This window comes from Xenopus tropicalis, chromosome 3 (assembly GCF_000004195.4).
Source record: "Xenopus tropicalis strain Nigerian chromosome 3, UCB_Xtro_10.0, whole genome shotgun sequence".
Taxonomy (NCBI): Eukaryota; Metazoa; Chordata; class Amphibia; order Anura; family Pipidae; genus Xenopus; species Xenopus tropicalis.
In genome coordinates, this window is record NC_030679.2 from 16,112,937 (window position 1) to 16,185,025 (window position 72,089).

Sequence of the window (72,089 nt, forward strand, 5' to 3'; positions counted from 1 at the left end):
GTGACCGCTTGGTGCCCCCCCCCGTCTCTTGTGTGGTCACCCCTGGTTCTTGACCTGGTGGTGGAGCCTAAAAAAAGGGAGCCTGGAGTGGAGGAGGCAGAGTTATTACCTTCACTAGAAGTCAAGGTAGATCTACCCCTAGAGTCAGAAGGTGAAGACATGTAGGGGGAGGAATCATTGGTACTAGTCTTGAGGTGTTGTCTGTTCTGTCTGTAAGTAGGTTGTTCACCACCAGTAAGCCACCTATACACACATCTGTTCTGATAGTCGGAAGTGACAATCTGGACTTTGTTTCTTTTAAACTTGTGTAGTTCAGCTGTATAATGGATCAATTGTTGTTCCAATTTGTCCAGCCACTTAGTCTCCTTATCAGAACGATATCTATATATATCAGGAAAAGACATTCCGCACAGGTCTTATGAAACACAAAAATATTTATTTACAAAAATATTTATCAGCGCTCTTTTTCATATTCTTTCTGTCATTTCACCTTCACATTATTTTGGGTAGTTTGTCTTTTACTTACCTTCACCTTTATTAATTCCTTTTATGATTTTACTTTATTTTCTTACTATTTGTTGTTTTGTTTATCCTATTACACTCCCACTGTATGACTAAAGGTGGCCATACACGGGCCGACTATAGCTGCCGATATCAGTCCCTTGGACCGATTCGGCAGCTAATCGGCCCGTGTATGGGGAGAGCAGAGCAGCCTGGCCGACCGAGATCTGGCCTGAAATTGGCCAGATCTCGATCGGCCAGGTTAGAAAATCTGGTCGGATCGGGGACCGCATCGGCTCGTTGATGCGGTCCCCGATCCGACTGCCCCATTGCCGCCCACATAATCTGATCGTTTGGCCCCAGGGCCAAACGATCGGATTATTTTTTTTTTAACCTAAATGCTCCCCGATATCGCCCACCCGTAGGTGGGGATATCGGGGGAAGATCCGCTCGCTTGGCGACATCGCCAAGCGAGCGGATCTGCTCGTGTATGGCCACCTTTAGTTCTGATTTTGGCGCCACTGTTGGGTTCTTTAGGGGGGGTTGTTTGTCGTGTTTTCACTTTGAAAAAGGCTGCATTGGCAGCCGAAACGTTAGTTCTTTGTAAATAAATATTTTTGTGTTTCATAAGACCTGTGAGTGCGGAATGTGTTTTCCTGATATGTATGTTTGTATGTATGTATATATATATATATAAAGAAAAAAATGGATGCCGCACTCACAGGTCTTAATGAAAAATAAAGAAAATTTAAGTGCCATTAGTGAGTCTTAATCATGATCTCCATAAAGTTTTGTTAGCTAAACGCCACTGGGGCCAGATTAGCGTTTAGCTAACAAAACTTTATGGAGATCATGATTAAGACTCACTAATGGCACTTACAGGAATCACTATGAGCTCCTATATGACGTGTGAGTGGGAGTTGCAGTTCAACCATGACAGGTGGTTTTCTCTTTTCTTTCTATTCTTGGCTTTTATTTCTATTTTTATATTTTATGTTCTATCTGCTTGTCTTTATCTGTTGTGTTGTAAATATGAGCACTAAATCAGAAGTTTATTTAAGCTAGTTTTGCACTTAGTGGGTGGGGAATCACTAATTACACTGCACATGACGTCATTAACAGAATTTTGGCGCCATTTTGGGTTTATTAGTAGGTTGCTGTAATGTTTTATTCACTTTGAGAAAGGCTGTGGACACAGCCGAAACGTTAGTCTGACACAATAAATTTTCTTTATTTTTCATTAAGACCTGTGAGTGCGGCATCCATTTTTTTCTTTGATCTTATGATTTTGTATACTGCACGCAGGCACCTTTGTCCCTGTGAAAACGTGAGTGCCTGCTTCTCCTCCTTTTGATTTATATATATATATATATATATAAAAACAATCCAACATGTGGTGGCACACAGTCCATGCAGAAAAATATGGGTGTGTAATAAACTCAATTTACAGAGAGTCCATCCGTGTTATAATATATCTTCCAACTGAGTCGCACTCCGTTTGTATAAAAAATACCTTTTATTAAGAGTCACTTAAAAAGATCCATATGAGATCAATCAATAACAAGATAAATGTGAGTACTTATCCAGCATGCCACATTGGCGCAACGTTTTGGGAAACTTGTACCCCCTTTCTCAAGCGCGTTGTCGTGGCTGTCTCACATATTATAAAGCACATTTGTCCCTCCATACATAAGAAGATGGAAGTGACGTAACGGGTCACCATGGAGATGGAACACACAAGGTGTCCCGTGTACATGGAAGCCGATACACCATCTATGTCAGTATTTCTCAAAATTTGTATTAACCCAAAGGCTACAGTGGCACCACCACGTAAATGAGGCAGACTTGGTAAACGTGATATAGCATAAACGAAGATATTCATGCAGGTTATTATACATAAAAGAAAAGGCACTATATACAAATATACATTATAGAAACAGGTATAAATCAAAATCCCTATTTAGTCCCTTAGGGGCCAATGTATCTAACCGATGTATCCATTCAACCTCAGTTTTTTTTCAAAATTGAGATACGATCACAACCCCACTTAAGGGGGGTGTAAAACCCGATGGCTCCAGTCCTTAAGAAGGATATTAATGAGCTGGAGAGAGTGCAGAGACGTGCAACTAAACTGGTAAAGGGGATGGAAGATTTAAGCTATGAGGTTAGACTGTCGAGGTTGGGGTTGTTTTCTCTGGAAAAGAGGCGCTTGCGAGGGGACATGATTACTCTGTACAAGTACATTAGAGGGGATTATAGGCAGTTGGGGGATGTTCTTTTTTCCCATAAAAACAATCAGCGCACCAGAGGTCACCCCTATAGATTAGAGGAACAGAGCTTCCATTTGAAGCAGCGTAGGTGGTTTTTCACGGTGAGGGCAGTGAGGCTGTGGAATGCCCTTCCTAGTGATGTGGTAATGGCAGACTCTGTTAATGCCTTTAAGAGGGGCCTGGATGAGTTTTTGAACAAGCAGAATATCCAAGGCTATTGTGATACTAATATCTACAGTTACTGGTTGTATATATATAGTTTATGTATGTGAGTGTATAGATTGGTTAGTATAGGTTGTGTGCTGGGTTTACTCGGATGGGTTGAACTTGATGGACAATGGTCTTTTTTCAACCCTACGTAACTATGTAACTATGTATGTCCCATTTCCAGACAATGCCTAGAAACAGGAAGGGGTGTATTGCCTGTGTTCACAGTACATCTACAGTATGTTGGGAAAACCTATCCCGTACTTTTTGGGTGGTTTCACCAACATAGATCAAATTGCACAGACATATTAACATACAAACCACAAAATTAGTGTCACAGGTATTGTGGCCTCGAATTTTGTAAAGTCTCCCTCTAAGAGGGTTCATAAAATCAGAACCTACTGGAACAAAGCAACATTGAGAACAACCTTTACATTTGTACTTCCTTCCCTTGGTGGTCCAAGGAAGGTAAACTTTTTTGATATAGGAAGTACCTCGGCGCTTACCAATCTGCTCCCTATGATACCTCCTCTACGAAATGTCATCATGGGAGGTGGTTGCAAAACTGAAATAAAAGGGTATGATTCTCTCAATAAATGCCAGTGCTTGTTCAAAACACTTTGTAGCTGATTACTATGTGCGTGATATTGTGAGACAAAGGTGACACGTTGTCCCACTGTACTTTTGATAGATTTATCAAAGTCTCTATGTCTTGAGACTTAAATAGACCTTCCTGATGCATATGTTTTGGTTAACCCCTATCACTTAGTTTCTTTTCCATTTTACTTAAATCTTCTTTTGCAGTATCATTATCACTAGCTATTCTACACACCCGGGAAAACTGACTAATTGAAATTGATTTTTTAACAGATGAGGAATGAAAGCTGTCAAATTTAAGTAGTTGGTTACGGTCAGTGGGTTTCGGATATATACGTGTATGAAAACAGTTATCAAACCTAGTGACTTCAACATCTAGAAAAATTATTTTGCGAGTATCTACTGTCATAGTGAATTTAATGTCTTGGTGGACTGTATTTATCTCATCACGGAAGATGGACAGGGACTCCAAGTCACCCCGCCATAGGAGAAACACGTCATCGATGTACCTCCACCATTCACAACAATGCCCGGCAAAAAGTACATTAAGTAACACATGTTCCTCCTCGAACCAGCATAGGCCGGGGCCACCTTGGAGCCCATGGCCTTCCCCCGTATCTGCAGATAAAACTTCCCGAAATTTGAAGAAATTTTTGTACAGTATGAAGCCAAGGACCTCCACAAAAAAATGAATCTCCACAGTGTTATATTGTCCACATTTAAACAAAAATTTTCTCACAGCTGCTATACCTTCTAAATGAGGTATAGATGTATTCACAACTAGTGACATCGAACGATACCAGCCATACCTCACCAGCCAATTGTCCCACATCAGAACGTTTTTGTAAAAAATCAGCTGTATCCCAGATATATGTCAGAGTTTTCTGTACCAAAGGACTTAAGATCTTGTCCAGTACCTCAGCAGCTTGGCTAGTCAGGGATCCCACACCAGCTACTATGGGTCTACCGGGGGTTAATATTGTGTAATTTGAGTTCAACCTGCTTCTGACAGGCTGCTGCAGAAGGTGTAGCCAAAAAATCCTGCGAGCCCTCAAAAATACCAGAAATTCTTACCAAGTCCATCTTACTGTATGAGACTATGCCCTATAAGCCTTAATTTGACTCCATTGTAGAGACCGGTGCTGCCACGACTCAAATAGACCCTTACTGAATATCTACGTTTACATTGCATACCGTGGGGATTACGTGTAAACCTGCAGCCGACTTTATGTATGTATGTATGTATAAGTGCCATGTGGTATGAGACACAGTAGGAAGTAGGTCCCTGCCCCGTAGAGCTTACAATCTAAGTGGTTGGGTAACATACAGGCACAAATTGGAAGGTAAGAGTGCACCAGGTATGGGCATTTGCCCTTAAGCGCAGGACTGGGCAAAATAATGTTTTAGTGCTCCAGAAGGTAACAGCTAAGCTTTTTATTAAAGAGAGTGGGTGAGTGTTCCCTACGGAGGGATTCAGGGATAGAGTTCCAGAGGTAAGGAGCAGCGAGATTGAAAGCTTTAAGACGAGAGAGCGCAGTGGGTGTGGATGGTGTAAACACACGGAGGCTCTGAGAGGAGCGGAGGAGACGACCAGGAACGTGCAGGGAGACCAGTGAAGAAATGTAGTGAGGAGCAGAGGAGTGAAGGGCTTTGAATGTTAGCAGAAGGATTTTGTAAGCTATCCTTTGCTTTACAGGCAACCATGCAAGAGAGCTTAAGTGAGGCTGAGCAGGTTCCCTCTTTGGAGAGAACAGGAGGATTCTGGCAGCAGAGTTTAAAACTGATTGCAGGGAAGAGAGGTGGGAGTCTGGGAGGCCGGTTAGTAGGAGATTGCAGTAATCTAAGCGGGAAAGGATAAGGGCATGGATTAGTTTTTAGCTGTTACTTGTGTTACTTGGCAATATTGCGGAGGAAAAAACGGCAGGTTTTGGCAGTGTTATTAATAGAAGGAGAGTGACTGGTCACAGATAACCCCAAGGCAGTGTGCAGAATTTACAGGGTTGATGGTCATGCCATCAATAGTAACAGTGAAAGGAGGAGGAGGGCCAGGTTTGGGTGGGAAGACCATGAGCTCTGTTTTAGCTAGGTTAAGTTTGAGCTGGCGTCGGTTCATCCAGGAGGAGATAGCCAGGAGGCAGTTACCAATCTGGGTTTGAACATCAGCAGTTAGTGCAGGGGTGTCTAAATATATCTGGATGTCATCTGCATATAAGTGATATTTAAGACCAAAAGAAGAAATAAGGTCTTTATACATAATGAGGATTTTAAGGCCAAATTTACAGGCATCATTAATATATGTTCACGAGATATCATGGCTCTAAATATTGAGTTTATTGAGCAGGAACTGAAAAATATTGAAACTCAATTAAACACATTGCAGGAGACCATGGCGTCTGTCATGTTGCCCGATGACTTGTTCAATTTCAACAAAAGTTGGTTGAAAACATTGAACAATTTAAAGTTTCCTCCCGTAAAAAACAAAAGTTTGACCGGGACACACTAGATTATGAACGTGGAGCTGTGTATAATTGGACACAATTTACTCACGGCGGGAATGGGTAAGACAGAGCCCCTATCGATCACGTGACACCTCAGGACATAGTCTTGGTGATAAGATGGAGAGAAGACCTGATGCACCTCCTTTTTTAGTATCAGGAGAAGGCGGACCAGACAAGGAGGTGGCAAACACTCCAGGAGAGAAAATAAAATCATGAAGAGATCGGAGGCAACAACCCCAATGGAGAGCCCGCAACAGATAGTTTTCAATTTATCCTCTGTACAATTATCACCCTTACAATTGCAGGTTTTGGAACGTGGTCTGAATATTTGTCCTACGTATCGTTTTTTTCTGACCTTGAGGCTTAAAGTACATTTTTTCCAATATGGGTTAAAACAAGCCCATATTTTCATGATAATATTGGGTACTGGCAAGTACCAATATTATATGACAAGAAACTGGCATGAGAAGTGCAGCTCTCTACAGGGGGGGGGGGGGGTCATGTAACAAGTTTCTGGACACTCCCTCCTCATGCATACGGTAATGAGAAGGGGTCCCAGCGGGGGATAAAAAGCACACAGGCCCAGGTATTCTTCGGCTTTTTTGAGGTTCCAAGTTCTGTTGGAGTGTGAGCTGAGATTTTCAAACTCTTACCTAAGGAGGACACAAAAGATAACTCTGTAACGTACATAGGGTTTCTGTGTGTTCTATTCCCTTTTATTTTATTTACTGTTTGTATATATATGTCTCTTTTTGTAAAACCTTTTTAAATGCACCGTTTACCTTTGTAATATTAAATATAACATTCAATAAGTTCTGTCCTGTGGCTCTATAAAGATCCCCATGTACCTTGTTTACATGTGAATATATTAACTGCTTGGCTGTGTGTGTGTTGAGTAGGGGGGCAGATTCTTTGTAAAGGCTAATTAATCCTTTGACTGCTAGCAGGAGAGTGTTACATAGTTACATAGTTACATAGGGTTGAAAAAAGACCAGAGTCCATCAAGTTCAACCCATCCAAGTAAACCCAGCACACACAAACCACACCTACCAATCTATACACTCACATACATAAACTATATATACAACCACTAATACTAACTGTAGATATTAGTATCACAATAGCCTTGGATATTCTGATTGTTCAAAAACTCATCCAATCCCCTCTTAAAGGCATTAACAGAATCTGCCATTACCACATCACTAGGAAGGGCATTCCACAACCTCACTGCCCTCACCGTGAAAAACCACCTACGCTGCTTCAAATGGAAGCTCCGTTCCTCTAATCTAAAGGGGTGACCTATAAAGAGGCAAAATTATGTTTTCATCCCTTGAGTCAATGCCCTTTTTTTATACAAGACTCCATTCTGTGGCTACTAATTTGCTTTAGTAGCCACAGAATGACACTGCCTGGAATTAGACAACTTGTTATCTACAAAAACCCCTAGATCCTTCTCCATTAAGGAAACCCCCAACACACTACCATTCAGTAGATAGTTCGCGTTTATATTATTTCTACCAAAATGCATAATTTTGCACTTATCAACATTGAACCTCATTTTCCAGTTTGCTGCCCAGTGTGTTTGTAAATTAACCCTAGCTACAGTAAGAAAGCTTGTGTGACATATTTGTGTACTAGGTTTCTATCGCCTGCTAATGATAGATAGTGGTAGCGAATAGTTATTTGGGGCGATGGTGTGTTTGGGGGTGCTTGATGTTAGTCTAACCTTTGTGAAAGGTGACTGAGTGTAACCCCTTTTTGCCCCATCCCTGTGTCATACACGTCTGAGAGTGGCGTGTCTGACACTAGCCTATATACATCTATACCTCATTTAGAAGGTATAGCGGCTGTGAGAAAACTTTTGTTTGAATGTGGACAATATAACACTGTGGAGATTAATTTTTTGTGGAGGTCCTTGGCTTCATTCTGTACAAGAATTTCTTCAAATTTCGAAAAGTTTTATCTGCAGATACGGGGGACGGCTATGGGCTCCCAGGTCGCCCCAGCCAATGCCAATTTATTTATGAGCTGGTTCGAGGAGGAACATGTGTATCTTAATGTACTTTTTGCCAGGCATTGTTGTGCATGGTGGAGGTACATCGATGTCATGTTTCTCAGGCTGAAATTAAATTCCCGAAAAAAGCATAACCGAAGCGTTAATGAATTCCGTAATGTTCGTATGTTTTGCGAAAAATACAAATTTATCGTGAAATAGTTCCAAAAAAGTTGCGCAAAGTATGAAAAAGTCACAGAAAATATGATCGGAGCGTTCATGGATTAGTAAATGTACCCCTTTGTTTGGTTGGTGACCCGTTACATCACTTCCATCTTCTTCTTGTGTACAGAGCGACAAACAAATGCGCTTTATAGTATGTGAGACGGCCACGTCAACGCACTTGAGAAAGGGGGTACAAGTTTGCCGAAACGTCGTGCAGATGTGGCATGCTGGATAAGTACTCACATTTATCTTGTTATTGATTGATCTTATATGGATCTTTTTAAGTGACTCTTAATAAAAGCTATTTTTTATACAAACGGAGTGCAACTTGGTTGGAAGAAATATATACACAGTAAGTTAGGTTGAAAAAAGACATACTGTACGTCCATCACGTTCAACCTGCCTAACTTCTAGTTGATCCAGAAGAAGGCAAAAAACCCCATCTGAAGCCTCTCTAATTTGCCGCAGAGGGAAAAAAATTCCTTCCTGACTCCAAGATGGCAATCGGACCAGTCCCTGAATCAACCCTGTATTCCCTCACTTGCTAAGAATCCATCCAGCCCCTTCTTAAAGCTATATAATGTATCAGCCAGCACGACTTATTCGGGGAGGGAATTCCAAAACTTCACAGCTCTCACAGTAAAAAAACCTTTCCGAATATTTAAATGGAACCCCCCTTCTTCTAAACGGAGTGAGTGCCCTCGTGTCCGTTGGAAGGACCCACTGGTAAATAAAACATTAGAGAAGTTATTATATGATCCCCTTATATATTTATACATAGTTATCATGTCACCTCTTAACCCTTTAAGTGCCAGCAGAATTTGACATTTCGGTTCCCCTCAGTGCCAGGCATTTTGTAAACATTCTGTGCTCTCTCAATTTAGGGGCTTTTACTGGGGGCAGGGTTAAGTTTAGGTAGGCAAACTATATATTGTTTTTTTCAGGAGAACCTGAGCTTTCCAAATCTGCCTGAGTTTTTGTGTATTTCCACTTCTGGAACAAGATTTAGAGCTTGAAATACAAAAAAAAAAAAGAAAAAATGCTATTTTTCATGATATAGGGATTTTTACCAGAAACATATTTTATTTTATGGACGAAAATTCAACTGATTTGGAAAACCTCATGTCTCCCGAACGTGCCAATACCTGATATGTATAGTTTTATTGAAATTTCTGACTTCTATAGATCAAAAACTCCCAGCAGTAAATTACTAAATTTTCAAAGCATTACAGCAGAATACGGCATACTTTACATTCCAAAGCCAAAAATCCTGGAACATTAGGTTTACCCCAGGAAACCATACATTTTTGAAAAGTACACATTCTGACGAATCCAAAATGGGTAACTATGTCTTCCAACTCCTAAGTACCAAACGGCAATGCTTTACTGAATGTAGCATTTTCTATAAAAAAATTATGAAAATTCTAAAAAATCGCCTCAAATCTTCCACTTTCAAGCATCATATCTCCCACATAATATTAGGTACCAAGAAAATACATCCTAAATATGAAAGCCAAGTGTCCACTGAACGGTTTGATGCCCATTGTGCATAGGATCACCGATGTATCTGGAATTTAGAAACCCCAAAAGGAAGTTAGTACATACAAATTGCCCCAGAGATCTCTTTAGCTACTGAAAATTCAACACATTTACTGCATTTTCGGTGGGATAAAAACACAAAAAAATACATTGACCGCCCAAAACCATATATTTTTGGAAAGTACACATTCAGACGAATTCAAAATTGGTACCCATGTCTTTCTACTCCAAACTACAGAGTCGCAGTGCTTTCCCAAATTTGCCAGTTTTGGTGAAATACCTGAAAATCACATCAAATCTTCCACTTTCAAGCACCTTATCTCCCACATAACATTAGGTACCAAAAGAACACACCCTAAATATGAAAGCCAAGGGTCCACTGAACAGTTTGATGCCCATTGTGCAGAGGATCACCAATGTATCTGGCATTTAGAGACCCCATAAGGAAGTTAGTGCATAGAAATTGCCCCAGAGGTCTCTTTAGCTACTGAAAATTCAACACGTTTACTGAATTTTCTATGGGATAAAAACACAAAAAAATACATTGACCGCCCAAAACCATGTATTTTTGGAAAGTACACATTCGGACGAATTCAAAATTGGTACCCATGTCTTTTTGCTCCAAACAACAGTCGCAGTGCTTTCCCAAAATTGCCAGTTTTGGTGAAATACCTGAAAATCACATCAAATCTTCCACTTTCAAGCACCTTATCTCCCACATAACATTAGGTACCAAGAAAACACACCCTAAATATGAAAGCCAAGGGTCCGCTGAACAGTTTGATGCCCATTGTGCATAGGATCACCAATGTATTTGGCATTTAGAGACCCCAAAAGGAAGTTAGTGCATACAAAGTGTATACGCTGCAATATAAGCTACCGGCATGTGCATTATGTGCCATAAGACCCTCTAACAGTAAGGAGACCCTAGAAAACTATACATTTTCCGAAAGTACACATTCTGACAAAACAAAAATGGGTAAATACATCTTTCTACAGCAAACTACCAAACTACAAAGCTATGCTAAACAGAACATTTTTTTTTACATTTCTGAAAATTGTCACAAAGCTTGCATTTTACCACATTATGTACCCCCATATTTTGTAACGTATCAACATAAAACATTCTAAATGTGAACACCAGGGATTTACTGAACAGTTTGATGCCCTATATGCATAGATTTACCAAACTACAGGGGCACCCAAATAAAAATAGTGCATATGAATTTTCACATAAGACGCCCCGGCAGTGCAAATTTTGAACCCGGTATGTGTATTATGTGCCATAAGACCCCCTAACAGTATGGACACCCTAGAAAACCATATATTTTCTGAAAGTACACATTCTGACAAAACAAAAATAGGTAAATACAACTTTCTACTGCAAACTACCAAACTACAAAGCTATGCTAAACAGAACGGTTTTTATGACATTTCTGAAAATCGTCACAAAGCTTGCATTTTACCTCATTATGTACCCCCACATTTTGTAACGTATCAACATAAAACTTTCTAAATATGAACGCCAGTGGCCTACTGAACAGTTTGATGCCCTATATGCATATATTGGCCAAACTGCGTGCCGTACAGGGGCACCCAAATTAAAATAGTGCATATGAATTTTCACATAAGACACTCCGGCTCATGCAATTTTTGCACCCGGTATGTGTATTATGTGGCATAAGACCCCCTAACAGTACCGAGACCCTAGAAAACCATACATTTTCCGAAAGTACACATTCTGACAAAACAAAAATGGGCAAATACAACTTTCTACTGCAAACTACCAAACTACAAAGCTATGCTAAACAGAACGTTTTTTTATGACATTTCTGAAAATCATCACAAAGCTTGCATGTTGCACCATTATGTACCCCACATTTAGTAACGTACCAACATAAAACACTCTAAATATGAACGCCAGGGGTCTACTGAACAGTTTGATGCCCAATATGCATAGATTTACCTATGTGGGGTACACAGTATGCCAAATTGAAATACAGCAGACAAAATATCCATGTGCAAAGACAAGTAATAAAGAACAATGTGAAATGCAATAAAATTTATAAAAATAAAAAAAAAATCACTAAAATCATTTTTTTTTTTGCCTAATAATATCTGCGGTCAGAATAACAGTTTGAGTATTTTGGCTTGGGCAAATATGTTTTACAGACAAAGTCAAGCGAACAACAACTATGCATAACTGAAAATGCAATAAAATGGCTAAAAATGCAATAAAATACCTAAAAATGCACCAAAATCACAGAAAATGTAGTAGCAACACCAAAATAATACACAAAAGGTATTGCGCAGTGCGGTTAGCGAATACGCTATCTGCAATGGCAATAAAACATTTTTTTCAGTGTGTAAGTGAGTGTGTACACATGGTAAAATGTGTTTTGTGTGCATGTGTGTGAGTGTGCAAGAGTAAGTGTGAGCGCTGTAAGTGTTCTGAATGTGTGAAACCCACCAACCCCCCCAAAATGTATGTGTTTGTGTGAAAGTGTGAGTATAAGTGTGTATTAGTGTATTATGTGTGTGTATGTGTGGTTTTGTGTGTATTTGTCACTTACCTGGCAAAATAATCTATGTAGACACAGCAGAGGCAGCTGCACACAACGATCTGTGTGTAGGCAAGTCAGGAAGCAGGGGGGCCAGAGGGGGAAGCTGCAGAAGGGAGAGGCACTGCAAGGGAAAACCTCGTGGACTCCAGGTATTTCCCATGGGTCCCCTGGGCGATCGCGCCCTAGGGGCCACTCGTTCCCCCCCTCTGACTATTGTCTGGAGGCTGGGGAACGAGCGGGGTGCGAAGGAGCAGCCTGAAAAGCGCTTTTTCGCTCCCAAACCCCGGAAGTGCACTTAGGTACCCAGGACGTAGATTCTACGTCCTGTGGCACTAAAAAGGTTAAACTCCTCTTCTCCAGTGTAAACAGACCCAACTTGGCCAGTCTTTCTTCATAACTGAGACTTTCCATACCCTTTACCAGCTTAGTTGCCCTTCTCTGGGCCCTCTCTAATTCAATAATGTCCCATTTGAGCACTGGAGACCAAAACTGAACAGCATATTCTAGATGGGGCCTTTCCAGCGCTCTGTTAAGGGGAAGAATAACACGCTCCTCCCGTGAATCTATACCCCTTTTAATACAGCTCAAAACATTGTTTGCCCTTGCAGCTGCTGCCTGGCATTGCTTGCTACAGCCAAGTTTATTATCTACAAGGATTTGCCTAGTGCAGTCCCATTAAGGGTATAAGTGGCTTGCATATTTTTACATCCCAGGTGCATGACCTTACATTTATCCACATTAAATCTCATCTGCCACTTAGCCGCCCAGATTGCCAGTTGGTCAAGATCCTGCTGCAAGGATTCCACATCCTGGATAGAATTGACTGGTCTGCAGAGTTTTGTGTCATCTGCAAACACTGATACATTGCTTATAATATCCACCCCTAAGTCATTTATGAACAAGTTAAACAATAGGGGACCCAGTACAGAACCCTGAGGGACCCCACTGAGAACCTTACTCCAAGTAGAGAATGTACCATTAACAACCACCCTCTGTACCCAATCCTGTAGCCAGTTTTCTATCCATGTGCAAACGACTTCACTAAGATCAATAGATCTTAGTTTAGAAAGCAGTCGTTTGTGGGGAATGGTATCAAATGCTTTGGCAAAATCCAAATAGATTATATCTACTGCATCCTCACTGTCCAGCTTCTTACTTACCTCTTTGTAAAAAGCAAATAAATTAGTCTGACATGACCTATCCTTCATAAAGCCATGCTGATTAATGCTCATAATGCCATTCTCTAGTACATCATTTTGTATGTGATCCCTTATTAACAAGCCTTCAAATAACTTGCCCACCACGGATGTCAAATTTACAGGCCTATAATTGCCAGGCTGAGATCTTACTCCCTTTTTAAATATAGGAATGACATTCGCCTTCTTCCAATCCCTAGGTGCCATACCTGATGAATATCACAAACAAAGGCCACTGTAAATCTGACCCTAGCTCTCTCAGTACCCGAGGGTGTATTCCATCTGGCCCAGGTGCCTTGTTTACATTTATCTTGTGTAACCTTTTAACCCTTTCACTGCCAGCCATTTTGAACAAAGTGGAACTTTAGGGGCTTTTCCTAGGGGGGACTTTTAGTTTACCCAGGAAAACTATATATCATTTTTTTCAGGAGGAATTTTTGTGTAATTCCAATTCTGTAACAAGATATAGGCTTCTAAATTACTAAAAAATGAAAAAAAATAATATTTTCCATAATATAAACACATACACCAGAAACAAAAATTATTTTATGCACAAAAATACAACTGATTTGGAAAGTCCCATGTCTCCCGAACACGCCAATACCAAATATATATAGTTTTATGGAGATTTCTCACTGACCTAGGTCAAAAACTCCCAGCAGTTCACTACCAAATTTCCAAAGAACTGCTCCAGAAAGCTGCATACTTTAGATTTCAAGGTCACAAATTCCACTAACATAAGGTTTATCCCAGAAAATTATACATTTTTAGAAAGAACAGATTCTGTGGAATCCAGAATAGATAGAACTGTCTGTCTACTCCCAACTACCAAGTTGCAATGCTTTCCTAAAGTTATTGTTTTTTATCAAAATTTGTGAAATTTCTTAAAAATCGCTTCAAAGCTTCCTGTCTATAGTATCTTATCCACTACAGGTCATAAAGTAACCAGATAAAACACCCTAAATTTGAACGCCAGGGGTCCACTGAATAGTTTGATGCCCAATATGTATAGGTTTACCTAAGTATGTGGCATGTAGGGGCCCCAATGTGAACATACCCCCATATGATCTATAATTTCTGTCATTCCAGCTTCTGCAAAATCAACATTTACATACTTTTGTGTGGGATAACCCTACAAAAAAGTATGCTCAGTTAGCATAAAAGAGCGTACAAAAAAAGTATGCTCACCCCAGAAAGCCATATATTTTTGGAAAGTACACATTTCCCCGAATCTAAAATGGGTACCCATGTCTTTCTACTCCAAAGTACCAAGTCGCAAAGCTTTCCTAAAATTGGCAATTTTGATGATATTTCCAAAAAATCCCCTCAAAGCTTCCAGTTTACAGCATCTTATCTCCCATGTATCATTAGGCACCAAGGTAAAACACCCTAAATTTGAACGCCAGGGGTCCACTGAACAGTTTAATGCCCAATATGTATAGGTTTATCTAAGTATGTTTAAACAAAAAAAGTACTTAACTCTGGAGCACCCTCCTCTGTCCAGACATCCCAGATGAGGTCTTATGGGGTAAAATAAAATAAATTAAAAAAAAAAATAGCGTAATACAGTAATATGATATTAATAATCACCCCTCTAAAACGTCTCCACCGCTGGAGAGAGTGGAGCGGTGGAGAGAGACGCCAAAGGGAGAACGTGAACGGAGAGATTTGCAAGCCAGGATCAAAGCGAGTACTGCAGATCGCATAAAGAGACTGATAAGCAAGCAAGGATCCGACGCTGTTTACAAAAGGACTCCCGATGGGCGCAATTTTTATGGCGTTTGTGAGTTTAAACTTTTAATATGTTTTAGAATAAAGTTTTAGGATTTTACACGTCCGTTGTATATTTGTCCAGCAGCAGGAGAAAGTGGAAAAAGAGAATCTGGGAGTTATAGTTCAACCACGAGGGAATTTGTTACAAGCTCCAAGACCACAGTGTTGGTCTGTAAGTATATGCACAATTGGCTAAGGATAAAAAGAAGTCACGGAAGAGTGTGAAATACGGAAATTCACTTATTTAAATAGACACGAACTTTAAACATTTTGCGGTGGATTGTATTGATGTGTTTTCACAGAAAAGTGAAGTAAATTTAGTAGCGGTGTTCACTAGATTTGTTTTAGATATAAACACGTTTTAGAGGGGTGATTATTAATATCATATTACTGTATTACGCTATTTTTTTTTTTTTTTATTTATTTTATTTTACCCCATAAGACCTCATCTGGGAAGTCTGGACAGAGGAGGGCGCTCCAGAGTTAAGTATTTTTTTTGTTTAAACCGAAGCACAAGGTATCTGGAGTGGGTTATACATTTCATTCACATTGAAAAATTGTTATCTAAGTATGTGGCATGTAGGAGCCCCAATGTGAACATACACCATATGATCTGCCATTTCTGTCATTTCAGCTTCTGCAAAATCAACACATTTACATCATTTTGTGTGGGACAACACTACAAAAAAGTACACTCACCCCAGAAAGCCATATATTTTTGGAAAGTACACATTCCCCCAAATCTAAAATGGGTACCCATGTCTTTCTACTCCAAAGTACCAAGTCGCAAAGCTTTCCTAAAGTTGGCAATTTTGATGATATTTCCAAAAAAATCCTCTCAAAGCTTCCAGTTTACAGCATCTTATCTCCCATGTATCATTAGGTACCAAGGTAAAACACCCTAAATTTGAACGCCGGGGGTCCACTGAACAGTTTGATGCCCAATATGTTTAGGTTTACCTAAGTATGTGGCATGTAGGGGCCCTAATGTGAACATACCCCATATGATCCGTAGTTTCTGTCATTTCAACTTCTGCAAAATCAACACATTTACATCATTTTGTGTGGGATAACGCTACAAAAAAGTACGCTCACCCCAGAAAGCCATATATTTTTGGAAAGTACACATTCCCCCGAATCTAAAATGGGTACCTGTGTCTTTCTACTCCAAAGTACCAAGCCGCAAAGCATTTCTACAGTTAGCAATTTTGATGACAATTCCAAAAATCCCCTCAAAGCTTCCACTTTGCAGCATCTTATCTCCCATGTATCATTAAGGTAAAACACGCTAAATTTGAACGCCAGGGGTCCACTGAACAGTTTGATGCCCAATATGTATAGGTTTAACTAAGTATGTGGCATGTAGGGGCCCCAATGTGAACATACCCCGTATGATCTGCCATTTCTGTCATTTCAGCTTCTGCAAAATCAACACATTTACATAATTTTGTGTGGGATAAAGTTAGTAAAAAGTACGCTCACCCCAGAAAGTCATATTTTTGGAAAGTACACATTCCCCGAAATCTAAAATGGGTTCCCCTGTCTTTCTACTCTCAAGAACCAAGCCACAAAGCTTTCCTAAGTTTGCTGATTTTATTACATTTCCAAAAATCACCTCAAAACTTCCAATATGCAGCATCTTATTTTCTATAGGTGATTAGGTACCAAGTTAAAACACCCTAAATATGAACCCCAGAGGTCTACTGAACACTTTGATGCCCACTGTAAATAGGTTTATCAAAGCACATGGCACTTAGAGACCCCAAAATATACCTTGTGTGCACTAATTCCATGGCTTACCTTTACCTAATTCATAAACACATGGCAGTTTTATGTGGGATAGAAACTGCAAAAATATAGGGTTACCCCTGAAACCATATATTTTTGGAAAGTACACATTCAGACAAATCCAACATGGGTAAAGAGTCCTTTCTACACCAAAGTACCAATCTGCAAAGCTTTCCTAAAGCTAGTGGTTTCTATGATATTTCAGAATGTCAGATGAGATGGAGATCGCTGGAGATCTGCAGAAGCCAGGAGACGCCGGGACAGCAGCAGGAAATGTGAGTATGTGACACAGGAAGCAGGGGGGCAGTGCAGGAAGTAAGGGAGAGAGAAGAAAAAGTCGGACACGTAGAATCTTCGTGCCCGATTTTTTCTATGGGGCCCCTGGGCGATCGCGCCCCAGGGGCCACTAGTAACCCCCCTCCGCTCGTTCCCTAGGGGTTCCTTTACTTTGCGCAAAGTAAAGAAAACGTAGCTCCTACGTGCTGGGCGTTCAACAACTTTTTATGCCAGCACGTAGGAGCTACGTCTTTGGCAGGGAAAGGGTTAAGCACCATATCCTGTGTCAACCACTGCATAGTTGGAGCTGAGGCAACAGTGCAGCTATTGGGTGGGACTTGGCCCTCTGGCTCCTCTACTTTATACACAGAAGAAAAGAACTGGTTAAGCACATCTGCTTTTTCTGTATCCGCTGTAACCATATTGTTACTATAACTCAATGGGGCCACACCCTCAACCTGCATCGTTTTACTATTAATATACTTAAAAACTTTTTGGGGTTAGTTTTGGCCTCAATGCACTCCTCACACTTAGTTATAGTGTTTATATTCATTAAACACAGCTACTGTCCCCTCTGACTTATATTTCTTAAAAGCTTTCCTTTTTTTCCCTATTAACTTCTTTATCTCAGAGTTAAGCCACATAGGGTGATTCTTAACACTTCTACTTTTTCTTATTAATGGAATAAATTGAGAACAGTAATGATTTGATATAATTTTAAATGACAACCATTTCTGCTCTGTGTTTTTATCAAAAAACATAATGCCCCAATCTATGCCCTGAAGCACTGCCCTTAAGGAGCTAAAATTTGCTTTTCTAAAATTCAGTGTCTTTGTTGCCCCAGTGTAAATTTGTTTCCTGCACCAAACATCAAATGCAATAACATTATGGTCACTATTACCCAGGGGTTCAATTACTTGCACATTTGCTACACACTCTGGGCCATTAGAGATCACTAGATCCAATATAGCATGGTTCCTGGTTGGCTCCTCAACAACCTATGACATAAAGTTGTCATGCAGCAAGTTTATAAACTTGATCCCATTTATTGTCCTGGCAGTACTATGGCTCCAGTCAATATCAGGATAATTAAAATCCCCCATTATTATCACTTGCCCCAAATTAGCAGCCTTTTCTATTTGCAACTGGTGCTGAGCATCCTGTATATACAGTACATATATATATATATATATATCTATTAAGCACAAACAAAACACACTCACAGGACTTGTATGAAGCAAAAAAAATGGTGTTTAATTCAAGGTTTCGGCTTAGACTCAAGCGATCTTCAGGCGTCTTAGGTGGGTAACATGAGCACTTTAGCTATTATTTACTGTTTCATGCAGGGAAGGGCTGTTTAGATCTTAAAATGGTATTTTGTCTCTTATGTGTAGCAGCAGCTGTAATGGCCGCTAAATGTTATGGCGGTAAAGCTTCACGTTAGTAAGCAAGCTCAGTAAGGGTTAAAGGCGAGCTAAAGCCTAAGAAAAACAAACCACAAGCTTGTCTCCAGCAGCTCTGCATCTTGTTAGGCCATCTTTTGTGTGTCAGTGGCACCGCACATGTGAACACTGAAGTGTGCTCTGGGCTGCTGTTGGGAAGCTATTACTAAGGTGATTCTGGGACTTGGAAATCCCTATGCTTCCCTGAGAATCTGTGCCCAGCCCACCACGGAAAGAGACTTTCAAGAACCCATAAGTTTAACATGGAACAAGGCGAGGATGGGGGTAAAGGAGTCCAGCCTAAGGGTCGGGTGGGGGGCATGTAAAAAAAAAAAAAAAAAAAAAAAAAGGGGGTTTCTTTTTTTCCCCCCTTTAGGCTCTGAATGTTCACCGATTTATACAGACATACACAGATAGTTAAATTAGTGATTTTTAATACATTTTAGATCTAACAATTGAATGTATGGCAGAATTCCACACAATAATGAGTATCTATTGTTTTGGGGGAACTGAAGATTCCCAATGTCACAAGCAAAGAAATGCTTTATTCAGGGATGGGGAATTTTCATACTGCCTATGGTGGAAAAATACTCCCCAGCAACCCCCTGCCAGATGTGCTGGCTAAGAGAAGCTAAGAGTTACTCTCTTCCCACCCATTGGGTGTCTGCATTCAAATAGTGCAGCGTTCTACAAAGCGCAATGAAGATTGTACTGAACTACCTACAACTCCATCCACTGGACTGCGTCAAAAAAAGATCCATGGCCTAGTTTATGCAGATACAATGCATGCTGAACTGCCCTCTTCCTTCCCCATCAAACTTATATGTAACAATCCCAAAAGTCTGCACTCCAGGCTTCATTCATTATTGTTTGGATTCTGAACAAAGTTTATAGAGTAAGAGCCAGATGAGGAATCTTGTTTTACTTGGAAGTTTTCTGTGGATAATCCGAAAGGCCTCAGTACTAGGTTCCCCAAATCCTTCAGTTTACCTAGGAACAATGGCAAGAATATGTTAATCTGGTGGCTAAGGACGTGGCATCTACAAAATATGCACAGCTGACATACTGGTTTACATGGCATTTCAGGATGGACCCATACGGGTGAAGCCACATGGGGCGATTAGTTGCCGCGACTTTTAATTAACCGTTTTCGCCCATAGAGCATAATTGTGTTACTGGAACAAATTGTGCGCTCATTTTCTGCCGTGCAGATTAATCGCAGCGTGTGTCTTCGCCCTAAGATGCGAACTTGTTCTGAAGATAAGTTACCAGCTACTGAAAGACAGTGTAACAGATCTTACCCTACTGTACCAGTAGTACAGTAACATGGCTTCATTTCAAAATGCTGGCTACAACTAGCATCTTCTGATTGGATAAGCTAGAAGTATATTCAGTTAGCAGTAGGCCATCACAGCAGAAGCCATTAACCCTTTCACTGCCAGCCGTTTTGAACAAAGTGGGACTTCTACTGCCAGACAGTTTTTGAACATTTTGCACTGTTTCACTTTAGGGGCTTTTCCTCGGGGGGACTTTTAGTTTACCCAGGAAAACTATCATTTTTTTCAGAACAACCTAAGCTTTTAAAATTTTTGTGTAATTCCAATTCTGTAACAAGATATAGGCTTCTAAAAGTCTAAAAAATGAAAAAAAATTATATTTTCACACATACACCAGAAAAAAAATTATTTTATGCATGAAAATACAACTGATTTGGAAAGTCCCATGTCTCCTGAACGTGCCAATACCAAATATATAGTTTTATGGAGATTTTTCACTTGTACAGGTCAAAAACTCCCAGCAGTACACTACCAAATTTCCAAAGCATTGCTCCAGAAAGCTTTATATTTTAGATTTCAAGGTAAAATTATACATTTTAAACAGAAGGTTTATCCCAGCAAATTATACATTTTTAGAAAGAACAGATTCTGTGGAATCCAGAATAGGTAGAATTGTCTGTCTACTCCAAACTACCAAGTTGCAATGCTTCCCTAAATTTTTTGTTTTTAATCAAAATTTGTGAAATTTCTTAAAAATCGCTTCAAAGCTTCCAGACTATAGTATCTAATCTCCTATAGGTCATAAAGTAACTAGATAAAACACCCTAAATATGAACGCCAGGGGTCCACTGAACAGTTTGATGCCCAATATGTATAGGTTTACCTAAGTATGTGGCATGTAGGGGCCCCAATATGAACATACCCCCATATGATCTATCATTTCTGTCATTTTAGCTTCTGCAAAATCAACACATTTACATCATTTTATGTAGGATAAAGCTACAAAAAGCCCACATTCCCCAAAATCTAAAATGGGTACCCATGTCTTTCTACTCCAAAGTACCAATATAAATGCAAACTATCTACTGAATGGTAGTGTGTTGGGGTTATCCTTAATGGAAAGGGATCAAGGGGTTTTTGTAGATAACAAGTTGTCTAATTCAAATAAAGTGCTGTCTTGTTTAAAAAAAGGGCATTGACTCAAGGGATGAAAACATAATTTTGCCTCTTTATAGGTCCCTGGTAAGGCCTCACCTTGAGTATGAAGTGCAGTTTTGGGCTCCAGTCCTTAAGAAGGATATTAATGAGCTGAAGAGAGTGCAGAGACGTGCAATTAAACTGGTAAAGGGGATGGAAGATTTAAGCTATGAGGTTAGACTGTCGAGGTTGGGGTTGTTTTCTCTGGAAAAGAGGCGCTTTCGAGGGGACATGATTACTCTGTACAAGTACATTAGAGGGGAATATAGGCAGATAAGGGGTGTTCTTTTTTCCCATAAAAACGATCAATGCACCAGAGGCCCCCCCTTTAGATTAGAGGAACAGAGCTTCCATTTGAAGCAGCGTAGGTGGTTTTTCACGGTGAGGGCAGTGAGGTTGTGGAATGCCCTTCCTAGAGATGTGGTAATGGCAGATTCTGTTAATGCCTTTAAGAGGGGCCTGGATGAGTTCTTGAACAATCAGAATATCCAAGGCTATTGTGATACTAATATCTACAGTTAGTATTAATGGTTGTATATATCGTTTATGTATGTGAGTGTATAGATTGGTAAGTATAGGTTGTGTGTGCTGGGTTTACTTGGATGGGTTGAACTTGATGGACTATGGTCATTTTTCCCATAATCCCTGTTTTACATAAAGGGAAGGGCATTTAGATCTTGCTTAATGCACAGAATATCTTATATATATTGATGATGAGCAAGTGCAGAGGACCTCTTGTCTATATAAATTGTGGTCACACTGCACATAACACATAATCCCTGTTTTGCTTAAAGAGAAGGGCATTTAGAAGTCGCACAGAATGTCTTAAAGGAACAGTAACACCAAAAAATGAAAGTGTTTTAAAGTAATTAAAATATAATGTACAGTTGCCCTGCGCTGGTAAAACTGGTAAGTTTGCAACAGAAACGCTACTATAGTTTATATAAATGAGCTGCTATGTCAACACGGGGGCAGCCATTGAAGCTGGGAAAAAGGAGAAAAGGCACAGGCACATAGCAGATAACAGATAAGCTTTGTAGAATATAATGGGGTTTTATCTGTTATCTGCTAAGTAACCTGTGCCTTTTCTCCTGTAAATGGCTGCCCCCGTGGCTACACAGAAGCTTTATTATATAAACTATAGTAGTCTTTCTAAGGAAAACACACCAGTTGTACCAGTACAGGGCAGCATTACATTATATAGTAATTACTTTTATACACTTTCATTTTTTGGTGTTACTGTCCCTTTAATGTCTTATAAATATATATTGATAATGGGCAAGTGCAGAGGACCTCTTGTTTCTGTCTATATAAATTGTCACATTGCACTGCCACTTAATGGTTTAAAACTTAGCGGTGAGCTCAACTTCCCCTTTTTTGCAACACAAAACACCATTGCAAAAGTGGTTTGAAAGGACTTTAATGAAGCACTGTAGTTGGTCAAGAGTCCAATTCCCCCTACATTCTCTGACTTTTAAAGTTATTGGTAAATAAAATTACTGTTGAAAGCACTCTGTCCTTTTCTGCACTGTCTCTTGAAGTAATGTAGGTTTGCTCGTAAGCTGCTGCCTTCTGCTACACTGCTTCAAAAGTCGAAACCATCAGGGCAGAGAATAGGGAGAAGCTGCTTTCAACAGCAATTAATTTACATATAACCTTAAAAACCACTGCAAATGTTTAATGGCCGTATGTTGAAAACTAGCTCAGAATTACATTTTCCTTTATTAGGAAAACGCATATGTTTGGGTTTACACTCCCTTTAATGGGGTTATATAAGATATATAATTATATGAGATATGAAATTAAATGTGTTCCATATATCAAGCTATGATTAACACAGGCAGTTTGTTGGAAATCTGAGCTACAGTGCATCACAGATACAGATAAGCACAATTGCAGGCCGTTGTACCCTGCAACTGAACACAGCCCAAACTAAGTGTAGTTCTAAGGCACAAGGGCTATTAGGTAGAACTGGCAGTGCTTACCTATCATTTCCTCTTTCATTTTTTCATTTCTCTCATCAATCTGCCGGGGTAAACGCTAAGAAAAAAAAAAAAAAAAACAAGATATTATCTAAAATAGTGATGTTAGAGAATTAAAGTGAGAATGCCATAATCAGTATATGGCTAATAATACAACTAAAATTCCTTTGCTCTTGTTATAGGAGAACTGAAGCCTATAAATGAATCTAGCTAGAAATTTGGTATTTTATACTGAACTGTTTGCTCTGGGCTGCTGTTAAGAAGATGAGCTTGATTTAGAAATAACTTTAAAAATCAAACAAAATATCTAATTAATGTATATTCGAAAGCTGCTTAGAATCCAATTATCTTTCGGTATGGTCATGACCAAAAGCACTACAGAATTTCAGTACAGACTAGGAAGTTAAACTACATGCAGCAGTGATGATTTCTTTGTAACAAGATGTATACCTGGGCAGAAGAATGCGACAGAAGCAACACAAATTAAAGGAAATTTGATCAGGGCATGTCTTATTTGGGTTTTGCTAGCTGAAACATTAAAGGGGCAGTTCACCTTTAAATTAACTGTTAGTATGAGGCAGACAGGGAGGCAACTGGTCTTGAATTTTTATTTTTGTAGTATTTGAATCTCCAGTTTGGGATTTCAGCAGCTATTCGGTTGTTAGGGTCCAGTTTACCATAGCAACCACACAGTGCTTTGAATAAGATACAGGAGGATAAAGAGAGGGCCTGTATAGAAAGATAAGGAACAAAGTAACAATTACAAAATTTAAGCCTCACAGAGCAATAGCTTTTTTTTGGGTGCTGAACTCAGTGACCTCCATTTGCAAGTAGAAAAGTGGCAGAGGTAGGCAAATATGAATTAAAAGGAAGATTTATGTAATTACTGTTAAATCCTTCTCTCTCCAGTTGTAAGGAGGACACAGGAACAGTGGGTAAAGTGCCCCTCCCATCAAGAGGCAGGACACTGCAGTGATGTCAGAATTGCTGACCCTCCCTCTCCCTTTATCCCTCCTTGCCCCACCCACAACATTCAGTTCTCAAAGTAACAAAGAACTCAAACTTTAGCAACAAACTATAAGTGAACTATTTTACATACATGGCTGAAATCAGACTGGAGAGAAAAGGATTTAACAGTAAGTACATAAACCTTCCTTTCTTTTACGTCAAGGGGGGCATACCAATGGTGCCCCTAGGACAAGGGAGGGAGGAACTCCTTAAGACATTGCTACTTGGAGGATTTTGCAGCCTAAGGCCACCGCGGAAAGGTAAGTATTGAACAGATAGAATATCGTAAAGGTATGTAAGGAGGACCAGGTAGCCGCTTTGCAAACCTGTTCCGCTGATGCCATATTCCAGTAAGACCAAGGCCCAGGTAGAGTGGGCTTGTATTCATATGGGTGGCGTTCTGTTTTGCACCAGGTAGGACCGTCTCACTGTGTCTTTGATCCAGTGAGCAAGCGTGGTTTTGGAAGCAGGGAGGCCCCTCTTGGGCCCTGAAGGTAGTGCAAATAGAGTATCTGATCGTCTGAATGATTAAGTACGAGAAATGTACATCTTTAAGGCTCTAACCATGTCTAAATGTTGAAGTTTTGCTTCCTTATCATTACGAGGGTTATGACAGAAGGAGGAAAGGATGATCTCCATGTTAAGAGGACACCACTTTGGGGAGATATCCCAGCACTGTACGAAGGACTGCTCTATCTTCCTGAAAAATCAGAAATCAGGGCAGTGAACAGTCTCCTAGTTCTGATATACATTGAATTGAGGAAATGGCCATTAGAAACACTGTCTTCCATGTGAGGAAGGAGATGTCAACTGAATCTATGGGTTCATGTGGCAGTTCCAGCAGGGCGTTGAGAACAAGGTTTATGTCCCAGTGGGGGGCTGGATGACGATAAGGTGGAACTCCTCTAGAGACTCCTTGGGGGGTGGACGTCTTTTAAGGCTAACGACTCCTGGAAGTGGATAGAAAGAGCTGACACTTGGGATTTTAGGGATCCTAGGAGTAGTCGCTTTGTTAACCCCAACAGTTGAGGTCCTGTGGTAAATTCTGGAAGTGGATGGCTTACGTGCTCTTATCACGTTCTGGATCACTTCTTCAGAGTGACCTTTGTCCCTCAAGATTGTGGCCTCAAGATCCATCCCATTAAGGCGAATAGGTGAGGGTTCTGATGACGTATGGGACCCTGAAAAAGGAGGTCGTCTCGTGGAGGTAAGGCCACTAGGGCTTCCGGACAGAGAGCTAGAAAATCTGAGTACCATGACCTCCAGGGCCAACGAGGTGCGACTACAATGACCGTAGCTTCTTCCCTAAGGATCTTTTTGAGAACTCGAGGGAGCACTGGGAGAAAAGGAAAAATACATGCCAGATGAAAGTGCCATGAAGTCATCATGGCATCTACTCCGTCTGCTAGGGGATCTCGGTATTGTGCAAAAAATCTGGGGTCTTTGTGTGGTTCTCCCCACTTGTCCACCAGAAGCTGGAAGGCTTCCGGGTGAAGTTCCCATTCCTCTGGATCCACTCTGTGATGACTGAGAAAATCTGCTTCCCAGTTGCCCACTCCGGGGATGTGGATGGGCGACAGATGAGGGATGTTGCCTTCCGCCCAGTTTAGGATGGGAGATACCTCTTGGTTTGCTGCCTTGCTCCTTGTGCCTTATCTTGTGATAGTCTGTAGGAGTTTCCATTCCAAGGACCTCCGGGTTCCCTTTGGTAGAGAGATCCGTTGATGTAGGGAGGTTCTGTGCCATTTGCCCGAGGATCGTGGCTTGAAGAGGACGAAGGTGAAACTTGGTGGATGACAGCATTAGTCCAAGGATTCTCATGCAAGCCTGTACTGACGGTTTCTGTGTTGTCTTGAGACGTTTGATGGATGTAAGTAATTTGAGCGGTTTCTCCTCCGGAAGGAAGACCTTTTGTTGCCGCATATTGAATTGTAGACCCAGAAAGGTAATGATCTGACTGGCAAAAGTGAGGACTTTTGGAAGCTGATTGTCCAGCCGAAGTCCTGTTGCCCTCTCTTTAGAGAAAGCCTAGATGACAAGGTCGTCCAAGTACCTTGGACACGGAGAAAGGCCACTATGACTAGAGCTGGGCGGTATGACCAAAAATTTATATCACAGTATTTTTCAAAATTATATCGGTGTCACGGTATTTGACGGTATTTTTTTTTAGGTATGCAGCTGTTCACAAAGCTAGAACTGCAATTTCCCTCCTACAATGCTGCAGCCAGGGGGATGGTGTAGGAACAGACACATCCATCTCTAGCGATGGTGCCTCAGCCTTTGGCTGCTGGCGGAAGCAGAGAGATGCAGAAGCGCAGGTAGAAGAGCCCAATGCAGTCATATCATGCCTGGTGCCAGTCCCTCAGCCATTAGGCGTGCCACACACCGCCATTAACACAAAGAGCTACGTGCGCACCTGCTCGGTTCCCACAATGAGGCTCCCCAGTCCCCCGATATAGTCACTCTCCCTAATATTTTTGCCGCCAGTCGCAGCCGCTCTCTCCCCCTCACTGCTGACGTCATGTCACCCGTGCGCAGGGCTGCCATCAGAAATCACGGGGCCCCGAACAACCAAATTATCAGTGCCCGCCAGAGGCCTAATGGTTAAAAACCAGAACACATATTGGTGGCCAGGGGAACCATGTAACCAACAAGAGGGAGACGTGGCAACAGCAGTGCTAATGGTTATGGCACATACAGACTGGGGGAACTGTTCGCTACATGGGTGACAAATCTCACGAAAACACCTCTCCCTTCTTACACATTTTTCAACAATTATGCTAATTTGCCACAAGTAAGGGGTTTTATATGCTGTGATGTGAATTTTAGTGAAGGGAGTGGTATTTTCAGAAGATCTGTCGCTCTATTGAAATTACAATAACTAAATAGGTTGGTTTTAAAAATGAAATTGAAATTATTTTTTTTTTAATATACTGAAGCCAGCAGAGATGTCTATGCCTATTAAATTATCCAATGTGTATTAAAAGGTAAGGAGCAGCAATCTGTAACAAAAAAAAATATTTTTTTCAAGGAATTAAGAATAACAGGACAGGGTCCACTGCAATTTCTCTCCTAACATTATATGCAGCTTTATGTGTACATGTGCATGGGATGGTTTTATTTTTCATTTAAGGAACCCCAATATAAACACTGCTTCACTAAAAAATGCACAGTATTTTAAGTTACTACTTTCCAATAGAGGTTTATCAGAAGCAGGAGCAGAGTTCTTTGTCCAAATTTCACCCACACCCTTAACTCTGCTACCTTTCCTAACTTCTTTCTATACATACTCTTCCTTTCTGTTTCTCCCAATCTCTTCACTTCCATTTAACATACTATTCTGCTCAAAACATTCTTACCTCTGCTTTGTTTTTCTATCTTTTTCTCTATGGCAGAGAGCTGGGCCAATCCAGGTTGGGGGAAGGCTGGGCTAGTCCGGGCTGGACCAATCCGGGCTGGGGCTGGTTGGGCCAATCGGGTTGTGGGTGGGCTAAGTCAATCGGGTTGTGGGTGGGCTAAACCAATCGGGTCGTGGGTGGGCTGGGCCAAGCAGTGCACGAGCTTGATAAAGGAAAATATCCGAGCTTTAGGTGCTGACAGCAAGGGGCCCGGCTAATAAAAGTAAGTGCAGCACAGCCGGACCCCCCTTAAGAGCCAAAACTCAGCAGGCCCGGTACGATTGTCCCCCCCTGCACAACCCCGATCTACACCGGTATGGGGGTATTTAAAAAATTTATATCAGTTTAAAAAAAAACAAAAACGGTATTCAGTATATGGCGGCATACCGCCCAGCACTAACTATGACAGACATGATCTTCGTGAATACTCTCAGTTGATAAGAAGTACTCTCAGATGATAAACCAAAAGGGCAGGGTGCCAAACTGGAAGGGATAGTTCTGGTAAGCAAACCTCAGTTACTGGTGGTGTTGAGGAAAGACTGGGACTTGAAGATGGGCATCTCAGATGTCCAGTGATGCCATGAACTCCCCGGGTTCCATGGCCCTAATCAGTGAACGAAGAGATTCCATCTTGAAGTGATTGTAAACGATCCACTTGTTCAAACGCTATAGGTCTAACACTGGATGATATGTCCCGTCCTTCTTAGGGAGGTAGGAGTAGAATCCATGGAGGAGAATCCTGGTGAAGCGGTACCAGAACAATCACCTCAGACTCTGCTAATGAGCGAACGATCGGCAAGATGGCCTCTCATTTGTCGGGTCTTCGAGGGAAGTTTGACCATGAAAATGTGATGTGGGGAATGGTTATGGAACTCGAGACGGTACCCTGAAGATATAGTTTAGAGTACCCAGGGATCAGTAGTGTGCAGAGCCCATGTCTTTGCAAAGAACCAGTCTGCCCCCTAGTGTCTGTGGAGCTGACTGTTCCACCATGTATTCAGGAAGGGGTGGGCTTGTCCCCAGTGGACTTCGACTGGGACCTCTTTGATTGCCTTATTCAAACAGCAAATCACTGTTCAAATGAGGTAGAGGAACGTGAGGGGGCGATTCCCTTGTAGTTCCTAAAGCCCTGGTTCTAAGGAACTGCCTCTCTTTGGATCAAAGCTCGATTTGTGATTGTTCTGTGAAAGGAGAGTACTCTTTCCACCAGTTGCCTAAGAAATTATCTTTTCCAATTCTTCCCCAAACAGTCTGGAGCCCTTGAAGGGAATAGAGATCAAGGACTTTGAGCTAAGGTCCACAGACCACATCTTTAGCCAAAGGGGTCAGGCACGAACCATCAATTCATCAGCATCTACAACAGCCTCCCCCACAAAGGAGTTAACTTCAATAATAAAGGCGACTAACTGGGAAGTGGACCTATGGTAGCCAGTTTGTTTAAAAGGTCAGTGGTGTCCTGTTTGAAACTGGGTGTTCTCTTGACAATTGGCTTCAGAATGTTTTCTATCCAGCCAGATATGCCCTTGGTTAATGTTCCAATACCAGAGATGATGGGTTGTCCTGGGTTGCCTTCCTTATGTATTTTGGGTAACATGTAAAAGAACAATTCTGGGGTTAACTGGCATCAAATCCATTAAGTGTGTCTGTGGGGGGAGAAGCTACTGATGACCTGTTTAAGTTTCTTTGTATATTTATGAGTTGGATCCTCTTCCAGCCTTTCATAATATGTGGTGTTAGACAATTGTCTATTGGCTTCTTTTATGTAATTGGTAGTGTTCATTGTTACCCCGGCACCCCCTTTATCAGCTGGTTTTATTATCAAGTCTCTGTTGGTTTTCAAAGCCCGTATAGCCTGTTTCTCCTGGATACTGATATTGTAAGTCAACTTCCTTTGTTTGGCCAGAATATTAGATATAACTCTGTTTCTGAAGCAATCAATCAATGTATTGGTCCAGTTTTGGGTTTTGTCCTGGTTGTGGGGTCCAATTGCTTTTCTATTTTGTTTTGATTAAATGATTCTGTGGGTGGTCCTCTGGTGTTATATTTGGCCTATTATGGCAGAATTCTTTGAGTCATAATCTCCGGAAAAATTCCTCCATGTCACTGCAGAGCTCTGTTTTATCAAGGCTTTTTGTAGGGCAGAATGTCAGTCCTTTTGAGAGTACTTTGAGTTCCACTGCACTATGTTTATATTTGGAGAGGTTAATCACGGAGCAGTCAGTGTTGGACAGCGTATTTTGTTTCCTTGGTGGGTCCAGAGTCAAGCCTGCCTTTAGTCTCAGTCTGTCAAGTTTCTTTCTTTTATTTTGGATCAGATGAGATTGTAGACTTTTGTAAAATTGTTGCAGTGCCTGTTTGATGTTGTCTGTAAACGGTCCATATGGATTACCATTCAATAGAATGATTTCATCTTGAATGCTCTTCTTGTTATTGTAGGATATTTTGATAAGGTGATTTCGAAGCTTTCTGCAGTTCTGAAGCATAATTTATGTGCAAAGTGGCTGTTGTAGGTATTCTGAGTAGGATTTTTGATTTGGAGTCCTTTTGGAATCAGATTTTCTTTTTTGCACTTTGTTAAAAAAAAAATGTCACTGTCCAGTTGAGCCAGTTTCTTCAGGAGGGTTTTAAGTCTCATCTGTATGCGGTACATTGTGGTATCTTCCATGTTAATCACAAAACAAACACTGTAGTACCGTGTTAGCCAGTGTCAAAAATAATAATAAAAAAACAAAACACAAATACAAGAGTATTGTAGAAATGATACCTATATTGGCTAACACTAAAAATACATTGCAAGCTTTCGGAGCTCTAAGGCTCCTTCATCAGGCAAAATGCAAATGAGAACTGAAATGGCACAACATTTATACTGATAAATCAGAGAGAAGTGTTCACAAGCAATAAATTGGGAAGTTACAGATAGGTAGAGATAACTTGTGAAGATAGTAAAAGTAATTAAGGTTTATTAGGGTGGGTTTTAACTGGACCCCACAACCAGGACAAAACCATAAACTGGACCAATACATTGATTGCTTCAGAAACAAAGAATTTATACTCACAGAAATTCCTTTTCCCTCAGTCCCGAAGGCAGCACTTACTTAGAGAGACGTCACACCTAGGGTAGGAAAAACACCGCCTTCTCCAATAAATTATTCCGCCCCCTTTACCCATAAAACCCCTCTTCCCTCCACCAGCCTTCAGTGATTTCTCAAGCAATAAACACAAAACACAATGCTGCAAAAATATTTACTAAGGGAGGGATATTGTGCTGCCTTTGGGACTGAGGGAAAAGGAATTTACGTGAGTATAAATTCTTTGTTTCCCTCACGTCCCTTGGCAGCACTTACTTAGAGAGTTGAGTAGCAGTAATCAAGGGGGGGAAACTTAACAGCCAGAAAGGAGAACTGTATTTGCAAAAGCCACTTCCCCGGGAGTACTCATATTTACACGGTAATGATCTGCAAAAGTCTTTAAGCTTGCCCACGAAGCCGTTCTGCATATTTGGTCCACTGAAACGCCTCCAAGCTCTGACTGCGAAGCTGACACTGCCCTTGTAGAATGTGCTCTGAGATCCACTGGAACTGGTCTTCCTGAAGAAGAATATGCAGTAGAAATTGCAAGTTTTATCCATTTTGCAATGGCAAATTTAGAAGCAGCCTTGCCTTTGTTAATGCCGCAAAAAGAGACAAACAGGTTGTGTGATCTCTGAAAAGGATGGACTCTGTTCAAATAAAAAAAGAACACATCTTCGTGCATCCAGCAAGTGTAGCTTTCGCTCTGTCTCATTCTTTGGATTAGCGAAGAAAGTTGGAAGAATAACCTCGAAATTTCTATGAAAATTAGATGAGACCTTTGGTCTGAATAAAGGATCTGCTTTTAGAATGATCTTATCTGGAAATATCTGCAGACATGATTCCTTACAGGACAAAGCTTGAATTTCACCCAACACATCTTGCTGAACAGATTGCTACTAAGAATAGATTTTGATAGATAGATTTTGATAGAAATGTGAAACATAGAAGTTTCTTCTAGAGGTTCGAAGGGAGCGTGTTGCAAGGATTTTAGAACCACATCCAGATCCCAATTTGATTTAAGGGTATAATTTTTTGGCTTAATATTCTGAGTGGCCTTAATAAATCTTCTAATAAGAGGATGTTCTGCCCAAGTTTTACTTAAGAAAGCAGATAAGGCTGCAATCTGGACTTTAAGTGTAGCTGGAGCGAGGTTTTTCTGGAATCCGTCATACAAAAGTCCAAAATAATTGACACTGTGGCTGTTTCTGGAGTCAAACTCTTGCTGGCACACCACTTTCTGAACGAAAACCAAACTCTTTGGTAAATTAAATTTGTCACCTTCTTTCTGCTCTGTAACAGGATCTCAATAACTGGAGAAGAAACTCCTTGTGACTTCATTACATCCCTTTCAGTCTCCAGGCTGTGAGACTTAGGGCCGCTGGATCTGGATGAGAATTGGACCTTGGGAGAGAAGATTTTCCTTTACTGGAAGATGCCATGGCGGACTTACAGATAATTGAAGGAGATCGGAGTACCAATTTTTCCTGGGCCAGAAGGGACCAATCAGAATTACCTCTGTGGAACAAAGGGCAATTTTCTTGACCACTCTTGCTATCATAGGAATTGGTGGAAATACATAAGCCCGGCTGAACTGCCATGGTTGAGCCATAGCATCCACTGCCTCTTCCCCTTGTTCGGCCATTAGAGAGAAAAACCTCTGATGCTTTGTATTGTACCTTGATGCCATGAGGTCTATTGTTGGAGGACCCCATAAATCGCAGATCTGCAAGTATGTTTCCTGATCCAGACTCCATTCTCCTGGAAGTTACCGTCCTGCGGCTTAGAAAATCTGCTTGAACATTGTTGCGGCCTGCAATATGGCGTGCTGACAGACTCTTTAGATATTTCTCTCCCCAACAAAGGATCTTTTTTATTCTTTCAGCTAAATCTCTGCTTCTTGAACCCCCTTGGTGATTTATGTAGTAAGCAACAGTCACGTTGTCTGTATGTGTTAGGACTTTGCAACCTTTTATCATGGATTTGAAAGCAAGCAGAGCTTTCCAAACTGCCTCTAGTTCCAAGGAATTTGATGACAGATGAATCTCTTCGTTTTCCCAAATACCTTGTTTTACAATGTTTCCCAGATCAGCTCCCCAACCTGTTCCATTTGCATCTGTCGTGATAAGTATGGGGGGATCTGGAAACATCTGGGTGCCTCTTGAAAGATTTTTTGGTTGAAGCCACCAAATAAGGGAGTTTTTTACCTTCTGGGGTATATGGATCTTTCGGTGTAGTGACCTTCTTTGATGATCCCAAACCCGATTCATATATCTCTGTAGTTCCTTCATATGAGCACTCCCCCAGGGAACTGCTTCTAAGGCTGCTGAGAAGAGCCTATGAGTAAGTGTGCTTGGCATACGAAACGCGTTAGGCGTTCCTTCTTTTAATGCAACAATAAAGATTTGATTTTATGAGAGACCCCGGAGTCCGGAGTGCTTGGTGTCCACTACGTTTGATATCTGCTGAGAAGAGACCTAGAATTTCTAGACCTTGTTTTCACTGAAATTTTCCTTTTTTGAAATTCGTAAACTTTTTCCCTAATTTTTTCTCTTTTCTCTTGAGGAAGGAAGATTTTTCCTTTCACGGTATTCCATATCATACCTAGGAATTTTACTTCTGTTGAAGGATGTAAATTGAACTTTTCCCAGTTTACTAGCCAGCCCAGTGACTGGAATACATTTAGAACTTGGGATAACTGATCTTTCAGAACTTGTTCTGATTCTGCCTTTAGTAGGCAGTCGTCTAGATATGGAATGACTGCAATACCTTGGGTCCTTAGGTATGCCGCTACCACCACTAGAACTTTGGTAAATACCCTTGGGGCACTTGAAATTCCGAATGGTAATGCTGTGAACTGGAGGTGTTCTGTACCTGATGGCCTTCTTATGGCTACTCTTAGGAACTTTTGATGGCATTTTCTTATGGGAATATGCAAATATGCATTCTGTAGATCCAGGGTGCACATAACTTCTCTCTTGTGAATAGTGAGCAACGTGGACCTTATAGATTCCATCTTGAATTTTCTTTTTTGAATGAATTGATTTAACAATCTTAAGTCCAAAACGGTTCTGAATTTTTTGTTTGGTTTTGGAACAAGGAAAATTGGGGAATAAACCCCTAAAAATCTTTCTTCCTGAGGTACCGGAACTAATACCCCTATATCTTTGAATTCTTGGATAGCAGCTTCTATTGCTTGCTCTGCTAGACTTTGCTTTGGAAGATGAGTTTCTAGGAATCTTATTGGAGGAAGCAGCCTGAACTCTATGGCATAGACAAGTCTTATTAATTGTAGCACCCATTCGTGTGAAGTGATCTTTTCCCAATCTTGAATAAACCATCTTAGTCTCCCTGCTACTGGAAGATAGTCATGCTGAAAAAGGCTTCTGCCCGAAACTAGGGCGCCCCCTTCCTCTTGAGGATTTTCCTCTGGGCTGCCCAAGGGTTCTATCTCTAGATGTTTTGCTAGTTCTCCAGTCTTGCCTATATCCATAAGAGGTTTTTGAGCCTCCAAAAAAAAAGACGCTTAAAGGATCTTTTATCCTGAGGCAGACTTCTCACTTTATCATCTGACTTTTTCTCCACTAGCATCTCCAGTTCTGATCCAAAAAGTTTCTCTCCTTCAAAGGGTAAGTTAAGAAGACGATTTTTAGACACATTATCAGCTCTCCATGGCTTTAGCCATAGCCATAAAGCTCTTCTTGCAGTAGTGGCAAAAGAGGTTGTTTTTGCTAATATATCAACTGAGGCTAAGGCTGCTTCAGTTAAAAAGTCTGATGCCGACATCAGCATGGGAAGATCCGATAAAGATTTTCTCTTGAAATACCTTTCTTTAATGCCTTCTCCAACTGCAAGATCCAAACTTTAAGAGACCGAGCTACTGATGCTGCTGCTATTGCCGGTTTAAACCCAGCTGCGGCTGCCAGGTAAGCCTTCCTTAAAGCTCCCTCTGCTTTCCTGTCCATAGGGTCCTTGAGGCTGGTACTGTCTTCCAAAGGTAAAGTAGTCCTCTTAACTGTTTGAGCCACTGGGGGATCTAATTTAGGAGCTCTATCCCAAAATTTTGCATCTTCAGCATCAAAGGGAAAGAGTAAATTAAATTTCTTTTGCAGGCCCCATTTCCTATCCAATACTGTCCACTGATTTTGAATTTTATTCTTAATAGCCTCATCAACTGGAAAATATACTTTGCGTTTACCTATGTTAGCAAACAATTTACTAGATTTCTTGGGGGGTTCAGAATATTCTTCTGGACCCATTGTATCTTTGACTGCCGCAATCAGGGCTGCTATATCATCCACTGGAAATAATTCCTCTGAATCTGAAATTTCTCCTTCCTCAGAGTCAGATTCAATTTTACACTTTGAGGTTCCCTCCCCAAGGGAAGTATCAGAAGACAAATCTTCATAAAGAGACCCCTCAGCTTGTAGAGGTTCTTTAGGTTTTTGTTGACTGAATGATTCAAAAGCTTGAAGCATAGCCCCCTTCATCCAAGAATCTAATTCATCAGCACCACCTGAGAGGTTAATAGGATTTTTGAGCTTCTCTTTACATGCACAGCATAACTATTCTCCCTCTAAGGAACTGAATTTGACTTCACAGCCCAGGCAGGAGATTAAAGATGGCTTTTTTAAATCCTTTTTCACTTTAGGTGACTCAGATAAACTCTCTTTACATTTTGCTTCCGTGTCAGAGATACAAAAGAAATCAAATGTAAAAGCATCATAAAGATGCGTACTTACAGGCAGAGATGGAGCGTTTTATACGTGTGGACAGGCAGCAAGAATAAAACTACGGGAGGGGCTACGCGCCGCCATAACCACCAGTTTAAGAACCAGCCCTCCGGAAGTAACCCTGCGTTCCACCTGCCTCGCATCTGCGTTTCACCTACGCAGCACGGCGCGAGTTAGTGACGTCACCGCTGGCGCCTCAACAACATGCGGCAAACTCCAAGACACTTACGCGTGTCTTAAACTCGCTTAAGGGAGGCACAACCATCTGATTGGCGACCCATAACAAGCCCTCCTGGGCTTCAGCGTAAGGGTACCCAATTACCACATCACAGGGGGCACACTCGTCTGAATGACGCCCTGGACTTATGCAGCATCTGGGGGCAAGTTTAATGGTGTAATCCATCCGGTAGAAAAAAAAACACTGAAGGCTGGTGGAGGGAAGAGGGGTTTTATGGGTAAAGGGGCGGAATAATTTATTGGAGAAGGCGGTGTTTTTCCTACCCTAGGTATGACGTCTCTCTAAGTAAGTGCTGCCAAGGGACGTGAGGGAAACAAGAGTTATATCTAATATTCTGGCCAAACAAAGGAAGTTGACTTACAATATCAGTATCCAGGAGAAACAGGCTATACGGGCTTTGAAAAGCAACAAAGACTTGATAAAAAAACCAACTGATAAAGGGGGTGCCGTGGTAATAATGGACACTACCAATTACATAAAAGAAGCCAATAGACATGTGGTTGTCTAACACCACATATTATGAAAGGCTGGAAGAGGATCCAACTCATAAATATACAAAGAAACTTAAACAGGTCATCAGTAGCTTCTCCCCCCACAGACACACTTAATGGATTTGATGCCAGTTAACCCCAGAATTGGTACTTTTTACATGTTACCCAAAATACATAAGGAAGGCAACCCAGGACGACCCATCATCTCTGGTATTGGAACATTAACCGAGGGCATATCTGGCTGGGTAGAAGACATTCTGAAGCCAACTGTCAAGAGAACACCCAGTTTCATACAGGACACCACTGACCTTTTAAACAAACTGGCTACCATAGGTGCACTTCCACCATCCTAGCTACCATGGATGTGCAGTCTCTTTATACCAACATCCCACATGAAGATGGTATTGCAGCCAGCCAGTATTTCCTTGAAAAATCTCATATGTCCACAATGCCAACTCTACAACTAATCAAATTTATACTAACACACAACTACTTCTCATTGGGAGATGTCATATACCTCCAACTGATGGGAAGTGCTATGGGAAGCAAAATGGCACCTCAGTATGCAAACTTGTTTATGGCCCAATTAGAAGAAAATTTCCCGGCTTCCTGCAACACCAGACCGTTGACCTGTTTACGGTATATAGATGACATACTTATAATATGGACAGCATCAGAAAAGGAACTATTGACATTCCACCAAAGATTCAACCAATTTCATCCCACGATTAACCTTACCCTTAACCATTCCTCTTCACACATCAATTTCCTGGATACCACTATCTACATCAAAAATGGAATCATACAAACATCCCTATACCAAAAATCAACAGGCCGTCCAGCATATCTTAGGTGGGACAGTTTCCATCCACATCACATTAAAAAATCAATTGTTTTTAGCCAGGCTCTTAGGTACAACCAGATTTGCTCAAACGGAAACTTTTGTTAATCAGGGCTACCATCCGCAGGTTATTGATGATCAAATCCACAGAGCAACTCAAATACCCAGAGACACACTCTTGGATTACAAACAAAAAATTTAAATCAACAGGGTACCAATTGTAGTCACCTACAACCCACAGCTGAACATTATAAGAAAAATAGCCAGGGACCTGCAGCCCATGCTCCATACAGATACCAGACTAAAGGAGATATTCCCTGAACTACCCCTTCTGTCCTATAGACCAGCGTTTTTCAACCACTGTTCCGTGCCGCGAGATGCTGACTGGTGTGCCGTAGGCAGGGCCGCAATTTTTACTTTCAAAGGGGGCCCGGCGATGCTACAGTTTTTCTTAGTAGCTCGGGCCCCCTTTAATAAAATCCGGGCCCTGTCATTGGTTGCGCCCCGTGTGTACGGGTGACGTCATTACGCACGGGGCGCAACGTTATAAAAGGGCCTGTGTGCGGTCGCGTGTAGGCAGAAGTGAAGAGGCGGCGCGCCTGAGGGATACGAAGATGCTGCTGAAGCCACCAGAGAAGCCGCCGAAGAGCAGAAGTAAAATGCTGCTGGGCACCAATGTATTAGGGGGGGCCACGTGGCACACTGACTTATGGGGGCACTGCTGCTGGGCACCAATGTACTAGGGGGGCTGGCTCTTGGCACCAATGTACTGGGGGGCACTGCTGCTGGGCACCAATGTACTAGGGGGGCACTGCTCTTGGCACCAATGTACTAGGGGGGCACTGCTGCTGGCACCAATGTACTAGGGGGGCACTGCTGCTGGGCACAGAGTTAAATTTTTTAACATTTTCTAATGGTGGTGTGCCTCGTGATTTTTTTCATGAAACAAGTGTGCCTTGGCCCAAAAAAGGTTGAAAAACACTGCTATAGACAACCACCCAGTCTGAGGAAAATGATTGTTAAAGGTGCTCTTCCCCAAACAATTAAGCAGGTACATTTCCCTGCAACAGCAAAAGATGCGAGACTTGCAAATACATCCTGTGCAAAGATCAAATTGCAATACCGAATACACAAAAGTCTACACCATTTGGGACTGCTATTCATGTGCTTCCTCCAATGTGGTGTACTTGATCATATGTGCTAAGTGCCCTACAGGAGGAATGTACATTGGAGAAACAGGGCAAAAACTACGCACAAGGATGAATCATCACAGACATAAGATCAAAGCGTGTGATACACCAGTGGGACAACACTTCTGCAATCAAGACCACGGGCTTCAGGACATGAAGGTGTTAATTCTAAAAGGGAACTTTGGAACTGAACGAGAAAGGATCTATGAATTCAAATGTATAGGGTTATTCAACACATTAAAAGGAGAAGAAAAGGCTAAGTCACTTGGGGGTGCCAGAATGTTAGGCACCCCCAAGTGACTTAATCGCTTACCTTTTACCCCGGGCTGGTGCCCCTGTACGGAGAGAACAGCACCAGCCCGGGGTAGCAGCGAGCGCTTCCTACTTCCTATTCGCATGCGCCGGCCGACGGATTTCGCCGGGAGAAGAAAGAGGAAGGAGGAAGCGCTTCCTACAGGTACCCTGGGCTGGTGCTTTTTTCTCCTAACAGGGGCACCAGCCCAGGGTACAAGGTAAGCGATCTAAGTCACTTGGGGGTGCCTAACATTTTGGCACCCCCAAGTGACTTAGCCTTTCCTTCTCCTTTAAGACAGGGCCTTAATTTGGGGTCAGGTTTCATGTCACACTATCTGATCTGACTGAATCCAGATCCCTGGACTATTTACAACCCACCCTAATAAACCTTAATTACTTTTACTATCTTCACAAGTTATCTCTTCACACTTCTCTCTGATCTATCAGTATAAATGTTGTGCCATTTCAGTTTTCATTTGCATTTTGCCTGATGAAGGGGCCTTAGAGCTTCGAAAGCTTGCAATGTATTTTTATTGTTAGCCAATATAGGTATCATTTCTACAATACTCTTGTTTTTGTGTTTTGTTTTTTTATTAATATTTTTGACACTGGCTGACACAGTATTTTGTGTAAAGCATTTAGTAACCTGGAACATTTTCTCAGGTGTCTGCCATTCATCCTGGATCAGTGCTTGCAATTGCTCATGAGCCAGGAATATGGCTGAGGTCTTATGTGGTTTCCTAAAAAGGCTCTTAGACTTGTTCGGAGTCTGTATGTTCAATGTGTAGAACCTCTAAAAATGTCAGGTGATCTACATTGATAAAGGAGTCCCCTAAATTGTTGCCCCCAAGTCTGATTGGGCTGAGAAAAATACTTCCCCTTCACTGGCCTCATCCTCAAATGGTGATGGCCTAGAGCAGTGCTGTCCAACTTCTGTGGTACCGAGGGCCGGAATTTTTCCGACCTACGTGGTGGAGGTCGGATAATGGAAGCCAGTTTTGACCACTCCCCTTTTTGAAACCACACCCACTTGAAACAACACCAATGTTATCACATGACCATACCCATATTAATGGTTGTAGTACAGCAAAACCCTGCCATACTCTGCCTTCCCTACCCTGCCTGTGTGTGTCATACTCTGCCTTCCCTACCCTGCCTGTGTGTGCCATACTTTGACTGTGTGTGCCATTCTTGGCTGGTTTGTGCCATACTTGGCCTGTGTGTGCCATACTCTGCCTGCCCTACCCTGCCTGTTTGTACAGTTTCCTGCCACCACCGTAGTACCTACGTTATTTCTGCCCAAGCGATTCTCTTGCCGCCGGTGCAGAGAGACAGATGTGCCCCCAACCCCTTTGGCAACGAGCCGAGGGGGTTGGGATGGTCCTGCGATGCGATTGTCGCAGGACCATCCTACAAGCAGCAGATGCGATCGCATCTGCTTCTTGTACTGCTTCCCCCCCCCCCCCAGCGCTACCTCCCACCTACTTCCTCGACGACTGCAGCATGGAGGAGCAGGGAAGTGATCTGACCTTCAGGACAGGTAAGTGTGATTTTATTTTTATTTATACACACTTTTACACACACTTACATATATTTATACACACATACAACACAATTTAGCACAGGTTTTTTTTTTTTCTCCACTTTGCACACCTACAGTGGTGTGAAAAACTATTTGCCCCCTTCCTGATTTCTTATTCTTTTGCATGTTTGTCACACAAAATGTTTCTGATCATCAAACACATTTAACTATTAGTCAAAGATAACACAAGTAAACACAAAATGCAGTTTTTAAAATGAGGGTTTTTATTATTTAGGGAGAAAAAAAATCCAAACCTACATGGCCCTGTGTGAAAAAGTAATTGCCCCCTGAACCTAATAACTGGTTGGGCCACCCTTAGCAGCAATAACTGCAATCAAGCGTTTGCGATAACTTGCAACGAGTCTTTTACAGCGCTCTGGAGGAATTTTGGCCCACTCATCTTTGCAGAATTGTTGTAATTCAGCTTTATTTGAGGGTTTTAACATCTCAATAGGATTCAGGTCAGGACTTTGACTAGGCCACTCCAAAGTCTTCATTTTGTTTTTCTTCAGCTATTCAGAGGTGGATTTGCTGGTGTGTTTTGGGTCATTGTCCTGCTGCAGCACCCAAGATCGCTTCAGCTTGAGTTGACGAACAGATGGCCGGACATTCTCCTTCAGGATTTTTTGGTAGACAGTAGAATTCATGGTTCCATCTATCACAGCAAGCCTTCCAGGTCCTGAAGCAGCAAAACAACCCCAGACCATCACACTACCACCACCATATTTTACTGTTGGTATGATGTTCTTTTTCTGAAATGCTGTGTTACTTTTACGCCAGATGTAACGGGACACGCACCTTCCAAAAAGTTCAACTTTTGTCTCGTCGGTCCACAAGGTATTTTCCCAAAAGTCTTGGCAATCATTGAGATGTTTTTTTTTAGCAAAATTGAGACGAGCCTTAATGTTCTTTTTGCTTAAAAGTGGTTTGCGCCTTGGAAATCTGCCATGCAGGCCGTTTTTGCCCAGTCGCTTTCTTATGGTGGAGTCGTGAACACTGACCTTAATTGAGGCAAGTGAGGCCTGCAGTTCTTTAGATGTTGTCCTGGGGTCTTTTGTGGCCTCTCGGATGAGTTGTCTCTGCGCTCTTGGGGTAATTTTGGTCGGCCGGCCACTCCTGGGAAGGTTCACCACTGTTCCATGTTTTTGCCATTTGTGGATAATGGCTCTCACTGTGGTTCGCTGGAGTCCCAAAGCTTTAGAAATGGCTTTATAACCTTTACCAGACTGATAGATCTCAATTACTTTTGTTCTCATTTATTCCTCAATTTCTTTGGATCTTGGCATGATGTCTAGCTTTTGAGGTGCTTTTGGTCTACTTCTCTGTGTCAGGTAGCTCCTATTTAAGTGATTTCTTGATTGAAACAGGTGTGGCAGTAATCAGGCCTGGGGGTGACTACAGAAATTGAACTCAGGTGTGATAAACCACAGTTGTTATTTTTTAACAAGGGGGGCAATCACTTTTTCACATAGGGCCATGTAGATTTGGAGTTTTTTTTCTCCCTTAATAACGTAAACCTTCATTTAAAAACTGCATTTTGTGTTCAATTATGTTATTTTTGACTAATAGTTAAATGTTTCTGCTCATCAAAAACCGTTAAGTGTGACAAACATGCAAAAGAATAAGAAATCAGGAAGGGGGCAAATAGTTTTTCACACCACTGTATATACACTCATATACACACTGTCACACAACTTTTATATGTGCACATGTATACACAAACTCACAAAAACTTTTTTTTTTTCATTTTACTTCTTTTTTAAATTTTATTTCCCCAAAAAACTGTTTATTTTGACAAGCGTGACTATTGGATCAGATATTCTGACCACTATTTATGCTGTCAAGTGACTTATTTTGTTGTTTCATTGATTTGCACAATTTTTGTGGTTTTATTGCATTTTTATCCCTATATTAGTATTCCTGATCTGTTTTTAGCATAGCTTTGCCATGTGTAACTTTGGTGTACAAAAATAACTTTACCTATTTTGAATTCATCAGAATGTGTACTTTCCAAAAATATATGGTTTTCTGGGGGTCCCAGTGTAGTTAGGGGGTCTTACGGCACATAATACGCTGACAGGGGGCTCTATGTGCAAAAGCTGAGTTGGCAAGCGAGAAATCCATATGCGCTATTTTCATTTTGGGGTCAGTACACACCACAGACTTTGGTATATCCATGCATATTTGGGCATCAAACTGTTCAGTAGACCTCTGGTGTTCCTATTTGGGGTGATTTGCCATTGTATGCAAGAAATTGTGTGAGATAAATACAGCAAACTACAATATTTTTATGCAATTTTCTGAAATGTCATAAAAACCACTAGCTTTAGGAAAGCTTTGCAGATTGGTACTTTGGTGTAGAAAGGACTCTTTACCCATGTTAGATTTTTCAGAATGTGTACTTTCCAAAAATATAGAGTTTTTAGGGGTCACCCTACATTTCTGCAGCTTCTACCCCTCATAAAACTTCCATGTGTTTATAAATTAGGTAAAGGTAAGCCATAAAATTAGTGTGCACAAGGTATATTTGGGGGTCTCTAAGTGCCATGTGCTTTGATAAACCTATGTACAGTGGGCATCAAACTGTTCAGTGGACCCCTGGTGTTCATTTTTAGGGTGTTTTATCTTGGTACTTAATGCTATGTGGGAGATAAGATGCTGGAAACTGGAAGCTTTGAGTGGATTTTTGGAAATGTTATCAAAATTGCCAACTTTAGGAAAGCTTTGCTGCTTGGTACTTTGGAGTAGAAAGACATGGGTACCCATTTTAGATTCGGGGGAATGTGTACTTTCCAAAAATATATGACTTTCTGGGGTGAATGTACTTTTTACTAGCATTATCCCACATATAATTATGTAAATGTGTTGATTTTGCAGAAGCTGAAATGACAGAAATGATAGATCATATGGGGGTATGTTCACATTGGGGCCCCTACATGCCACATACTTAGGTAAACCTATACATATTGTGTATCAAACTGTTCAGTGGACCCCTGGCGTTCATATTTAGGGTGTTTTATTTGGTTACTTTATGACCTTTAGGAGATAAGATACTATAGACTGGAAGCTTTGAAGCGATTTTTAAAAAATTTCACAAATTTTGATAAAAACCAATAAATTTAGGAAAGCATTGCAACTTGATAGTTTGGAGTAGACAGACAGCTGTGCCTATTCTGGATTCCCCAGAATCTGTTCTGGGATGAACTTTGTTAGCGGAATTTTTGGCCTTAAAATCTTAAGTATGCAGCTTTCTGGAGCAGTGCTTTGGAAATCTGGTAGTGTACTGCTGGAGGTTTTTGACCTATACAAGTGAGAAATCTCCATAAAACTATATATATTTGGTATTGGCACGTTCAGGAGACATGGGACTTTCCAAATCAGGTGTATTTTCATGCATAAAATAATTTTTGTTTCTGGTATATGTGTTTATATTATGGAAAATATTTTTTTTCATTTTTTTAGACATTTAGAAGCCTATATCTTGTTACAAAATTGGAATTACACAAAAATTCTACCATATTTTAAAAGCTTAGGTTGTCCTGAAAAAACGATATATTGTTTTGTCCAAAACAGCTGGCAGTGAAAGGGTTAAAATACCAAGAAACCTTAAAGGGGCGGTTCACCTTATGTTATAGAATGCCCCATTCCCTAGCAAGTTTGCAATAGATCTTCATTATACTTTGTAGGTTTTGCCTTATTTGCCTTCCACTTCTACATCTTTTCAGATTTCAAACTGGGGTCACTGACTCCAGCAGCCAAAACACTATTGCTCCGAGACAATTTTACTATTGTTACTTTTTAATCCATATCCTTCATTTATACACTCTCCTATTTTTATTCCAGTCTCTTATTCAAGCCACTGCCTGGTTGCTAAGGTAAACAAGACCCTAGCAACCTGAGCACAAAGCCTGCAGCCAACTTACCATACAGGCTTCTCTGGCTGGATTAGCAGATGGATCCTTTTCCAGAACAGATTTATAGTCTGCCAGAGCTTCATCTAATTTATCAGTCTTCTCGTACAACTCTGCTCTTCTCAGCAATGCACGGATGTAGTCAGGATTAAGCTCTATTGCTGAAATTATACAGGAAAAGGCAGGGCCTAAGGTTACCTCAGTTCAGTTAGTTCATTTCTATTAAAGGCAAAGAACACCTCCCACCCCCTTCTTTGAGATGAGTTCATTCAGTCTCAAGTGCCAAAAAGAAATATACATATATTGCTTCAACATTCAGCAGATTTGGTGGGGGAGCCATGATAGTCTGCCTCTGACTTGCAGTGACTAAATTCTCAGCTCCACCTTAGGCCAAAGCTCCAGATAAGGCCAAATTTGATTTGGATGGTAAACTTTGATTGTCCTGTAGTTAATTTTCAACCTTATGCACATAATTAGTGACACCTTCATACAATTAAGAAACAATACTGAAAAAAAAAAAGTGTGGAAGTTAAATTTTACATATTAATATTTTCTTTTGGAATAATGAAACAGTCAGCCACGCTTTTTCTTAAAGGATACGTTACCTTTTTATTTTAAAATCCACAAAGAGACTCTAAATAGCTCCTGGAATAACATAACTTTCTCCCTGAATTCATAATCACGTTTGTTTCTAAATCATAAGCTAAAAACTGCAGCTCATTTCAGCTACTTTGTTGTCTAGTGTGAAGCTAAACCTCCTTTTCTTTACTGCCTCCTGCTCCAATGGAATTCAAATCAATCAGGCATGTGCAGCAGGCACCTCTATAACTATCTTCATACTCAAACAGAGAAAAAGAGCTCAGAAAAGGGGGCAGGGATCTACACTAGACTAGGTAGTAGCAGAAACTAACTGAAGTTTTCAGTTTGCGATTTAGAAATGACTTTAATGCAGGTAATGTTTTTCTGGGCACTATTGAGGACCATGGCCCATGGGGAGATTAGTCGCCTGCGGTTAATCCTGGCTGCAGCAGGCGACTAATCCTAAAATGCCTTCTCACCAGCGATTCACTTTTTTCACTTTTTCAGGTTCCTTCTGCAGGAAATGCTTTGCAACTGGGAAACCAGAAACAAAAAGTTTACATATTCTTTGAGTTTATTTCAAAACCTGGCAGACACTAAAGGAAACCTGTACCTTTTGAGCAGTCTTCTAATGCAAGATCATTCATGTTCTGTAAGAGAGAAACATATCAATGTCATTAGAAAAAGGGCATATTAAACATTAGACAGTAAATATTTTAGATAATATGCATATGTTGTCACACTAAAGCAAAGTAAAACCAGGTTTTGATCTTTAGCTCCAAAGGGATCACCAAAGCATTCTATATAGCGCTCTTTCCAGTTTTTCCCTAAAGAATGACTATAGTTTTCAAAGATTTTTTTCAGCATTTGATCCTGGGAAAGGTCTATACTTGCCCAGTATTTTTTTCCAGGCATTTATCCCTGAGGGAAATGTACCACTGCATTAAAGAAATGAGTTCTAGTAAACAGTCAGTGGTGAAATGAAGATAATAAATTTCACTTAGTTTAGTGTGGCCTAACTTGTTGCCATTGGTTCCTGGTGTGAAATAGATTCCCCACTAGGGAAAATAAACCAGCTTCGAGTACACAAATGGTGTAAAATCATTGCTATTATTTAATGTATAGGTCTTTTAGTGTATGCGATAATTAAAAAATGCCCTCATACATCTACCTGTCTCATTCTAGCAGCAGCCCTGTTCGAGAAAAGGATGGCGAGATCCTGGGAATAAAATGCCGGACACGTCTGAAGTGCTTGAGTGTATACAGTTTCAGCAGCAGGGTATTCTGGGACACAAAGCAGAGAGTATAATTACCTATATGCAGCTCAATTCTTATGCAGGTATCAGGTCTTTATAGAGGTGGTTTGCATTTAAATTAACTTTACGAATGTTATAGAATATTCCTTTCCTAGCAACTTTGCAATAAGTCATCATTTTTTTTTTTTTTTAATAGTTTTTTTTAATTGTTTGCCTTCCTCTGCTACATAATTCCAGCTTTCAAATTGGAGTTACTGACCAAGGCAGTCAAAAATTATTGCTCTGAAAGGCTACAATTTTATTGTTACTTTTTAATTACTTATCTTTCTATCCACTCCCTCTCCTATTTATATTCCAGTCTCTCTGGTTGCTAAGGTAAACAAGACCCTAGCACCAGATAGCTGCTGAAATTACAGACTGGAGAGATACTGAACAAAAAAGCTAAATAACTGAAAAACCACAAAAATAAAAACCAATCTCAAATTGTCTCAGAATATGAATCTTTATGTCATACTAAATGCTAATTTAAAGCAACAACCCTTTAATGCTTGGGTACATGGCAATGACTCAAATGTGCTGCTCCAATGTTCATAGCTGATAGTATGTATATTTATTATGTATTTATCCAAATCCAAAAATAATGCTTCATTACATGTCTATTCATACTTAAAGCCAAGCCAGCACTGTGCATTAACCAAGAAATGAGCAGCCAATATTTTTTCCCTCCTACACTATAAGGATTTTTATGATATATGTAAAAAGTTATTAAGACAAAGTACCCTGCTCACAAAAATATAGATAGCACGTACCTCCATTCTTAAAAAGCTGGTTTCCTTCTTCCTTTAATGTAGTGCTTTGCTTTCGTTTCTCCTTTAACACAAGATTGAGAGTTAGATGATAGCAGCATTTACTTTATTCATTTATTTTGAGCTATTGTATATTATAAATTGTTTCTGTTGTTCCAAAGCCTTCTGTTAGTCTTCCCTAGCAGCGCTGGGGCCCTGGTTTTGACTTTATCAAGGGCACTATCTGCAACAAATGTGAATTTTGTCATTGTGTGGGGTTTCTCTGGATACCAGTTTCCTCCCACACTCCAAAAGACATACAGGCAGGATAATTGGCTCATGCCAAACCTGTCCCTAGTGTGTGTGAATGTGAGCTGAGTTGCCACAATTTTCTTTTGCTTCCGTCTTCTTTTATTCGGGCCCAGGATGGCACAATTGCAGTGCACTGAAAAAACTAGCTTTCTACATCTAAGTTAAGCTTTTCACTTTATTGCGTATGTACCTGCCCAAGTAATTTTTAGCAAAGCTAAGCACAGTCCAAAGTATCAGGTAAGCAAATATAAATCACAAGTTGCCACCCCCAGACATTACACTTTTAGTTCTTCTTTAGTCTCTGTCATACCGAAGCAGGTTGTGGGAGACTGGAAGAGTACGTTACTGTTGAATATTTCAATCAATCAGGCAGCAGTCCCAACACTAACTTGTGTTTATCTCTTAGGTGATTCCACTCCCTGGACACTTGACAATTGTACTAATAAAATATACATTCAGGAGTCGCACACGCCAATATTAATGTGGGTTCTGAGGGCAAAATTTTAGGTACCGCCCACTGATTGTATTCACTTACCTTATACCCTGGGCTGGCGCTCCTGTTAGCAAAAGCCACACCAGCCTAGGGTAAATGCAGGCAAACGATCCTCCTCAGTGTTCTTTCTTTGTGTTATCTACGCACGCGCAGTAGAGTGAAAAGTCGCATTTAAACGGACAAAAAAAAAAAAATCAGCTTTTTGACTCTGCGCATTTGTGGGATTGCAGTGAAAAAAGGTAAAGGATCGCTCACCCGCATATACCCCAGGATCGTGCGATCTTCTGCTAATAGGAACACCGGCCTGGGATATCAGGTAAGTGATCTTAATCACTGGGGAGTGCCCAAAATTTGGCACCCCCAGTGATTTACCCTTCTTCTTTAACATATATTAATCCATTTGCATATCACCATTTTGGAGGAGTCTCTACCTTCGTCAGGATGAATCCAGTACTCCCCATTAGAATATCATTAAAGAGATACTGACACAAGAAAGTAAATTGTTTTTTACATCTATCATAACATTGTCTTTGCAAGAACTTTATAATTTTGCCATAAAAATATTTGCCTGATGTGTTTACATTACCTGTCTGATCCCCTGTGTTCCTCTATGAGGGGGCAGCCATATTGGTCCGTTAGCATTAGAAGCTATAGCTGACAGGTTGGGAAGGGACAGTCAGGTTGGCAAAACAGTCAGGTGGTTTAGGAACTTCAAGTAACAATTACTTGAACTACAAAACCAAACCTGTCAGCGAAAAACCGTCAACACGACCTATAGGTAACTTTTTATGTATATTCATATTTTGAAAAGTAGTTTTTTCATGTCAGTATGACTTTAATTGCAAATAAGCAATAAAGAAATGGAGCATGTGCAGGTGGAAGTTCTTACTGGAGAATAAGGGGCAGATAATTTCCTGAACGTCAGCAGCCTTCACCACCAGTGACAGACTTGTTTTTATTTTTTTTACTTTTATAAAATCTCCCTATCTTCCTGAAAATATCTGATCCATAAGGAGACAGGGACAAGTTCCAGAGCTACTAACCAAGGCTAGTTCCTTCCTTGCTCATTTGTAAAGTATTAAACTTATTGTCAGCAAATAACAAAAACCAGCTTAGAGGGCTGACAGGAAAATACATGCACTACCACACCATACTAAGGAGCTGGTTTAACGAAGTTCCCCTTTAACTTCCATACAGGGCCATGATATAAAAGTAACAAGGTACCCTTCTAACAAGTGAACCCATTGTTTCTCCTCACCTCTCTCTCCTCCTCGCTCTCAGTGGCGTAAATAAGGCCCCCGCAGACTCTGCAATGCGGGGAGATCACAAAGTCCTGAAGGGCCTCGCTGCCGCCGGGGTCTGAGGGGACCTTACATCGTTGCCCACTGAGCCCGTCGCACTGTTCACACCCGCCGCCGCTCTGCTTCTTTAACATACTTCTTGAGTCCAGTCCCGAGACTTGTACCCGGATGTGATGTCACTCGGCCTGAAGTCAGGAAGTGTGTGCGACTCGTTAGTTACGGAAAGGGAAGGGGAGGGAACAGGGAATGAAAGGGAAGAGAAGAGAGGTTTTCCTGCTAGTCTAATGTGGCGCAGTTAGTTTAGAGGCAGCAGTAATGAGAGATTGGATGTAGGCTGTGGCTAAGCTGACCTAGTTCTAGGAGTAGGCGATATTCAGATGTGGCGCTGTGATTGTAAGGCAGTTTTTCATTGTGAAGGTGGTGGTGGGCACTAGTGTAACCTGACTGACCTGTAACTTGAATTTTTTTTATTGGTGTGAGACTGGCAATTTTGGGGTAGGGGTACTGTGGCTATCACGTAATAGGATTGCTAGGTTTAAACTAATGATCAGGTGGTAAAAGACCCAATAGATAGGGCTAGTTTTATATTGTAGTGGCCCACACTGGTCTACTTTAGAATCAATATATTACACAAACCGTAAAAACACTATATACAATCACTTAAAAAAAAAGTTTTTCTAATAACTGCTTTGACCTCCCAAAAATGCATAAAGTGCAATGTGCCAAAAAATTGCTGAGTTCTTTATACTGTTATAGGTCAACAATATCCTCCTTAAAATGCAATTATATCAAGGTATTATATCAGAGTGTACTGTTTACTCTTATTCAGAACAGCAGCAGACAATGATGAAATGCAATTGAGAGTAATAGTTCCACACTGCTTTCCAATTATTTGTGCTAAATCCAGTATGGTCAATTTCTTGTTATAGCAGCCATACCCAGAGCATTTATATTAACTTCAAGGAGAATTGCACAAAAGACGAATAAACTTGTTTTTGGTATATATTGCCAATTTGTCAGTTAGGCTCTTTTGGGGGTATCCCCAGCTTTCTGTATTAATTATGCAGTATTAGAAAGATCTCACCCAAATTGCCCAATTCAGTGCTTTCCTTCTTTTGTCCACTTAGTTCCTTGCTCCTTTGTGCCTTCCAAAATGGCACTGCGTTCCAAAACACCACGTGCATTCCACTGCAAACTTTACACTTGCGACTTTTATGTAGACTAGAAAAAAATTAGTAAAAAATTATTGCAAGAACGTTGCGTGTTTTGCTAGTATAGTTGTGTAGTAGTAATGTGCGGCAATGTCGCCTGATTAAGCTATACTAGTGAAACATGAGCAACTTTCTAGTGACTGCTCTTTGCTGTGGTATTTAACTAAGTAGGCATGGAGACAGAATCGATTTCTTTTGTACTGGGCTCCAATTGTGCCACTGTCTGCAAGCATTACCAGACACCACCAGAGCTTTCACCAAAATTACATTACAATGTACGATTCATTTTTATTTCTCAAAGCTCTAACTTGTGAAAGGGAATTAAATGAAAAATGTGTTCTGGTTGTTCACAATTCACACCAAAAATAATGGAAAGGAAATAACGGACTGCACCTTAAAAAAAGCCAACCTAGGATAGACTAGGGACTGCTGAGATACTTAGCTGTATTCAGTAGCCACAGAAAATTGAGAGCATGTCTTTGGTGTCAGGAGGTTGTAGCTTGGTGGCAGAATTTTTTCCTTTAAGCCAAAAGGCTTCATTGTAGCCATTTGAAAGTTTATACTCGCTTTGTAAATACTTTTGGTCAAGATTAGTTTTCCTGATTTGCTAGGCTGACTTTTTTAATGACTAATGTCCTTAAGCCCCAGGATGATAATATACATGTTACCGCATGTGACAACATTATCACAAGGGAAAAACCCTATTAGTTGCTTGTTTCTATTATTTTCAGTTGAGAAACTGTGAACAATGTTATCACCAATATTGGGTGATCTCTGAAAGGTTACATCTATCTTTTCACCCAGGAAACCATATTGGTCAACATTACTCTTCAATAAATAAAGGGGTTTGTTTTAGATAGAATTAGTAGTTTGCCAAATGCAGCATCCAACTGTTTTTTGGCATTGGAGCCATAAATTAGATCAGTGCTGTCCAACTGGTGCTGTTACCGAGGGACAGAATTTTTCCGGCCTACATCGCGGAGGGCTGATAATGGAAGCCAGTTTTGACCACACCAATGTTATCACAAGAGCTTTTAAGGCCATACCCACATTAATGGTGGTAGCACAGCAAAAACCAAATGGTTGGTGCTCATTGTAGGGATATCCCCCCTTCATATGTGGAAAAAAAATATGTCATATCATAATATGCCCTTAAATCCTCCTCCCCTGTGGGTAGCACAGCAACCCCCAGCATATAATTACACACCTTAGGGACCATATAATGACTATTTCCAAATGCTAACAAACTTCCAGAATAAACCCCTGCCAGGTTCACCTCCCACAGGCAGCATATGGCAGGCAGAGTATGGCACACGGGCAGCATAGGGCAGGCAGAGTATGGCACACACAGACAGAATAGCCCTACACTGCCTGTGTGTGCCATACACTCCCTGCCTATGTGTGCCATGCTGTGCCTGCCTTACTCTGTCTGTGTGTGCTATACTATGTCTGCCCTATACTGCCTGTGTGTGTGCCATACTCTGCCTGCCCTATACTGCCTGTGTGTGCACCATACTCTGCCTGCCCTATGCTGCCTGTGTGCGTGCCATACTCTGCCTGTCCATTGCTGCCTGTATATGCCATACTCTGCCTGCCCTATACTGCCTGTGTGTTCCATACTCTGCCTGCCCTATACTGCCTGTGTGTGCGCTATACTCTGCCTGCCTATGCTGCCTTTGTGTGCCATCCTATGCTGCCTGTGTGCAAACGGGACATTATTGAATTAGAGAGGGTCCAGAGAAGGGCAACTAAGCTGGTAAAGGGTATGGAAAGTCTCAGTTATGAAGAAAGACTGGCCAAGTTGGGTCTGTTTACACTGGAGAAGAGGCGCTTAAGAGGTGCCATGATAACTATGTATAAATATATAAGAGGATCATATAATAACCTCTCTAATGTTTTATTTACCAGTAGGTCCTTCCAATGGACACAAGGGCACCCACTCTGTTTAGAAGAAGGGAGATTCCATTTAAATATTCGGAAAGGTTTCTTTACTGTGAGAGCTGTGAAGTTGGGGAATTCCCTATCCGAATCAGTCCTGCTGGCTGATACATTATATAGCTTTAAGAAGGGGCTGGATGGCTTTTTAGCAAGTGAAGGAATACAGGGTTATGGGAGATAGCTCTTAGTACAAGTTGATCCAGGGACTGGTCCGATTGCCAACTTGGAGTCAGGAAGGAATTTTTTCCCCTCTTCGCCAAATTAGAGAGGCTTCAGATGGGGTTTTTTGCCTTCCTCTGGATCAACTAGAAGTTAGGCAGGTTATATATTGGCATTATGGTTGAACATGATGGATGTACGTCTTTTTTTAACCTAACTTAATACTACTATTTAAAGACAGCCAAGTCCAGATTCTAGACAGGGAGAGCGACTGGTTTGGAAGAGGGGTTAAAGAGGTCATATATGTGAAAACAGAAAAACCAACATGCAACATTTATTCTCTGCTATGTACATTGCTGTTTGACACCTCTTCCCGGAAGTTTTAAAGGAGAAGGAAAGGCTAATAAAGAGTTCATCTCAAGCTGCAGTTCTCTCAATAGTGCCTTTAAGTCTCCCCTTATTTCTCCCGTTCAGATAATCAGAAGCCTCATAGGAAAAAAAAAATGCTGAGCTCTGTAAAGAAAGTTCTCATAATGCCTTGCTACTGGCACCAAGACCAAGACCGGTGTACATGCTCAGTTAGTAAGACTATGAGGAAGCTTCCTGCTGATTGGCTCAGATCGCACATTCCTAAGGGGGGGGGAGGGAGTTCTTAGCATTCTTGAAGGGGGGGAGTAGGAGAGAGGAAAGAGCTGCATGTCCTGGCAGGGAAAACAAACAGACAAGAAATCCTGTATCTTTTGAACGATACAGCTTTTCTGTGAGTGCTTATGGCTGTATTTACATAGACCTTTCTGATAAAACTTACTTAGTTTTTACTTTTCCTTCTCCTTTAAAGGAAAAGTAACACAATTTTTTTACATTGCAAATATACATTTTAAACACTTTAGCTAACATATATAACAGACCGACATTTAAATATGATAAGTGGTTATTGAATAAAAATCATTACCTTGGCTATATAGGGCACAGCTAAAAAAGGCGATGTGGTAACTTCCTGTTAAAACCGGAAGTTAGTTTCCTGCATTTTCGAGCGTGAGAAGACTGCTTTAAAAGTTATTTATAGTTTTTTTTTTGTAATGGTTAGGGAGAGGGTTGGGAGACGGAGACCCTCTTATCTCCTGCTCTGTTTGTTTTTCTGTGTGAGCGGAGTGCACTGCTGATATTGTACCAGGAGAGGGAGGGGGAAGTGACCGGAAGTTTTTCAAACTAAGTGCTGCAGCCTGAGCCCTGAGAATACCTGGTAATGCTACTTATTTAAAATCTACTGATGCTATTAACATTTCTGTATTTCAAATATACTAATAAAAGTGTGTAGAAGGCATAGGTTTAATGTAAAAAAATTGTGTTACTGGTCCTTTAATAACACCTCAAAGCTCCAATCATACTAATACAATCAACACCCCACCTTAATGAGATTCCTGATCCCATGCTGGTTATGATAAACAGATTATGCTGATTGGAGCAACATTCCAGGGTATTTATTACAGAAAGATCATTGTGTACGTCATTCTGGATTGAGAAAGCCAGTCAGATGACTGGCGAAATGTCTTCAAGAAAAACACAGCAAGTACAGTTAATCAACTGATTTATTACTACAGCTAACAAATATTGTCTGTCACTCTTCTTGGCCCATAGATGTCACTCTAATTCTAGCCATAGCCCAAATCATCAGTGACGAATATTAAAATTATAAATAGCATGATCATTTTAAAATGCGTTATTTCCTGCTGCCCCAGGCCTGTGCCTATTTGTTCTACATGAGTAATGCACTGCAGAAGGCTCATGCCTTTAACAGATATTACATTTTTGTGTGTGTGTGAAATCAGTTATTAGACTGGGGTGCCAGTAAGGAGAAGGAGTTTCTGGAGGAATAAGTCGAGCAGCAGTGGTTGATACTGTATATGAACTGAGGGTAGGGGATAGTAGAAGTTAATGGAGTTGAAATAAGATTGTAAGTTCTTGTAAGAGCAGGGTCCTTTGATCCCATTTTTTACTATTTAACCCTTGTTTGTAAAATTAACTGGCTGGAGCTACATTAATAAATTATGATAGTCGGTTATAAGTGGGTTTGATAGAGCAGTTGGTATAAGTGAGTTTAATAGAACAGTGGGTATATGTGAGGTTAATGGAGCAGTGATGATAGTGTGGAATATGAGTAGTTGGTGGAGCAGTTTAAAAGAAAACTGATGGGAGGAGCTAAGTAAAAATAATAAGAATAAGGCAGTGCTTGCCGGACAAGTTGTATCAGCACTCAGCGGTGTAACTTGGTCACGCGGGGCCCCCTTGCAGAAAATCTTTTGAGAGGGCCCAGCGCAGACCAGTCCCTTCTCCCTTGCCCCCTCCCATCCCAACTGCCCTGCTATATTTAAAGTAGGAGAGGGGCCCGGGAGGGGGAACTAAGGTACAGGTCCTGGCCCCCAGCGACCACGGGGTCTGCTGATTATATAGTTATGCCGCTGAAGCACTGGAATGGGGTGCAGGAGTCCATCAAGTTCAACCCTTCCAAGTAAACCCAGCACACACAAACCTATACTTACCTATCTATACACTCACATTCATAAACTATATATGCAAACTTTAATACTAACTGTAGATATTAGTACCACAATAGCCTTGGATACAATGCTTGTTCAAGAACTCATCCAGGCCCCTCTTAAAGGCATTAACAGAATCTGCCATTACAACATCACTAGGAAGGGCATCTAATCTAAAGGGGTGGCCTCTGGTGCACTGATTGTTTTCATGGAAAAAAAGAACACCCCCTATCTGCCTATAATCCCCTCTAATGTACTTGTACAGAGTAATCATGTCCCCTCTCAAGCGCCTTTTTTCCTGAGAAAACAACCTTAACTTATTATCTTCAAAAACCCCCAGGTCCACCTCCATTAAGGATACCCCCAACACACTACCATTTAGTATATAGCTTGTGTTTAACATGACCTAGTTGTGAGGCTTCCTCTATTTGCAATAGTAGCTGGGCTTCATCCTCCTCACTTATAAGGGGTGGTTTATAGCATACACCAGTGCGGCCCCCGACCCCCCTCTGTGTGGCCCCCCACCTGTCTGGCTGCTTTGATGGCTTACCTTTGAGTAAGCATTAAATGGTATCAGTACTGAGATTAACTGGCCCCCTGCACCTCAGATTCAGGCTGTAATCCCTCTGTATTGTTTAAAAATGTAATCCCCTGTGTTTTTCACACCTTTTAGTTTCTGCATTGTTCACCCCCTGCAGTGTTCACACCTCAGGCTCAGACTGTAATCACTCCCATTGTTCACTTCTTCACACCTCAGACATAGGTACTGTAGGCAGAGTATGGCACATACAGCCAGCATAGGGCAGGTAGAGTATGGCACACACAGGAAGGGTAGGGCAGGTAGAGTATGGCACACACAGGAAGGGTAGGGCAGACAGAGTATGGCACACAGTCAGGGTAGGGCAGGCAGAGTATGGCACACACAGACAGCATAGGACAGGCAGAGTGCTGCCTGTGTATGACATACTCTTCTTGCCCTATGCTGCTTGTGGGAGGTGAACCTGGCAGGGGTTTGTTGTGGGAGTTTGTTAGCATTTGGAAATAGCCATTAAATGGTCCCAAAGGTGTGTAATTATGTACTGGGGGTTGCTCTGCTATCCACAGGGGAGAAGGAGGCATATGGAATTTAAGGGTATATCTTAATATGACATACTTCTTTCACATATGAATGATGGTTGATATCCCCACAGTTAGGACCAAGCATTTGGGATTTTGCTGTGCTACCACCATTGTGATAAAATAGGTGTGGTTTGAAGTGGGTGTGGTTTCAAAAAGGGGAGTGGTCAAAACTGGCTTCCATTAGCGGCCCTCCGCCATGTATGCTAGAGAAATTCTGGCCCTCGGCACCGCAGAAGTTGGACAGCACTGGCATACACAAATGATAATTTTCTTTGTAACCTTTAGCCCCATTGGAATCTCTAATCCAAAGGGATTCCACACCCTCCCTGTTGCTATCTCTGGTAATTTCTTTAGCACATGGCTTTAAATCTGGCTTTACATAAAGACAAGCCCCTCCACCCTTTTTAATCCCTCTGTCCCTCCTAAAAAGGGTGTAACCATTTAATTTTACAGCCCAATTGCATGTTTCATCCCACCAGGCCTCAGTGATACCAATTATATCACAATTGTCAGTACATGCAGTAGACTCCAGCTCTCCTAATTTAGCTGACAAGCGCTGTGCATTAGCCAGCATGCACAGTGCATGCAGAGGTTACTACTTTTCCCTCTGATATTTACGTTTCACAACAGAGAGTTAGATCTATTGTTACTATTAGGCTGTTTTCCATCTAACAGAGGAATCTCCTTAGAAGGTAAACTCTCTTCCCCCTCACTCTCCTACCCCATAATCCCACTTCTAGGTCTACACTAGCTTTCCCATAAAACTCTAATACACTCATCTCCCACTTGCCTAGTTGAAACATTCCTCCTGCCTCTTAGCCATTTTTTCCCCCAGCTCAGCGGACCCCCTTTCATTCATTATTGTACAGCGCTGCGGAATATGTTGGCGCTTTATAAATAAATGTTAATAATAATAATAATAATAATTGAGGTGCAATCCATCACAGCTATTATATATATATATATTGTCTTTTTAGAAGCCGGCACTCACGTCTAAAGATCACTGGACGCCCGGGTGCAGTATTACAAATTCCGGAAGTATGCCAAGAGAAGGATACCGCACTCGCAGGACTTACTTGAAAAAAGTTGATTTATTGTTCACAACATAGCACTGACGTTTGGGCTGTCTCCACAGCCTTTCTCAAAGTGAGCACAGAATACAAATCACTCAACATTTAAACCCATTATGGCGCCAAAATCCACAAATGACGTCATACATTCCATGATTGAAACCTGCCATATGTGTACGTGACCAAACAACCAAAAAATCAAAACCTATAAAGAATAAACATATAAGTAGAAATAGTAGACAGAAAAGTAGTGAAGGTACATAAAAAGAAAAAGGCAAGAAAAGTCAAGAAAAATGTGGCACGTAACCTATACTGGCTGAACTATAACTCACCGCAATGGGCAGATCGATGAGCGCTGAGCTGAGGTTTCAATCATGGAATGTATGACGTCATTTGTGGATTTTGGCGCCATAATGGGTTTAAATGTTGAGTGATTTGTATTCTGTGCTCACTTTGAGAAAGGCTGTGGAGACAGCCCAAACGTCAGTGCTATGTTGTGAACAATAAATCAACTTTTTTCAAGTAAGTCCTGCGAGTGCGGTATCCTTCTCTTGGTATATATACAGTGGCTTGCAAAAGTATTCGGCCCCCTTGAACTTTTTCACATTTTGTCACATTACAGCCACAAACATGAATCCATTTTATTGGAATTCCACGTGAAAGACCAATACAAAGTGGTTTACACGTTAGAAGTGGAACAAAAATCATACATGATTCCAAACATTTTTTACAAATAAATAACTGCAAAGTGGGGTGTGCGTAATTATTCAGCCCCCTGAGTCAATACTTTGTAGAACCACCTTTTGCTGCAATTACAGCTGCCAGTCTTTTAGGGTATGTCTCTACCAGCTTTGCACATCTAGAGACTGAAATCCTTGTCCATTTTTCTTTGCAAAACAGCTCCAGCTCAGTCAGATTAGATGGACAGCGTTTGTGAACAGCAGTTTTCAGATCTTGCCACAGATTCTCGATTGGATTTAGATCTGGACTTTGACTGGGCCATTCTAACACATGGATATGTTTTGATTTAAACCATTCCATTGTTGCCCTGGCTTTATGTTTAGGGTCGTTGTCCTGCTGGAAGGTGAACCTCCGCCCCAGTCTCAAGTCTTTTGCAGACTCCAAAAGGTTTTCTTCCAAGATTGCCCTGTATTTGGCTCCATCCATCTTCCCATCAACTCTGACCAGCTTCCCTGTCCCTGCTGAAGAGAAGCCCCCCCAGAGCATGTTGCTGCCACCACCCTATTTGACAGTGGGGATGGTGTGTTCAGAGTGATGTGCAGTGTTAGTTTTCCGCCACACATAGCGTTTTGCATTTTGGCCAAAAAGTTCCATTTTGGTCTCATCTGACCAGAGCACCTTCTTCCACATGTTTGCTGTGTCCCCCACATGGCTTGTGGCAAACTGCAAACGGGACTTCTTATGGTTTTCTGTTAACAATGGCTTTCTTCTTGCCACTCTTCTATAAAGGCCAACTTTGTGCAGTGCACGACTAATAGTTGTCCTATGGACAGATTCCCCCACCTGAGCTGTAGATCTCTGCAGCTCGTCCAGAGTCACCATGGGCCTCTTGGCTGCATTTCTGATCAGCGCTCTCCTTGTTCGGCCTGTGATCGCTTGAACAGTGCTCCGTGGGATGTTCAAGGCTTTGGAAATCTTTTTGTAGCCTAAGCCTGCTTTAAATTTCTCAGTAACTTTATCCCTGACCTGTCTGGTGTGTTCTTTGGACTTCATGGTGTTGTTGCTCCCAATATTTTCTTAGACAACCTCTGAGGCCATCACAGAGCAGCTGTATTTGTACTGACATTAGATTACACACAGGTGCACTCTATTTAGTCATTAGCACTCATCAGGCAATGTCTATGGGCAACTGACTGCACTCAGACCAAAGGCGGCTGAATAATTATGCACACCCCACTTTGCAGTTATTTATTTGTAAAAAATGTTTGGAATCATGTATGATTTTCGTTCCACTTCTCACATGTATACCACTTTGTATTGGTCTTTGACGTGGAATTCCAATAAAATTGATTCATGTTTGTGGCTGTAATGTGACAAAATGTGGAAAAGTTCCACATTATATATATATATATAAAACTCAACAGTAGAAAGCACTCACAGCTACAGCATCAATCAGGTCAGTGATTTATTTCAGCATACCATGGTATGGTATGCTGAAATAAATCACTGACCTGATTGATGCTGTAGCTGTGAGTGCTTTCTACTGTTGAATTTGATGCATTATTTTTGTCAGCAAAAGCACAAGACTATATATATATATATATATATATATATATTGTACCCCAAAGAAAAGTTAGCCCAGTGCTCTAGGAACCCAAACCAAGACTTTAGCCACACATTTAGTTCTCTAAGCTCCCGCTGTCTCCCTAAACTTGCATGTGGCACAGGCGAAACTTCAGAAAAATTAACATTGGAACTTTCATTAAAATTCCCTAAAAAGATCCCTAAACTCACTCTTTAAGGTCCTTCACCTACCATTAATTTTGTCATTAGTACCAATAGACAGTTGGGTCATGCCCAGTCCCACCCAATAATTTGTTAACCCAATCAACCGCATGCCAAACCCTGGCACCAGGAAGACAGCAAACTGTTCTGTTGTAGTGATCTGGATGACAAGGTATAGCCAGTGCTAAAGTCAGACATTGCATTGGGGAAACAGTCAACCTGCAATAGTTTCAGCGATACCCAGGGCACAATTAAGCACTCACTCCAAATCTCCCCCTAACTTCACACTGAGCCCCCTTAGTTCATAACAAGGTTAAAGATATATAAAAACATTGGGGTAACACTCACCCTGCTATAGTTAAAGGAGTACCCAGGGCACAAATTAGCACTCACCCCAAATCTCACTCTAACTGGCCCTCAGGCGAGCCCCCCTTAGCTCATAACAAGGTTACAGATATATAGAGACATTGGGGTAACACTCATCCTGCTAAAGTACCAGGGATACCCAGGACACAATTAAGCACTCACTTCAAATCTCACCCTCACTCGCCTTCAGGCTGGGCCCTCTTAGCTCATAATGAGGTCACATATATATAGAAACATTGGGATAACATTCACCCTGAGGTACCCATGGCACAAGTAAGCACTCACCCCAAATCTTGTACAGTTTGCAAGCCAGTGGTGTTGGGGATCTCATAGCCTGTGTGCTACTAAGGTGTTTTCAGGTCAAAACAGTGTTGCAATATACAAAAGTATTTTATTATAGAAACTATCCCGTTACCCCAAATTGACTTAACTCTCCAAAGAATTTTGGCCTTCGCGGGGTGGGCAATAAACTACATTAATAATTGATGGCAAATGACATGAGTAGATTTTACAAGAGATTGGGGAGATATTATCACTGGAGGGAGAGAGATATCAGCTGTCTCTATCTCCTTGTCAGTTGGAGATCTCTCATCTCTGTAACATTACGTTTGCTTTCCCAAGGCGAGATGCAGATCTTATCAAGCCATCTTTATGGCACATGGAACTAACCTTGGTTTCTGTGGCATCACACTGCCTTATCTCACTGCGCAAGTCCCTTGGATCTGATTAACTTTGATTGCATCAGATAATCCCCATGCACTAAAATGTATTGAGTTCATATTGTTAGAACATTTCTGCCCAAATGTGTGTAAATAGGTATTATAGTTTGTCATAGGGCCAAACGCAGGCCTCCCACTGGTTTAAATGGTCTGACGTTTAATAAAGGGTCCTTTTTGTATGACATCATCTTATCAAATGGATATAAACCTTCTGTAATATCGTCACTTTACCATAGCTTACAGAAATCTACTATGACATGTTATCAGCATGCTGCCATTAATAATTCACAAACATTAAGGCTAGATTTATACATAGGCATCACAACTGGGGAGGACCCTGAGAATTTTCACCCCCAGATCCAATTTTAATGTGGACAGGACACAGAAGAAATTAGAGGTACCTAGTTTTTCAGCTTCCACTACATGCACAGTATGTAACCTGTACTACATGTGTCCTGGAAGCCGGTGTGGGGGTGGAGTCCAGCCTGGTGCGTAGGGTGCTGCTGAACCAAAAATATAACAATGGATACAATTAGGGATAACAAAAGTTAAAGGGCAACTATCACATAAAATGTTTCCCCCAACCAAGGTGCAGTCTAACAAAGCCTGCACTCTGGATGGGGAAAATAATAGTATTGTTAAAAAAATTATACCCTATTGAATTCTGTGACACTAACACGGGATGGGAGCTCCCACTTTGGGTGGCCACACTGGGGCACAAACATGCACATAATAAGGTAGAACCCCGGCTGGTTCACTAGGTGCACACTTATGATGTGATGATTGGTCGACAGGCATGCACACTGTAAGCAAGCTGGGCACATGCCCGTTATGCAAATGCATGTTCCCCACCTAGCCTCACACACTAGGTGCCCCCTTGTGGTTTGAGGGTGGGAAAAGCAATGTTTTCCCCAGTGCTGTAGCAAGTGGGTGCTAGGCCCCGAGTAGTACCCTCCTCCCGTCCGACAGCGTGGCCTGCTCCCTCTATAGTTACACTACTGGTTTTCCCCTTTTGGAGGATGTGCTCTGTAAGCTTGCACTTCTGGGGGGGTAACATGCCTTATGTATGTGTTAGGTGCCCAATTATTTTAACCTTTAACCTTATTATTATGATTGCTTTTAACATGTATTTATAAAGTGCCAACATTTTCTGCACTGTTGTACAATCAGTGGGTTCATACAATGAACATACCGAATTACATGCTAAGCAATGAATATTCAATACAAGAGGAACAGGATTCTGCCCAGTGCAGGTACATATTTATTTTTCTCATTTTGTGTGTGCACTTCAGTAAACTAAAGGTGCATTCTGATCTAAAACTGCCTGGCTTACATGTATATGACCTTATTCCCCCATTAATAGCAAACACACTTTTATATTAGATGTTTGATGCATAGGCCATAATATGGTAAGTGATAGCTCAAATTCTTAATATTATGCAGTTCAATTGTATTGCCACTGACAGTGTCACATTGGATTACGCTATGCCGGGTGCAGCATGTCTGGCCAGAATGAATACATCTGCCGTGCATCGTCATATTACTACATTACTATTCTTCCTCTGCATCTTAATCTGTCTGACAGAGACATTGCTCACAGTCACATCGCTGATTGTCACATTGTACAATTAGCTGCCATGCTGTGCACACTTTCTAAGCTTGAATGCCACTCTCTGTCATGCTAATAAATATATTAGAAATCACTGGGGGTTCTGTGTTCATAAAAGGCACAAGGCTGCAGGCTTGAGTTATACAGGGAACTCTGAGTATCGTACATGTATTATAAGGGCTAATGTACCACCTTCTGCAAATAATAAGGATATTAGAAGTCACTGAGGGGTTCTGTGACAATATAAAGACACAAGGCTGGCAGACTAAATTGGACAGGGAACTCTGAGTTTCACTTGTGTATTATAAGGCATAATGTACCCCTACTGTATAAACCCAATACATAAAAATGTAATCAGTGAACAGCCTCTTTGAATTTTTTTAATACCTGCCACTTTGGTTGTCCAGAGTTTAATAGTAAGGCTCTTAATCACTTAGATTTGCTTCTCCTCATGTAACCCACTCAGCCCCCCCCTTTGCTTTGCTTTGCTTTGGCTGTTGGCTTGTGGGCATGCTCAGTTGTTCTAAGCTCAGATTACTAAACACGCCCCCCAGTCTAGCAGCCAGTAAAGAGATGGCATTGCTGGTTCCCATAGAAACTCAGCTCTAGCTGTCTGATTCATTTTTTTTTTCCTAAGCTCAGCTATACCATTACAGTGCTCAAACAAAGCAGAACTTTTATCAAAGACAGTTCTGCCTTTGTGAGCCTGTATTCTTGATGAAATGTATGCTGAATAAGAGTTTTTGTGTGTGCATGTATGCTGTTTGCAGATTTAAATGTATCCAATTATGTATCAGAGGAAAAATGGCCACCAGGTGAAAGCTGCTATTTGGTTTAGGAAAATGTGATGGTGCTGGCAAACAGAGGGGATACATGCAGTACAAATTATGCCATTTGGGTGGGGGAGGCATGCCCAACTGATATACATTGTTGGCAAATGTAGGCTTTACATGTCCTTTAAGGAAATTAGAAGTCACTGAGGGGGTTCAGAGACCATATAAATGAACAAGGATACAGGGAACTCTGGCTATCACTCATGTATTATAATGGATAATGACCCCCGACTGCAAATTATAAGGATGTTAGTCACTGGGGTGTTCTGTAACCAAACTTTTAAGTTTGCCCTGGTGAAGTAACTCATAGCAACCAGTAAGATGTTCGCTTCTAAACAGCTGACATGTTAAGGCGATGTCACACTGTCCAAAAGAGTAATTTCTGAGCAATTACCTATGATTGCTGTGTGTAATGTGTTGTACATATAGTGACTGAATGGAAAGTGAAGGTTCAGGTATTGGCGGGCACTTTATTGCCCATGGAAGAGGAGAGTTCTAGTCTGGAGATGAAGAGCCCCATGTGACGGCTCTAAATGGTGCCTGATGTGTTGCTATAGGTAATATGAGATTTTGCACCTTTAATTACATACACAGTAACTCAGGGTAAATGCAGGGACTTATCTGTAGGGATGGGAAATACACTGCAGGGCTGAGGGCCACAGAAGAAGATACACAGATAAATCTGCATCTATAACATAATTATGCAAAATTACTTATACTTGAATAAAAAAGCTGGTTAAATGCAGTCATTGTAGAGTTATTTATTTAAGTAAACTGGTTGTTTAAGTTGCCATAAAACTAAAGGTCTTTCCTCAGACTTGTATAATTTTAGTGCTAATGGTGTGTATTCTGTTGGGTTTCATGCCTGGGTTTATTGCTGCCTCCACTCCTATATATCATTTGAATACACACTGCTTTTCTTTATCTCTATTTATAAACTTATAAAACAAAGTGAATGAACCTTGCCACACCTATCATTCAGCAGAAAGGTGCTTTGTTCTAAGCAATGGGCAGGTTGGCCTGCACACCAGTCCCTTGCCATATCAGCCTGCTGAGATTAAATGGGCAGCCATGAAATAACACAGTAGGTGCCGAAATGGATAATGGAGAAAACTTGGAAGGTTGGCACTACACATAAGGGCAGACAAATCTTCTAATCTCCCCACAATGCCATCCCACTGGCAAGAATGTAAATCACCAGTGGGATGGCATACATGTCGCTTCAATTTCCCGAAGTCGCCCGAAGTTTCTTCTCAAGGCGACTAATCTCCCCGTCTGCCACTGCCCTAACAAGGGTTGTGTGATGGGGTGGAGGGTTTTAATAAGTAAGTGTTAGAAGACACTTGGACTTCGTTATTTGAACCATGCCACCATGCTTCTGTATAGTCCCAGGCAGATTGGGCTCATTGCACACATTTTCCCCTCTAAAGTATTGAAATGTTAAGGGCAGGTCTGTATTTTCTATTTAGGCACCCAAGGTACATGCCTGGGAAGATTCAGAAGCCTTTATAGAAAAAATATTCTGAAATTTCTAGCTACCTCTCCAAGCCCACCACCTGATTTTTGCAGGCATAAATTTAGGGAGAAAGGGCATGCCTCACTCATAACTGATTGGCATATATGCACTAATTGTACTTTGCTGGCCCTGGCCCCCGGTGTTGGACTGGGGTGCCTGGGGCCCATCAGGGTTACTACCTGAGAAGCCCCCTACTTCAGTTGCAGACTCCTCTATCTGTGAATGCTGTGGTGCCTTTCTTTTATTTGCAGCCTCCCCCCCTGCATCATACACGCCATGTCACATTTCTTTAACTAGTGGCCAAAAATGAGGTGGGGATGGAAGGCCCAAGTTCATGGCCGGGTATAGGCCTGGGTCACCAGAGCCCACAAGGGCCAAGGGCCCATTGTGTTTTTTCCATGTGTCCCACTGGCCCAGTCCGACCCTGCTGGCCCGAGCTGATTTGGAAAGGGGGGAATGAAGGGATGCATGCCTATGGAAGCAGCAAATATTTATCTGGTGCTGGTTGGGAGGTATGCTTTAATAAGGTTTAGTGCAGTTACACCATGATGTTAGAAGAACACAAAGGTAGCTTTGAATAACACTTGCTATACGATTTATGTTTTGGGTCAGTTTCACATTGTTTTTCTGCTTCTAATGCTTCTCAGTAAGCCTCTAGAAAAAATATGACACATATTAATCATGTAATATATAAAAATAGTGCACGTCACATGGTTGTGGCACCCCAGGAAATGCAGAAAATATCTTGCCCTATGTGAAATTGTAAAATTAAACATAAAAAAATATGTTTGAGATCTATTAACTGATTCTTTTGGAAAAAAAACATGTTTTCCCATGACAGTATTCCTTTAACATAACTTCATTTAATACCCCATTTTTTGGACTTTATTAGTTCCAGCTGGGAGAACCAAATAAATGATATAAGACTTATATTGGGTGTTGACATTTTAATAACTTGGGTATTCCCTAACTGCCCACATATGATAGACATTCCACCTGGCATAAAATTATTTATGTTAATTGCACCAACAGCACGGTGCAAAGGACAGTACTTTTTTATACACTCTGTATATTGAATGGCTAAAATGTATGTATGTATGTATATCTTTATTTATAAAGCGCTACTTATGTACGCAGCGCTGTACAGTAGAATACATTAATACAAACAGGGGATTATTAAGATAATAATAGATAAATACAAAGTATAACAATAAATACAGATAGATACAAGATAAATACAGTTGCAATAAATTAAGAGTCAAAGACACAAGAGGATGGAGGTCCCTACCCCGTAGAGCTTACAATCTATATGAGAGCTTACAGACACAAATAGGCAAATACTGTATAAGTGCTGTAGGTCACAGTGGGTGACACTACAATATAAGTGCTGATTCCCAGATCAGGTGCTGGGTGAGTGCTCCAAAAGGTCTTTAATTTTAGTTTTAAAAAGGCTGAGGGTGGATTCTCTCCGGAGGAAATCAGGGAGGGCATTCCAAATGTAAGGGGCAGCAAGGCAGAAAGGTTTAAGGCGGGAAACAGCAGTAGTAGTGGGGGGCGCAACCAAACGATTGCTCTGCAAGGAACGAAGGAGTCGGCCAGGAACATACGGAGACACAAGAGAAGAGATATAGTGAGGAGCAGAGGAATGGAGGGCTTTGAAGGTTAAGAGAAGGAGTATGTAAGATATTCTTTGTTTAATAGGAAGCCACGATAAGGACTTTAGCAGGGGAAGGGCCTGAACTCTCCTGAATTGAGAGGAGGAGAATTCTGACAGCAGTATTTAATATAGACTGTAGGGGGGAGAGATGGGAGTTAGGGAGGCCTTTTAGTAGCAGGTTACAGTAGTCAAGTCGGAATAGGATGAGAGCATGCATGAGCAGCCTAGCTGTTGCAGTAGAAAGAAAGGGACGGATTTTGGCAATATTGCGTAAGAAAAAGTGACAGGTTTTGACAGTGGTGTTAATGTGGTCAGAGAAGGAGAGACTGGAGTCAAAGATCACCCCCAAACAACGTGCCAAATCGACAGGGTTGATGAGGGTGCCATCAATAGAGATAGAACCAGGCTTAGGAGGAAAGATCATTAGTTCAGTTTTTGTTAGGTTCAGTTTGAGGTGGTGTTGGTTCATCCAATTAGAGATAGCCAGGAGACAGTTAGAGATTTGACTCTCAGTTTCAATTGTTTACGAAGGGGTTGACAAATAAATTTGGATATCATTAGCATACAGATGATATTTAAAGCAAAATAAACGGATAAGATCTCTCAAAGACAGCCCAAGTACAGAGCCTTGGGGTACCCCCACATTAAGAGGAACTGGAGATGAGGTTTTGTTGGTATAGGAGACAGTGAATGAACGGTTAGAGAGGTAAGAAGAAATCCAGGATGCAGCCTGACTACGGATACCAATCGAATGCATAATTTGCATCAGGAGGGAGTGGTCAAACGCAGCCGAAAGATCTAGAAGGATTAGTATAGAAAAGTGACTATTGGCTTTGGCAACCTGAAGATCGTTTGTAACTCTGCACAACGCCTCTGTAGAGTGCGCAGGCCGAAAACCAGATTGCAGCAGGTCTAATAAATTATGGGCGTTAAGAAAGTTAGTAATATGGGAGAAGACAATACGCTCTAAGATTTTGGAGGCAAGCGGTAGAAGCGAGACAGGACAGTAGTTAGAGAGACAGGATGGGTCCAGCGTGGCCTTTTTTAGGATAGGCTTGACACAGGCCTGTTTGAAGGAAGAGGGGAAACTTCCAGAGGTCAGAGAAGAGTTGAAGATGTGAGTAAGAGCTGGAGTAAGTTCAGCAGCACCGTGTTTGAGCAGAGAAGAAGGCATAGGGTCAAGAAAGCAAGTGGTGAGCGGAGCCGACAAAAGAAGCCGGGAGACTTTGGAGACAGTTACGGGACCAAAAGAGTTAAGACATGCAGAAGGGGGCTTAGGAAGGAGGAGCTGGTTTGTATTAGTAGAGGGGGGAATCTGATTGCGGATGGACTCCACTTTGTTCATGAAGAAATCAGCAAAGTCCTGGGGAGAGTGCATAAAGTGAGGTAATGGAGTCTGTGAGGGACGCAGAAGGGTATTGAATATAGAAAACAGGCGTCGCGGGTTGGATTTATTGTTGTTTATAAGGGTGTTGTAGTATTCTTGTTTAGCCTTCGACAGGGCAGAATTGAGGCAGGCCAATAGGAATTTATAATGGATAAAGTCTGCTTGCGTACGGGATTTCCTCCACAGACCTCGCACAGGAGCGTAAGAATTTGGTCTGCACATTCAGCCAGGGGCGTGGGTTTTGCGCCTGAGTACGCTTAGGTTGAAGGGGTGCAAATAAGTCAATGATGGAGGCTAGAATGCTGTTGTACTCACTAACCAGGGTATCAGGTTCAGACATCTTGTTAAAGGAGAAGAGACTGGACCTGAAAGAGTGAGCTAAGGCCGGGAGATCTACGTCACGTGTATTTCTAATTAATACAGCGGGGGAAGGAGCAGGTTGGCAAGGAGAAGGAGAGACAGAAAATGTAACCAGGTGATGGTCAGAGAAGGGGAAAGGGACACTGTTAAAGCTAAAAGGAATTATCTGATCAGTTTAGCCGTTAAGCCTGTACTATACAGTTTATGGCCATGGCATACATTTGGAACTCTTTGTAAAACTGGGATAGAACCTTGTCTAGTGAAAGGGTGCCAATCAGATGTAGTTCATGCATAGTAGAACAAGGACATTAACTCACAACAACTTGTAGCTAGGAGACTGGTAGATCTATTGGTATATTAGCACAATAATGGTCATTTACTTAGACCCCAGGCAGAAGTGCAAGTGAACTAAGGGGCTTAAAAGTGTGCCCCTTAGTGCTCATTTAGAGACCACTTATGTCCAGGGTCTGACTGTGAGCAAAACAAAGGAAGAGGAAATGCACACAAAACGATTTGCTGGTGTAAAAAAAATACCTCCAAACTGTTTATTGAGGACTGCACATATAGACCAAACATTTCAGGGGGCCTCATGCCCTCTTTATCAGTGGAAAAAGCGTACACACGGTCTGTGCTACGTACCCCTGCTGGATAAAAGATATCTGGTGCAGAACACGGAATTGGTGGGAGTAGGGCAGCCCTGTCCATACCTGCTGCCTTAGGTAGAGCTAAATTCATGGGACAAATGTAGGTCCAAGAAACTGCAGCAATCCTGCTAACTGCAGGGCAGCAAGCAAGCTACAAAAAAACCTGGCAGATTGGGCCAGTTTGCACCTTAACCTGCAGGAAGTAAATAACCCCCTTCTGCATCTTTTTCCTTACAGAGGTATATACTGTAATACAGTACATATATAATAGAGATCTTGTGCTCTAATGATTCTTAAGATCAGAACTACAGTAAAGATCAGAAAGGATTTAAGGATATAACATTTAGTTCTAAAGCTAACACAATTTTCCACATCTGTGTATATTTTTGGTCTGTTGTTAGTGCCATATGCCTACCAAATCTGGCTCTGGATATGAATTAGATATTGAGTTAAAAAATAGTCAGTTTTGACAGGTCTGGACCAGCATTCGAAATACGCCTTTGCATTTCCGAACAGCCTGCCACAGGCCCAACAAATAGTCACTGTTTATCATCTTACAGCAGCCACTCTGGCATTTGCCAGAATCCACAGTCTAGGCCTGAGTGTTGGGCTAACCAGTTTACCAGTGCCACTCAGGATTCAAACTCAATATGAAAGGGGGAACCATAAGGGATTGTATAAAGATTTCTACATGTACAGCTCTCTGCAGCTAAAATTGGTTATGATGGTGGGTAAAACTGTACCCCCCACCCCATTCATTCTCACCAATGGCTGCCTTGGCTACCAACAAATACTACAGCAAGAGAACATAAAGCAAGCAGAGCCATTGCCCTCAAGGACACATTTATTGGTGGCACACCCTGCTTGTTCTCTTACTTTACTGCAGATCTAAAGGTACCTGAGCTGTCATTAACTTCTCTGGCAAGCGATCATAGGAAAAGTCATTGACATGTAGGGAGAGTCACTGTCAATGACACTTAGCTGAAGGAATCTTCAGCTAAGTGTATGGTTTTTCTTTCTTAGTAGAACAATGGAGATGCAATGGATTAGAGATATTTGCAGTTGGTATTTTCTTAGTAAATCAATGCAAGCATTTTGTAAATCAATGCAAGCATTTTTACTGATACTTGTGTCTCTACACTATGCCACTATGCAGTGACTAAAAGTTACCCCACAGCAAGTGTTTAAAGGGCTCTGTAACCTAGGTTAATATTGTTGACTTTGCACACATACATTATATTGAAAATGGGCATCAGTCATGACCACCCCAGACCATTGGTACTTCTGGGGCCCCTTAGCCGTCACTGGATCTGCTGGCCCTCTAACAACAGAGGATTTAGCATGGGTAAATTTACATGCATAAGAATCTCTTTATTACAATATGTGGAGCACACGGTCATCACAAGGCACTAATAAGTAACTTGAAGTTCTATATTGGCCCTCCTATGGTACATTAGACAAGGAAACAATTAGAAGCAGATACTACTTATTGATATAGTTGATATAGTTGCTATGCTACTTATTGATATAGTTGCTAAAAAAGGCTGATGGGAATTGACTTTGCTGGGCTTGTGTTGGCCCACTGGAAGTCATCAAGTAACCTGGCAGGTCAGTCCGACCCTGGTAACTTACCAATAAAAAAAACACAGGCAGCCCTGTAACTAACTACCTTCATTCATGCAGGCAGAGCTGTTCTCTGGTTGCTCCCTGTGAATAGTGCTCTATGGGTTGGCACATTATGGCCAGAGGGACAGGTGTTCTACCTCTGGAGCAAAGTCCTCCCAGAACTACCATCTTGTCTGGTGGCACACACACACAAATGTGGCAGAGGCACTAAAGTTGCTGTTGGGGTAATGGTTTAAGGTTCTATTTCAACAGGGAGGTATCAATAGGATTGCAGACCCAAATGGAATCTGCAATATCTTTTTACAAAACTGTTTTTCGTACTGAAAGGTTGGTGGGTCCAGAGGGGCACACATACTCCTAGCCGTATCATTTATGTCACCTTTCAAATGGTTGATTTTGAAGTTTAACAGATCTGCTGCAAGGCATGTTTTTTCAGTGTAAAATATAATTTGTCCACCTGATAACACTAGCAAATCTGGAAACTCTAAATAACATGTTCGCCAACAAAAGAAAGAACCTGAAAGCCTTAGCTGCAGTTATTTCCTCCCCTCTTATTTGTGGTGGATTTTGGGGGATGAGCTGTCACTGCCTTGTAAACCTGTATTGAACTGACTGAATAGGCCAATGCAAGGGCACCCTAATAGATGAAAACAAGAAGGTTCTGTAACAATCTTTTACAGACAGCAATCTCAACAGAGAAGCCTAGGGTTGATGTTGCTATCAGTCAATTCAAGCCCTCATATAAAAAAAAGGCTAATGGTGGATTTTTATGATTCTCTCAAATACAATGAAAAACCTGTAATTTATATCCGGATCCTCAAAGTAAAGAGTTAAGAAACTTGGTGGAATACCATATATAATTAAGGTCAACAAACTGGCCTTTCACATGTGTCATTCACACCAGAGCTGGTAAATTATTAGCTCTTGCTCTATAATAGATCAAATTAGATGTTAAGTTATTGCGGGGGAGGAGACTTCTGTCAGAGCACACAATATAAGCACTTGTGATCTACACCTCAGCATCTCAGCTGCACTCAAGCTCCCAGCCACACTCAGACTCTCAGCCACACTCCTGGTTTCAGAACAAGAACATGGCTTTCACTGGAAAGTACGAAGTTGAGAGCCAAGAGAACTATGATGCTTTCATGAAGGCTATTGGTAAGTCATTTGTTAATATGTTACTTTAGGGAACATAACTATGGGGAAAAGTTGCATTGTAGATAGTCAGTGCAGATAGTCAATGCATTCTTTATGTTTCTATGACAGTGAGTGATAACCTGTATAAAGATGGAGTTTCTTGTACTGAGCCATCTTGGTGCGGTTTTGTGTAAATTCGAACTAGTCCAGGAGCATCCAATCATTAAGTCTTTGCTCTAGCACTTCCAGTAGCAACGAAGCATTGACTGTTTGCTGTAGCTCTCCCAACTTGTCTGAGGCAGATGGTGTAGAACAGTGATCCCCAACCAGTGGCTTGTGAGCAACATGGTGCTCTCCAACCGTTTGGATGTTGCTCTCAGTTGCCTTAAAGCAGGTGCTCATTTTTGAATTCTTGGCTTTTGGGCAAGTTTTGGTTGCATAAAAACCAAGTATAATGCCAAACAGAGCCTTCTGTAGGCTGCCAGTCAACATAGGGGCTATTAAGTAGCCAATTATAGCTCTTATTGGCACCTCAGGAACATTTTTTATGCTTGTGTTGCTCCCCAACACTTTTTCCATTTAAATGTGGCTCATGGGTATAAAAGGTTGGGGATCCCTGGTGTAGAACATTAACGCATGCTACTGCATGGGTTCTAATCACTTTTCCTGCCCATTTGGGTTCTGTAGAAGCAGTAAAAAGCATAATAGATCCCAGCTATTTCCAAAGTAGTAGTATTTCATTCAAGGCTCCATAACACATACAAGACTTGTCTGTAGTTGTCTTGTAATGTTACTGGTTGTTCCATCATTTGTTAGGCATCCCTGCTGAGACCATTGAAAAGGGAAGGGATTTCAAGTTCACCACGGAGGTTGTGCAAAATGGCAATACATTCACTTGGTCCCAGATCTACCCAGGCCACACCATGACCA

At 41.3% G+C, this 72,089-nt stretch overlaps 2 protein-coding genes across 3 annotated transcripts in view; one reads left to right on the forward strand and one right to left on the reverse strand.

Moving 5' to 3' along the window:
* Window positions 1-19,286: 19,286 nt before the first annotated feature.
* On the reverse strand, window positions 19,287-49,044 carry ttc1 (tetratricopeptide repeat domain 1). 2 transcript variants are annotated; one of them, XM_002940176.3, is made up of 7 exons: window positions 48,763-49,044; window positions 46,724-46,784; window positions 45,830-45,942; window positions 45,272-45,308; window positions 44,092-44,240; window positions 23,329-23,383; window positions 19,287-19,859 (listed from the first exon to the last, which is right to left on the reverse strand). In XM_002940176.3, exons 1-7 carry the CDS (start codon window positions 48,937-48,939, stop codon window positions 19,726-19,728), a joined length of 726 nt encoding a protein of 241 aa, XP_002940222.1. In that variant the 5' UTR covers window positions 48,940-49,044; the 3' UTR covers window positions 19,287-19,725. The 2 variants fall into 2 exon arrangements, with proteins under 2 accessions (XP_002940222.1, XP_004912811.1); XM_004912754.3 differs by lacking the exon at window positions 23,329-23,383 and having other exon boundaries at window positions 48,763-49,040.
* A 21,990-nt stretch (window positions 49,045-71,034) lies between these two features.
* Window positions 71,035-72,089, forward strand: part of fabp6 (fatty acid binding protein 6, ileal) — a 3,719-nt gene continuing 2,664 nt past the window's right edge. The window contains exons 1-2 of the mRNA XM_002940178.5: window positions 71,035-71,180; window positions 71,976-72,089. The exon at window positions 71,976-72,089 is cut by the window's right edge and continues 59 nt beyond it. Coding sequence (XP_002940224.2) covers window positions 71,114-71,180; window positions 71,976-72,089 — 181 coding nt within the window. The 5' untranslated portion in view covers window positions 71,035-71,113. The remainder of the gene's footprint in view (window positions 71,181-71,975) is intronic.

Excerpts from the sequence above, each read along its gene's own strand:
- ttc1 (XM_002940176.3), bottom strand. The coding sequence starts at position 48,939 with ATGTTAAAGAAGCAGAGCGGCGGCGGGTGTGAACAGTGCGACGGGCTC. Across the intron at positions 23,384-44,091 it reads CAGCCAGAGAAGCCTGTATG|CGTTTACCCCGGCAGATTGA; the intron begins GTAAGTTGGCTG and ends TTTTTTTCTTAG. Across the intron at positions 19,860-23,328 it reads AATGAAAGAGGAAATGATAG|GTAAACTGAAGGATTTGGGG; the intron begins GTAAGCACTGCC and ends CATTGTTCCTAG.